Source organism: Lycorma delicatula, chromosome 1 (genome assembly GCF_047948215.1).
Source record: "Lycorma delicatula isolate Av1 chromosome 1, ASM4794821v1, whole genome shotgun sequence".
Taxonomy (NCBI): domain Eukaryota; kingdom Metazoa; phylum Arthropoda; class Insecta; order Hemiptera; family Fulgoridae; genus Lycorma; species Lycorma delicatula.
The window spans coordinates 36,112,601-36,173,548 of NC_134455.1; the positions used below are offsets into that span (position 1 = coordinate 36,112,601).

At 30.7% G+C, this 60,948-nt stretch overlaps 1 protein-coding gene across 1 annotated transcript; it reads right to left on the minus strand.

Annotated features, from left to right (window-relative positions):
• Positions 1-41,743: 41,743 nt before the first annotated feature.
• Positions 41,744-60,282, minus strand: LOC142317475 (protein spaetzle 4-like). Its single transcript, XM_075354041.1, has 5 exons — positions 59,932-60,282; positions 56,754-56,905; positions 51,338-51,847; positions 49,682-49,804; positions 41,744-42,497 (listed from the first exon to the last, which is right to left on the minus strand). Exons 1-5 carry the CDS (start codon positions 60,280-60,282, stop codon positions 42,269-42,271), a joined length of 1,365 nt encoding a protein of 454 aa, XP_075210156.1. The 3' UTR covers positions 41,744-42,268.
• Between the last annotated feature and the right edge of the window lie 666 nt (positions 60,283-60,948).

Here is a 60,948-nt window from a genome sequence, read left to right on the forward strand (position 1 = left end):
ACAGAGACCCTGTGCTACTTGGTTGCACAATTCGGATGTGTTTACCGTCTATTGCACCTATACAATTCGGAAAATTTGCGTATTTTTGGAACTCTTCGCTGATTTCTTTCCACCTCTCTTCAGAAATAGGTGGAATACAAAAAGGTTTCAGTAATTTCCACAAATTTGAACAAACTTGCCGCACTATACTTGCAGCTGTAGATTTCCCCAATATGTAATTGTAATATATTTCAACAAAAGAGCATCCCGAGGCGAAATATCTGAAAAAAAGGTACACATACGAGGTGCGAAAATAAAGTAATGAGACTGATGTGAAAAAAATGTTGCTTACCGTTTTAGTCATGTTTAGTGTTGTCTCCTTCAAAGTAGTTCCCCTCTGATTGCACACACTTATTCCAGCGCTTCTGCCATTGATGGTAACATTTCTAGAACTCATCTTCTGTAATATCCTCCAAGACCCTCGTCACAGCTTTTTGGACATCTTGTGTTTCAAAATGGTGTCCCTTGACCGCCAATTTGACTCTTGGAAATAGAGTTAGAAAGTCGCACGGAGCGATATCTGATGAATAAGGTGGCTGTGGTAGTACTGAAATTTGTTTTGAGGTTAAAAATTGCTGTACTGACAGAGCAGTATGGGATGAAGCATTATCGTGATACAGAATCCAATTATCAGCGATGTTGGCACGGACACGAAGAACTCGTTTACAAAGTCTTTCTAAAATTTCTTTGAAGAAATATTGGTTAACTGTTTGTCCAGGAGGCACCCACTCTTTATGAACTTCCCTTGGAATCGAAGAAGCACACAAGCATGCATTTCACTTTTGACTTTGACATGTAACCTTCATCACCAGTGATAACACGGCTCAACAAATCTGGTTTGATTTTCCGTTGGCTGCCACATTTTTCCGTGTTTCTCGTAGTTTTTGTGTGAGATTTTTGGGGACCATTTTTGCACAAATCTTTCTCATACCAAGATCTTCAGTTAATATTAGACGAACCGTTTTTCGATTGATGTTGAGTTCTTCTGCAATCATTTTCACGGATAATCTTCGATCAGATCGTACGATTTCACGCACCCTGGTCAAGTTGACATCGTCCGTGAGGTTGATAGTCGTCCGCTGCGGTCTTTATCTTCAACATTCGTTCTGCCTTCACTAAAAATTTTATGCCACCGAAAAACTTGAGCTCTTGACATAACCTCCTCTCCAAAAGCCTTCTGAAGCTTACCTTAAATTGTCGTCGTGTTTTCACACAATTTAACGCAAAAAGAAATGGCATACCGTTGCGCAATATTTTGCGGTTTCATTTCTGTGACGAGAGACACAAACACGTGTTCACTTATTACAGCACAACTCACGACTGAGCAGTTGCATCAAAGTGCCGCTTGGACTAGAAGTAGCTTATAGACCAAGGTCAAAGATGGTGTGCCTACGCAAGCTGCAGGGTTGCCACATCTTGCAAAGAAAAATCAGTCTCATTACTTTATTGTCGCACCTTATATCTCATATATTATCTCTATTGTATCTCAGTTGTATATTGTGTCTGTTCCTGTAGGCCTACTGTGTCCGTTTTTTATGTGATTATATTATATTCTTAAGTTAGTATTTATAGTATGTTTATCATATGTTATGTTATTGTTTATCATAAAGTATTATCTATTGGAAATACATTGTTTGTAATGTACTGCATTTTTTTTTTTTTTTTTTTTTTTTTTTTTTAGGAACTACGTTGCAGAAAATATGGAAAAGTGTAAAACAATCTTTCTAGGCACATAAAAGCAGAAGAAAATAAAAACTGGAACCGGAGCAAAATACTTTCAACGACTTATGTTTCTTCAAAAAATCTTTAACAAATAAAACTTACAAGACGATGATATACAACTCGAAGATGAATTACAATGTGAGGATTTACAGCCGCCGACAGATCCTGGACCGAGTCAGGATGTTGTGGTTGGTAACAAAAAATTTTAACTGAATCCTGTTGACAAGCACTTCGTTGATATTTTAAATAAAAGTATTGCAAGAAGAGAAAAACGAGAAGAAGAAACTGCTAATCAAGATGAGGACAAACTGTTTTGTTTGTCATTGTATAAGGATTTGTAAAAAGTACCAGAACATGCTCGCATCCGAACTAAGATTCAAATATTAGAAGTTATTCAGAGAGCTCAAGATTTTTATAACATGCCGATACAAACCAAAGTTCAAGGTTATCAACCCGTACCAACCCCAGGCCTACAACGAATTTAGTTTCGGAGCCAATCTTCAGTATAGTCAAATACCAACTGTATCTCAAGACAGTTTCTCCAGTTATAACACTCAACCACCACCCTTCCATCAGCAAACTAACCAGGCAACCTTCAGAAAATGTAGCATCTTCATCTGCCCTTTCACCAGTACATAGCATCAGTTCTCAAACTAGTTCTGCAATTTCAGATATCTACAACTAAATATCCCACGACATTGGACGTTGCTGTTTTTATAAATCAGCCTATATATTATTAGTTTAGGGGACTTTAAGTATATAATTTCCTCAAATTGACAATAATTTTATTGTAAATCTTTTACTTTTAAAAATTAATAATTGTAATAAATTAAATATATATTTTTTTTAAATAATAAACAACAATTACCTTAATGTGATGAGTTTTTCTTCTGGTGAAATGCTATCCCTCACAATATACTCGCATTGGGAAATATGATCTTTTCCGACAATAATTGAAAAACTTTGGTGAGTGTTCCCTCAATTTTGGGTACAGTGTCACAAATACAGTGTTTGCTAGCCTATCTTTTAATATAGGATGCACCCACCACTGCCGTTGCCTTCTTCGTCTTGTTCTATATCGACGGTATAACCAAATGCATGTTAATTCTTCCACTTCCATAGTTCAACTGTGGCAGTAGTTTTATAGATGAAACGTGTAAGTTGTTTGTATGGAACGCGATCCAAGCACTGTGAAAGCGCTTTCCATGTGTACGGCACCCTTAAATGCTAACGCATTTCAGGGTGCCGTACACAAACGCATTTTTTTTTTTTTTTTTGTCTTCAGTCATTTGACTGGTTTGATGCAGCTCTCAAAGATTCCCTATCTTTCATTTCAGTATACCCTCTACATCCTACATCCCTAACAATTTGTTTTACATATTCCAAACGTGACCTGCCTACACAATTTTTCCCTTCTACCTGTCCTTCCAATATTAAAGCGACTATTCCAGGATGCCTTAGTATGTGGCCTATAAGTCTGTCTCTTCTTTTAACTATATTTTCCAAATGCTTCTTTCTTCATCTATTTGCCGCAATACCTCTTCATTTGTCACTTTATCCACCCGTCTGATTTCTAACATTCTCCTATAGCACCACATTTCAAAAGCTTCTAATCTTTTCTTCTCAGATACTCCGATTGTCGATATAAAGCGACACTCTTCTGGGTGAAAAGTTTAGAAAGAGATTCTTCTAATCTACTATTTCATTTTAAATGTTTACTTTGATTGAATAGGAAAATTTTGGGGTACATAAATTAAAATCTAATAATGTGTCAAACAAAGATGGTACACCAATATATAATATGAAAGGTAAAGTCGATAGATGGGTGGAATATATTGACGAGTTATACAGAAGAAATGAATTAGAAAATGGTGTTATAGTGGAAGAAGAGGAAGTTCAGGAGGATGAAATGAGAGAAACAATACTGAGATCTGAATTTAAGAGATCATTAAAAGATTTAAATGGCAGAAAGGCTCCTGGAATAGACGGAATACCTGTAGAATTACTGCTCAGTGCAGGTGAGGAAGCGATTGATACATTATACAAACTGGTGTGTAATATTTATGAAAAAGGGGAATTTCTGTCAGACATCAAAAATAGTATTATAGTCATGATATCAAAGAAAGCAGGGGCAGATAAATGTGAAGAATACAAAACAATTAGTTTAACTAGTCATGCATCAAAAATCTTAACTAGAATTCTATACAGAAAAATTGAGAGGAGAGTGGAGGAAGTGTTAGGAGAAGACCAATTTGGTTTCAGGAAAAGTATAGGGACAAAGGAAGCAATTTTAGGCCTCAAATAGTAGAAAGGAAGATTAAAGAAAAACAAACCGACATACTTGGCGTTTATAGACCTATAAAACGCATTCGATAACGTAGACTGGATAAAATGTTCAGCATTTTAAAAAAATTAGGGTTCAAATACAGAGATAGAAGAACAATTGCTAACATGTACAGGAACCAAACAGCAACAGTAACAACTGAAAAACATAAGAAAGAAGCCGTAATAAGAAAGGGAGTCCGACAAGGATGTTCCCTATCTCCATTACTTTTTAATCTTTACATGGAACTAGCAGTTAATGATGTTAAAGAACAATTTAGATTCGGAGTAACAGTACAAGGTGAAAAGATAAAGGTGCTACGATTTCCTGATGGTATAGTAATTCTAGCAGAGAGTAAAAAGGATTTAGAAGAAACAATGAACGGCATAGATGAAGTCCTACGCAAGAACTATCGCATGAAAATAAACAAGAACAAAACAAAAGTAATGAAATGTAGTAGAAAAAACAAAGATGGACCGCTGAATGTGAAAATAGGAGGAGAAAAGATTATGGAGATAGAAGAAGTTTGTTATTTGGGAAGTAGAATTACTAAAGATGGACGAAGCAGGAGCGATATAAAATGCCGAATAGCACAAGCTAAACGAGCCTCCAGTAAGAAATATATTTGTTTACATCAAAAATTAATTTAAATGTCATGAAAAGATTTTTGAAACTGTATGTTTGGAGTGTCGCTTTATATGGAAGTGAAGCTTGGACGATCGGAGTATCTGAGAAGAAAAGATTAGAAGCTTTTGAAATATGGTGCTGTAGGAGAATGTTAAAAATCAGACGGGTGGATAAAGTGACAAATTAAGAGGTATTGCGGCAAATAGCTGAAGAAAAAGAAGCATTTGGAAAAATATAGTTAACAGAAGAGACAGACTTATAGGCCACATACTAAAGCATCCTGGAATAGTCGCTTTAATATTGGAAGGACAGGTAGAAGGAAAAAATTGTATAGGCAGGCCACGCCTAAAATATGTAAAACAAATTGTTAGGGATGTAGGATGCAGAGGGTATACTGAAATGAAACGATTAGCACTAGATAGGGAATCTTGGAGAGCTGCATCAAACCAGTCAAATGACTGAAGACAAAAAAAAAACTTTGATTGAATCAGCTCTTAAATAAAATAACTATTAACATAAAATTTAATATTTTCTTTTTTGTGATCTGGATTTTGTTTGAATAAAGTTCCATTTTTGGTTTAGTTTAAGAAAATTCATAATAATTCATACTTAAACTTTAAATGCAAATTATTATGAAATAAATTTATCTGAATTGAATTTGGTTTAATCTTCAATGTATTGAACATATTTAATTTAATTTGATAGAAAATATAATTTTTATTGCGTATTTTATTTTCATAGTCAAAGATTTTCATTATTTGAATTTTGTTTCTTTGTAAATGTTGTATGTTACATCTGATTAGTTATTGTTACAAGTACTATATATGCTGCTGAGAATAAATGTCCAAATAAGTGTTCTCGACTTTTTTTATTTATTATCCGTGCCACATTTTTTATAAAGGTTAGTACCAATCACATGTTTCATTTAACATATTGATATATTCGTACATCACAGTAATGATGTATTTTATTCTCTCTCATGTAATTTACAAACTTAAAAATGGGACGTGAAAGGACCTCACAAGTAGAATAGTCTAGGGCCTCTTTTCATCTAAATCCGGCCCTGGATGTATGTGATCAGATTGGTTCTTATAATTCACCACGTCGATGGGGTATAACGTGGCATCGAAAATTGGTGTTTGAATGATTACTTAACACTTTTGTAATAAATGCTCATCTTATATTTAAAATGACAGCAGGGAAACATATAGACGTAACATTTATGGAAAGGCTTGTCGTAGAATTGTGCCCCAATAAAAAAAGTTCCAGATGCTATTACTAATTCACATCTTTTAACAAAGGTGATGCACAGTTTGTTACAACAGACTGACGAAAAGTTTGGCCGAAATCGTACTTCAAAAAATACTATAATAGTTACAACTAGCTGTCCTGGTTACCCTGAGGTGAAGTAACTTACATGAGTTCTGTTTTCTTCTTTTTTTTCAACACAGTGTAACAAAAAAAGTAAAATAATAATTTCATTGACTGTTTTTAGTAATTAGGGTTAATTTAGTTTTATTAGTCTGTTTCTCAAAAGAAATCCGAGTAGGTTAGATGACTGTAATGTAGTTCATGTACTGCTTGTTGTTATATTTATGATGACTGAAGTAATAATTATAATATTTTATAAACACAATGTAAATGCAACTTAATAAAAAATTGTGAATTTTTATGTAATTTTTGACGTTTTTAAAAAAATCTGTTTAGATTCAATAACAGACAATAAAGAAATTGTCAATCGTGCTAGCAGAAATTATAATTATCAGGAAGTAAAAAGTTATAACTGTCATCACTATTTAAATTGATGTTAAAAACATCTAATTTTATATACTAAAAATTTTTAATTGTCCATTCTTATGTGTCCAGGTTTGGTACACATGGGCCTGACAGCTACTAAATTCAGTTATAGCTTTGTACAGGCCACATGTACCATAAGTGAACACCCATGCATTTTAATGATTTAAATAAATGCCCACAGAATACATCATAATAAGTTTATTAAAAGTCTAGAAATAGAATTTTTTAAATCTGTGGTCCAGGCCAGGGGGAAAGTATGACCGTAACAGGCTGGTAGCCAACACGTTAACTGAAAAATTAAAGAAAAAATTATCTTAGAAAAAAAGAATTCCTCAGGACTCTAGGCAGTCTTCTGTTTGGTATAGCACGGTCTCAAGCACCACACTTTCTCATGCTACGCTCAGATCTCAAGCCATACTCTCATTTTGTAAAGTACACTACACCACAGATCTTAAAGAGTACTTTATAAAGTACAAGAGTTCCTGTCTGAAACACACGTGTCAGTAGGTTATACTGATGAACAACAAAAGTCAATTAATAAATAATAAGCTTTTTATCGAGGGCTCAACCTCTAGATTCACTACATTCAGTTCAAAACAGAATCACCACAAGAAAACAATGGAAAATCCATATGTAGTGATCTTGGATAAAAGAAACTGCATCAGTTAAATTTACCCCTGAGGAAATCCTCACAATTCCATTAATAAAGTTGAACACTTTTTTGTTTTACAAACCAAAAATTTTCTTAAGATGACTAAAAAAAGGTTTTTTGTTCTTAACTGTTGTAGTTGCAAGTTGAAAAGCAAACCTACAAATAACAGGTTAACTGCCATAAAACAACAAATGATGTCTCACATTGTTATCCATGATCGCTATGAGAAATAAGTATGTCTCATCTTTACAATCCAGTACTGCTGCGAGACATGATTGTACGTCACAGTTTTACTGATTTTTTTTTTGCATTGCTATAGAGTTATGGTACTTTACTCTTCTTTGTATCAAACATAATAATTTAAAAGATAAATATTTGCAAATTTTGGAAATATGCTTAGGACAATAAATTAATTTGTTTGTTTAAAAAATAAGTAATTTTAATACATTAAAGAAATAATTCAACGGAAAAGTATTTTTCTAGGTTCTCACATGCATTTATTCTTTTTCACAAACATTTCATAAGATTGACAGTGAAATATTTTTGTATACACTACTATTTTGTTATCCTGTTTACTCTGGTTATGCAAATGTATTTTCATAAAGTTCCAAGTGTGTTTAGATTGATTTAGCAATTTTCTTTAAACTCTTATAAAGTTTGCAATTGTATCTGTTAAATGAATTACATTAAAATGGATGAAGAATCTATTGAAGAATTTCTCTAAATTTTTCATCTTAGCCAACAAATTTTTTTTGACTCTGAACAGACCTCTTGAGGATAACTTAGAGGTTAGTTCTGATGAAAAATGATTTACATGATGTAGGTATAACTGATGTTGAAAATATTATTCAAAAAGAATAGACAATATTCCATTACCTCATCAGCTTAAATTAACAGGAAATTCTATGAATAATTGGGGTTTTGTAGGAAAAGTTAGTGATTTGGAACCAATGCTATTATAATCCTAATCATGAAATATTTGGTATTAATAATGATATTGAAACAATGGGTGAATGTTCCCCAGTTGAATTTTGGAGCCCATATGTCACAGAAAATATTATTACAAAATTAATTGAAGAAACAAAAATTTTCCCATTAGTTGAAACGCATCCAGTTGAAATGAAACAGTTTTTAGGTACAATAATGTACATGGGACTCAACCCATTACCTTCTTCAGCTCACTATTGACGCAATGAAAATTTGTATTTTGTTTTGTATCGAGTAGGAATAAGTTTGAACTGATACGCACATCTCATTGTGCCTACAATGAGATTGCACCCCCTGTAGACACAACTGCAAAAGTGTGTGACATAGTGGAGGAATTGGAAAACAATTTTAAATGTTCTTATCACTACAGCAAAAATTTTATATTGAAGAAAGCATAATACCATTTTTGGGCTGGTTATTTTTCCATCATTACATAATAGGTAAGCCCCACAACCACAAGAATTGCATTCAAAATATTTAACTTTGTACTACAAATTTTTATACCACATCAAAACACATTGTGGTAAAGAATCAGGCGGGGGGGGGGGGGGAACAAGTTTCATGAAAATTGTGATGGAACTAGTAAAGCCCTATTTACACTGTGGGTGTACCAGTTATACTGATAAATAATTAGTACACCAATATGGACCTTGCTGAAAAACTTCTCAGTTAAGAGACACACCTGGTAGGAACTATCTGTAAAAAAAATAGAAAATATAATCCTAAGGAAGTCCAGTAAGAAATTGAGAGTTCATGAATGTGTGCCCCAAAAAAACAGAAATAATATGGTCATGAGGGGAAAGACCGGAGGAATATTTTAATGCTTACTATAAAGCATACTGATGATACGATTCCACAGCGAAGCAGAGGAACAATAAAGCAATTGTGCAATTTAGGAATATAAGAGTAAGTTGTGTATTGACTTATCAGACAGAATAGGATCATACTCAAATCCAACAAGACGTTCAGTTAAATGGTATAAGAAAATCATTTTCGAAATACTGATGACATGTACAGTAGATGTGTTAAGTATTTATAAAAGTTAAAAAAAAATAAGAAAATAAAATTATAGTTTCTAGGGAAGAAATAGTAAAATCTTTATTCAAAAAAAGTTGAAATAATAATAGTTACACAAGAAAACATTCTGGATTTTTTCCATCAAGTGGCAGCAGCATTTGCATTTTATTGGGAATAGTGTAAACACACCTCAGAATGAGATGGAATGGCATCATAGCCACATGGCGTGTCATTATCACCAACCTACACCGTAATTTATTTATACAGCATTTAGTGTAAGAGCTGTTGTTTGTACTAGTGAGATTTTACTGTAGTGTATGCAACTGTGTTAATGCAGTATTTACTGGATGATTGTACAAGACTACACTTCATTTATACTCATACATATCATCCTCATTCATCCTCTGAAGTAATACCTTACGGTGGTTCTGGAGGCTAAACAGAAAGAGAAAAGTATTTATTCAGCAACCCAATTCCTTAGTCCTCACCAGTATGAAAATAATACTTTATTGTCTATAATGTTTTTGTCAACAGTAATAAAACTTTTTAAGTATAACTGCCATGTAATTAATTCATAAACTATTCGATTCAGTCGATGCCGAATGAAAACATCAGACATAAATCAGATCATAAATTATAAACATAACATACATATATCTGTATGCGTACTTTTGAAACAGTCTATTACAACACCCTGCAGTTTGTTTACAACGAGATAGCCCTTAAAGCGAATTGAGTATATAATAAATACTACATCCTCACATTCATGCAAGTTGAAGCCTTCATTCACTGTTATCATTGTTTTTATAAAAAAGTAATTTTTATTTGCTAAAATGAATTTATTGCAATTGACCTGTCACATTCACAAAAACAAAACAGCTATTCAATTCTTGCAAAACGAAGATTGTTCTACACAGTTTACACTTAGTGTTAATGGGCACAAATTGAAATTATACACTTGTGCTAAAGTGCGTTGGGTATGTTCGAGAAAAGACTGTCGGACCAGACAGATCCACAGAAATTTTTTTTGCCAGTCATGTGACAATACACTACACCAGGGACTACTATTTTGTCAGATGAATGGGCAGCATATGGGCTCACCCACAGCATTACGTATACCAGATGGTGAATCACACACTATATTTTGTTGATCCGCAAACCCAAGCCCATACTCAAAGCAGAGTTTGAGTGAGTATACGCAAAACACTCAGTATGCCACATACTGAAAGTATGTGGGCAAAGGCCAAAAATCTGAACAAGAAACATTGGGAAATAAGAGAATCGAAGATAGATTCGTACTAGGTTGAATACATGTAGTGGCAGCAATATCAAAATGAGATTTATCTGAAAAAATTGTTCAGTGTAATTTATCTACCCAAATAATCTATCTTTCATATTTTGTATTCTATATTGTTATTGTTCTATATTTTAGGCCTGTAATATTCTTAGTTCCTCATTTTATTTTTTTATGTATGTTTATTTTTGTGTAGTGTATATAGATTATTATTGTGTAGTGTATGTATATTTATAATAAAGTTAAAAAATCAATTTAAAAAAAAGTAAGTAATAACAATGTAATCAATCAAATACCAAATTATTATTGTTTTGACAATAATCTGGTACTGCCAAGTTGTGGCCAGCAGGCAGTCACTGTGGTGTTGTCAGCAATTTACAACAATGATGACATTCCAGATTAAACTGAGGCATATTAACACAATTACCAACAAAATGCAAATGTTGCCACTGTCAGAGAAATCTTCAGAAAAAATTCAGCATCTCAGAGAAATATCAGAAAGGTTAATACGTTATGTAAGGCTTGAGGGAAAACAATGCGTTGATTGCTTTTTGAAAAGCACATACTGAAAGCAATTTTTTTTTAGTGACCTGAGTTTCATTGTATAAAATTTAAATAGATAATCCTTTTGTTTGTTACAAAAGTGTAAGTTTTTTCAACAACTTAAAACATATTTGGATTTAAAGCAAACTAGTGCTGAATTACATTGTATATAGTGTAAATAAATTTTTTACTTGTTAAAGTGTTAATAAGTGTCTTCAACATACAGAAGTGTATTGAGACACATTGGAACCATTTTCATAAATAAATGCATATAAAGTAAATGCATGAATGAAATGTACTTAATATTGAGAAACACATTTATGTCTCGTTATCCCCTATGAATAACACAGAAATTGGTCTTAAACTTATTTCTGAATAGTTCAGAAAGTACAATTACAAATTAAAAATTGCATCTAAGTTAGTTATAGGAGCATTATAATTAAAAAAAAAAAAAAAAAAAACAGCATTGGTGGATATTTTACATACACTAACTTCAGCAGCCTTGGCAGTGTTGTATTTTTAAGTGTAGCAGTCAGGGAGAACTGAAATAAATTTTTTATCAAGGACTTAACTTCTATATTCCCAACATTCAGTTCAAAACAGAATCATCACAAACAGGCACATGTTCTGAACTAGGATATAAGAAACTGCACCAGTTAAATTTATCCCTGAGGAAATCTTCCAATTTCCATTAATAAAATTGAACACTTTTTTGTTTTTTGTTTTACAACTAGAAATCCAAAAATTTCTTAAGATGACTCTAAAACAAACACAATATTTACAACACAATATTTTTATCTTATATATTAAAATGAGAGAGAAAATCTCTCTCTCTCTCTCTCTATATATATATATATATATATATATATATATATATATATATCTGTTACTTATTTTAAGAGTTAGTTCAGATAGGCAGAGAAACAGAACTATTAAAAAAAATTAAAATGTAACAACAAAGTAAATAAATAATACCAGTAAAAAATAAATAACATCGGCAATCTTAAATTTGACCACAATAGAACACCGTTTATCCATCTCACATATGGGACCAAGTGATGGGTTGGGATGAAAAAAGGTAGGATATTGCAAGGAGAAAAAAATCATTATTAAAGCACAAAGAAAAAAAAAAAGAAGATATATTATGACATTCTAACCAACTGTAAATAAAAAAATAAATTTAATTTGACTTACATGATGTTATTGGTGAAATATTTGATTGTTATTGAAGAGAAAAAAAAAACTCACAATATTGCACTGATGCAACAAAACAAGTTTTTTTTTTTTTAAATAAAAAGCTTAAAATAAAAGTGGAAAACAGTACATAGACTTTGAAGTACTGTATTACTATATAATGGTTTTAAAAAACACTACAAACAAACTCTTTATCTCAGTTATGACCAGTTAGTACAAATAAAAAAACAACTGTACATCAAAACAGATTTATAAAGGAAAAAGTCTGTTTTTTTTTAAGTCAATATCCTGTGGATTTGGCTGCTATGCCTCTCCACTTCTTCACTCATAAAATACCCATACGCATTAAATTCAGGTGCTAATAATTTTTCCTCAACCATATTAACATGAATTCCATGGTGCTTCTTCCACACATGAAGCCATCCTTCACTTGCTGTGAATTTTTCACTTTCCTCAGTCTTATTCAGAACCGCTGCTTTTTCTTTAGTAATGGGTTCAGATAAAGGAATTCCTTTCTGCGGTTCTTGGCATAAGTAAAGACATAGTGCACCTGCTTCAGACTTTCTCAGAATTTTTTGTTTTTTTTTTTAACACATCTCCTTCAACAGTCTGTTTATGTGGTTCGAGAGTCATTAGTGACATATACAACTAACAATAATAACATACAAAATAAAAACTAACAAAGTTTAATAGCCTGCTCATAAAATTCATGCTTGACAGTGACACTATAAATATGCTTATGCAATAATGGACAAACACACACTATTCTATTGTACTGATTAAATTAAAACATATTTTTATTCTACATATATATATATATATATATATATACACGACCATACAGTATGTAGTCTCTCCTGAAATGACAGGATAATATGACTAACAGTTGTGGTAATTCAATACATAAACAAGTTTAAGCATGCACATACACATCAAGCTACATTACTATACTGTGTCAGTTGGATATAACAATAAGTCTGTTATACAGAGGCTGGGTTACAGGAGGTGCTACTATAAAACAATTAAAACTTATATTTCATTACTAATAATAAAAATTATAATGTTACAGCAACAATAGTAATATTACTAAATAATTATTAATCCATATTAGATTATAAATCACAATAAAATATTAGTCAATAGTACTTATATTAAATCATAAAATAATCTATACTACTGTACAGTATACATATCTATAATATATATATATTTTTTTATTTATATATATATATATATATATATATATTAATAGTAAATTCTGACTCGCTAATCACCTTGACATCAAAGAACAAATAGACTAAACAGGAGTCACTACCATAGTGGCTGATAAATTGGGTTGGTTATAAGTAGCTACTTCCTTCTGCCTTTTCCAAATCTATTGGTTACATACAGTTTATAACCAGGATGCTAATAAGTTTAAGCAGGCAAAGATAGTTCCAGTTATCTCACTGAGAAATACAACAGAATTGATGCTTCTTAAAAATGCCCCTAATCATGTCAAAATGTTAGAAAGGATTGCATGTTAATAAGACACATTTCAAGTGCAGTTGGAGTCTTTTTAAACTCACCTGTTAATTCTGAAAATGTTTAAACCACGAGCATTACTAATGACAAGAAAGGTTAATGTAAAATTAAGTAAATAAAAATATAATTGTTAATAATAAAAACTGGATCTACCAATTTTAGAGTTAAAGCTTACAGGAGTAAAATTTGGGTCTGGATGATGTACAACTTGCTGCTAAACTCCCTGCAATAAAAATATCATCAATCACAAATTCAATTAATTATTTAATTTATAGTACAACACAAGCAGCAGTGTCCAATACCTTAAAGTTATAGTACAAAGATATCATTTATAAAAAAAAATGTAGAAGCTTATCAATACAAGATTAATGAATTTCATTTAACACATAATAACAAATTATGCATCAGGTTTTGAAACAATTTGGGCATGGATTTCAAAGATTAACACCATTCAACTTAACCTTCGCAATTAGAGCTTTAAAAATATATTTTTAAGACACCTAAAACCCTCAACTTGTTTTAAAAATAAACAATTTCTAACGCATAAACTAAATTAAAAATAACATTAAAGTTCCAAATATACTTTACAAAAATGCAACACATCGTTTCCGAAATATTAATACACTCAAACTCGACCACGCATAAATTGTGATCAGATAGAGCAAAATACAGGTTGCCCACAAAAAATGAAACCTAACTTAACAAAAAAACCACTGTGGCACTATTCACATTAAAATCACTTATTTAAGCCATGACGTACGTCCAACAATAATAATTGTATTTTATATTCATGTAAGTTGCAGTTAACATAGATGCTTTCAAACATCCTTAAAAATATTTTCCTATTCCCACGAAATAGGTACCGATTACGTTTACAGTACCTTTTATCTGTTACTACCAGCTTAATAAAATAAGCATAATAAAATGACCTAATAAAACAAGACTTAACTTGTGTTTGTTACAAATGTATAAATAATTAAAATGTCATCTATATGAATTAAAAGCTCAAAGATTATAATAAAATAATTTATATTATAAACGAAATAAAGACTTTTATTTGAATGAACAGCGAATAATAAAATATTTAGAATTAAACCTAACTGAGGTACTGAACCAAGGCGGCATATTGCTCCACATCTTGATTCCTATAATACAAATTTAATCTATATGAACCTTCAGCAATATTAACATTATTTACAGGCACATGCTATAACTGCCCAAGTGCCTACTTTAAGCCAACCTTCGATAACACCGAAAAGTTTAACACTTACCGACTTAACGTTTTAGAAACTAAATTTAAATGATTTAACAAAATAATCAAATCTTAGTTGGCAATTTCATTCAATAACTTATAATTTTTAACAATCAGTCACCGTCAAAGTTACCGCAATACACATGGTTGCCAACAAGCAAAATGTTTTCGTACTACATTTTTTTACTAAAAAAGTACTAGATTATAAAAAAAGTTACAGACCATTTTCTTTCTCAAAAAAAAAAAAAAAACAGTATTATTCACAACAAGACAGCGTAGAAAACCAATCCACAGACCAATCTCAAGCAACCATTGCTTAAATGAGAAATTTGTAATAACACTGCCAACAAATTTTTTTTTAATGTTTTCTCAGTTTATAAGTCAAATCTTACTAATTTTTGGTTGAGAAAAACAAATATGACAAAAAAAAACTTTTATAAGCTCTAGTTTCTGTGATACAATAGGTGAAAGTATTGTATTTTAACGGATTAAAAGAAAACTATACATTTTAATTACAAATACCAACAACAGAGAAAGTCCATTTGACATTTTTTTAATGATGATTACATTCTAAGAGTTCTTAATTGATGGAAGAATACCTGGTAGTTGGTTGGGTCAGAAGAGAATCATGTGGTGACTTTATGAGATCGTTGTCTTTTAGCTTTCCTCTTGTAAGCGAGTACTGGAACATCTCTACATACATACCAGCAGTAATCCGCAAGCATTGCATCATTCCAACGGTCCTGATATCTTTGTTCCATTACAGAAATATCCTGATGGAATCGTGATCAACTAAGAGGGAAAAAGTCCAGATGTGAGTGAAGAAAATGTATTGTAAGGGACATGTCGCATTTGAGTTGGTGGTATCTTTGAAGAAATACTGTCACCAACTGACTGTAGGTTTCATCTCTTTTGTTGCCTAAAAATCCATGAATGACTCTCTTTAAGGCTTCCTTTTCTTTCCCTATCAAAATTCGGTCAAACGCAGGATCCTTTACAAGGTCGAGTTTGTGGTCCAACAAAAATTCCTTCCTTTCCTAAGAGAAATTTCCTAAAAGAAAGAAAGAGACAAATTTCCTAAGAAAAATTTGTCTGTTAAGTACTTTAAGGCCTGTCCTTCTTGGTTCATACTTTTGACAAACTTTTTCTAAAACCCAGCTTTATATGAAGGGTTGGAAAAACGTATTTTGGATCCACGAGAGGCTTGGCAACAACATTTTTCTCGCCAGAGTTAATATTTCTTGCAGGCCAGTCTGCTTGAATATAATGTGATTTCCTATACTTACTGTTCCACATACATAAAAAGCAGCAGTAATTAGTATATCCCAGTTGCATTCAGCGAAAACCTTTAGATCGCCACAGATTTTCCACTTGTGTTCAGCATATTTGATTGAGTTCAATAGGATCGCCATGTATGCATAAGTCTCCTTCATGTGAACTCTAAACCCCCTCGGGGAAGACACTCGCCGTGTGACGATTCCGGTCGCCTCACCATCCATCCCATTCATAGCCCTGATGGGCTTTAATGGGAGTCGTCTTTTGTTCTTTAACTTTAACATCTCATAGTAATAAGTCAGACCTTGTTGGGATGCTACCGAACGAAGTAAATGCCTCAGTAGACATTTACATCAGTGGTTTTGAAACTCAGCTTTTGCTTTCGCTGTAGGTGTCGCCCAGATATCTTGAATGTCCTACATAGTTGCCCTCTGAAGTAGCTAATCGAGTTCACGAAAGCACAAACCCCACGCCTAGTTCTACTTTTAACTGAAGTACCTGTTTCCCTTAAAAACGAGCTCGAGGCATACCATCCACTGAAATCCTGTATAAACTTATACAAGGATCTTCCCTTAGTCATTGTGTACCATTCCAGCTGCCATGCTTCCATCGCGAGGCTCTGCAGCCTCTTCCACAGGCAAGAGGCCTCCCTAACATTTGGAAAAATACCATGCATGTATCAATCAGTAGAAGAATCGTTCCACCTAGCTTGCTAAGAGTCAAAACTTTGGTCTTCAATTTCTCACATACACCCAGAAGTAACAAGGCCTCCCCTCTTAGAAACATGCGGCTTGCTACGTTCCATAGCAAGAATATCAATGGATTTAATGCCGGCAATCGCAGAGACTGCCTCCCGCGAGACAGTTCTGTAGCCACCAACAACAGCTAACAATAGAAGATGCTGGGCTCACAAAAATATGACCCTGACAGGTGCAGTGTACAACATTATGGCCTCACAGACACCATAGTACAATAATTCTGACTCTACGAACACCAAAGAAGGCATCAATAGCCTTCCTTGTGACAAACTGAAGGTGTTCCTTGAATTGAAGCCTCTAATCAAGGATGACACCCAGATATTTCTGAATGGTGACATACCTAATTGGAAGGATTGTCACACTGCAAATAAAGGGCAATTTGAGGGTTTTAATTGATTGATGCTTAACAGCAGCTGCAGTATGCAATCAGAAACTTCTCAATCTGTCGGAGGTGCACACATTATCGACAGTCAAAACACTAAATATGCAAACCAAATAACCACAGAGATCTCTGGCAAAGCATCCAAGGGACCAAGGAATAGGTCAAATAGCAGGTGGAAGATTAGGGTATTGAACTATTTTTTCTTTTCTTTATTGACAATCCTGCCTTTATAGGTGGAGTCAAGGAGAAATAGCAGTTCAGTTATCTGTATGGTTTGTAGAATCCCACCAAACCACAGGCATAGCTAATAGCCATAGATTGCTTTCTTACATTTAGCCATTCTCATAGAACATTCTCACTGAACAAGATTTGCAACATGTATCTGGAGCCCATGACTTATCCTGCTCCCCTACCTTCATACTAAACTAATGCTGATAGGCAGTCTTCACAAGAGGCGTCAGATTGCGTTTCTATGATGAAAATGCTATTTATCCACAAATGTAACAAAAATTATTCACTGAATTTACATATATTTTCATAGCATTTTTATTTAACAAATTTTTCACTTGCAAACCAGAAATTCTACACTAATTACAACACAAACAATATGAAACTCACAGTCACAGCAACAGTAATAATGTTTGTAACCTACAAACAGCTGGAGAATGTTATGTTTTGTCATTTAACTGATGTGACAACTCCAAAAACAAAATTACCCCAAACTAAAAATCTAGATCGGGTAAAAATAACATGTCATTGTATCTCTGAGCAAGGGCTAATCGGTCATTTTTATGATGATTTTTGAATTCAGCAGATGAAAATACATAACAATAAGCTATTTTTGAGCGCGAAACATTTTCATTGTTGGGCAGACATATTTTGAACTTCATGTTGGGAAGTTCACTGGGCTGGTCTTGTGTTTAACTCGTATTTACAAATTAGTTGATTAAAAGTTGATTTTCAACTTCGAAGGTTCTGGGGTATGAATCCTTGTAAAAACTAGTTGCTTTTATATGTATTTGAATACTAGACAGTGGATACCATATATCTTAGTGTGTGGGGTTCAATTAACCACACATTTTAGGATTGGTCAGCCTTAGCCTATACAAGACTACACATCATCCTCATCTCATTGGCCATTGTGAGGGATGGTTGCATATTGTGCACTAGTTGAACAGATTGCAACGTACACATTAGGAAAATAAAAATGGTGGAAATCAGCAATACTGCAGCCTCAATCACCATTTTAATATTTCTAAGTTAACTACAAGTTGACAATCATTTATATATTTTTAGAACGTGCACACTAAGACTATTCTCACATATTTTAATTCAATTTTCACGCACACTTTTGTCCTCAGATACATTTTTGAAGTTGTCTATAATTTTAGAATTACATTCAATTACATTTAGTTCAATATTCACATGGATTTGGGCTTCTCTTAATCCTTGGAAGACTTTGCCAAGGCCATAAGCTGTTTTTAAATGTAAAAGTTTTGGCAAATGAATGTTTCTGTTTCTCCTGTGTTAGAAGGTGCCCTTCAACATGAAAGATTGGAGTTTTGCAATTTGGTCTTGTTAATAGTAACAGCAGAAAAGACACATTCTGTTCCAGCAGAAGAATGTGGTAAACAGATCATTGCCCTCACAAATTTCATCAAATTTGGGAAGATTAAATACCCTGTAGGGTCTTTCACTTCAAAAGCAGAGTTCCAAAATTTCACTCTGTCATATTATGATTCTTTTTTAGCGATTCAATGGACTTAACTACCAATCCCCTGTGTAATGCTTCATAAACAATTTCTGCATTTACATTAGGGAAATATACAGCTAATTTCATAATACTTTAGAAACCATAATTTTTTTCCATTTTTCTGGGCTCAACATAGACAGATTTCTTATAATAGGATTATGAAAATCCACCCTTTCAAAACCTGTTTGCAGAATTTATCATCAAAGGATAGACACTTGACTCATGTTTTTTTTTTTTCATTTCTTTCATGTTCTTCTGCTGCAGTGTAAAAGCTTATGTACTATCTCCTAATAAATATTCTAACTGGTAAAAAGCATATTATTTGCAGGATTTATATCTTGAATTGAGTATTTGTTATGTAGTATTTCAAAGTTATTTTTATTTGATCTCCTAAAGATGAGAGCAACTGGTGAAGCCTATATGAAGTACCCTGATACTCTAAAGTGAATTGTGTCACAGTTGTACAGTTGTACAGTTGTACAGTACCCCTTTATGACAAGGTCATAAAGAACATTTAAAATAAGCTGTGCTAGTTTTATTTCATCTTCTACAGCACATAAACTAAAGTAAGACAGTCATTCAGTCCTCTGTTCTACAATCCTTTGAACTACATCATTCATAGACAACCATCATGTTTTGAATAATTTAAGTAAGCTACTAGCTTTTAAGATTCAATAACTGTTTGATCTCCTTAAATTCTCTTAATCTTTTTTGATTTCTTTTGAATGAAATTTTATATGTCCCTACAAAGCTCTTCTATAGCATTTGGAAGATATTTACATGCTTCAGGCAAACTAAAGTTGTGTGAAATGCATCTAGATACATAGAAATATTCATTCTCTTTAAGCCTAGCTTGAATTCTTATATGCTATCCCATCCACAGAGGCATTATCAGTGGCAAATCCTAATAAGTTTGTGAGTAGCACTTTTATTTCTTCAAGCAGTGAAGTAGTTGCTTTGAATGAAGAACTACTGGCTTCAGTTATATCTATAATACTTAGGAAAGAGTTTTCTATAGCTTGTCCAAGCTGAATTGGCACAGATCTTATCTAGGCAATGGTTGCCTAACTAGCGCAGGGCTATAATATGGTACTCCTGGAAGACAGTATACATATGGTAAATAAATAAAAACATTATTTGGGTAACGGTACCAGGGGCAGATAAATGTGAAGAATACAAAACAATTAGTTTAACTAGTCATGCATCAAAAATCTTAACTAGAATTCTATACAGAAGAACTGAGAGAAGAGTGGAGGAAGTGTTAGGAGAAGACAAATTTGGTTTCATGAAAAGTATAGGGACAAGGGAAGCAATTTTAGGCCTCAGATTAATAGTAGAAGGAAGATTAAAGAAAAGCAAACCGACATACTTGGCGTTTATAGACCTAGAAAAGGCATTCGATAACGTAGACTGGAATAAAATGTTCAGCATTTTAAAAAAATTAGGGTTCAAATACAGAGATAGAAGAATAATTGCTAACATGTACAGGAACCAAAGAGCAACAGTAACAATTGAAGAACATAAGAAAGAAGCCGTAATAAGAAAGGGAGTCCGACAAGGATGTTCCCTATCTCCGTTACTTTTTAATCTTTACATGGAACTAGCAGTTAATAATGTTAAAGAACAATTTAGATTCGGAGTAACAGTACAAGGTGAAAAGATAAAGATGCTACGATTTGCTGATGATATAGTAATTCTAGCCGAGAGTAAAAAGGATTTAGAAGAAACAATGAACGGCACAGATGAATTCCTACGCTTGAACTATCGCATGAAAATAAACAAGAACAAAACAAAAGTAATGAAATGTAGTAGAACTAACAAAGGTTGACCGCTGAATGTGAAAATAGGAGGAGAAAAGATTATGGAGGTAGAGGAATTTTGTTATTTGGGAAGTAGAATTACTAAAGATGGACAAAGCAGGAGCGATATAAAATGCCGAATAGCACAAGCTAAACGAGCCTTCAGTAAGAAATATAATTTGTTTACATCAAAAATTAATTTAAATGTCAGGAAAAGATTTTTGAAAGTGTTTGTTTGGAGTGTCGCTTTATATGGAAGTGAAACTTGGACGATCGGAGTATCAGAGAAGAAAAGATTAGAAGCTTTTGAAATGTAGTGCTATAGGAGAATGTTAAAAATCAGACGGGTGCATAAAGTGACAAATGAAGTGGTATTGCGGCAAATAGATGAAGAAAGAAGCATTTGGAAAAATATAGTTAAAAGAAGAGATAGACTTATAGGCCACATACTAAGGCATCCTGGAATAGTCGCTTTAATATTGGAAGGACAGGTAGAAGGGAAAAATTGTGTAGGCAGGCCACGTTTGGAATATGTAAAACAAATTGTTAGGGATGTAGGATGTAGAGGGTATACTGAAATGAAACGACTAGCACTAGATAGGGAATCTTGGAGAGCTCCATCAAACCGGTCAAATGACTGAAGACAAAAAAAAAAAAATATGCTGGATAAAAAATTTTAATAATGGATCATCTAACCAGATATTACTTTTTTACCCAAACTGGGTAAATTTGTCTGTCAGAGTGAATCATTAATATACTTTCAACAAATCATTACTACTGCCCTACAAAGTCAAAGCAATACTTTCAGCTAGATGATCACTGCCACTTTTTTCTTTCAAAATTAGAAATTTAAACTGCAAAAGTTTATTTGTGTTTTTTTTTCATTCTGATATACTGTATTTGAATTATGATCGGTTTTATTAATTGCAATAACTACTTACACAATACGGCATTTATTATTAATACAAATGACTAATACTATAGTCATATAGAAGTTCATCACACTACATACACAACTATCAATGCTGCAAATGAAACTGAAGCAACTCAAACACAGGAAACCAGTGAACTGAGCTTGCAAGCATGATCTAGCATGAAAAATTTTAATTCTGGGGATTTACCTGGCAGTGTATTCATACAGTGATAATTAAATATTGGATATAGTCAAGCGAGAAAGGAATCCAGTTGCTAATTAAATTCTGCTTGTTTTTCATAAATAGTTGATGTTTGAATTTAATAAGTATTATACCTCAGAAAACGGTACTAGATTTTTATAAAAAGAATTGAAGTACTAAAAGTTTTCAGAAAGTATTAGACCTTTAGTACTAAAATATTAAAGGTGGCAACTTTTTAAACCCAACTTACATAATATAAAGTTTGCCCAAGCTTTTGTAAGCTTCACGCAGCCTCAAAAATCTAGGGCCCCATCAGGCGCATTCCTATTAGACAAAAGGCAGTAGCACCAAAAGACCATCAGTGGAGGTCTGAAGGGAATGGCAGTAGGGAGAAGGACACAAATATTTAGCTTATCTCCTAAGGAATAACCCAAATAAAAACATTTCAAAACCCGATCTACAAAGGATTGAAGCACAATCCCCAATCCATCTTAAAATAAAAACAAATATTAAATAAATTAAAAATTTATTAAATATTACAATGCTGATAAGTATTGGATTTTTTAAGCTGGAGGGCAATACATGCCATACTATCAGCTAGAACCAATTTATAGACGTCTACATTCACATATCGCTTACACCACATAAATTCACATCAATCAAAAGTCCAATAGTGCTCTATTTGTGTCACACTTGTTTCTTGTAACTTTGTTCAGCTAGACTAGTGATGGTGAACCTTTTTGAGAAGTGGATCAAATATTGTTCATTTTTTTTTTTTAATACTAGCCCATGGGTAACTAAGTTAGTGGTTTCACTTGTAAAGGAGGGGAGAATGTGTTAAAAGGGTACCAATAATTTGGAAATACTGAAAATCTGTTAACAGAAAAACTTGATAGTTGACCCTTTTTTTTTGGTTCTTACTTTTAAAATACTCTAAAAGGGTTTACATTTATTTCCTTTCTATTTTAAAACTTTTACTTTTGCAAGTGAGGAGCAAAAAATAAAAGTCAACATCAAAAAATTTAGTAATGGATGGGGGTGATAACATGAATTATCTATCACACCAGGTGACACCATCCTAGTTGCACTTCTGCATTGAGTATCTGAATGAACAAGGAATAAAGAAAAGCACATTTATATTATGAAATATTCTTTTAACATAGTTACAGGATTGTGTATGTATAATAAAGTTGATAAAAGTACAGGGTCCGGCATATAAACCTGACAATGTTTGAGCAAAAATAATTAAACTGTGTTTTGTACAATTAAAACATTAAATATATCAAATTAAGATCAATTTTTGCAATTTATAGTGAATTACTTACATAGATTTTTTTTTTATTTGAATATTGTATCGTCCAAATGTTTTCCATTACTCTTCATACACTCACTTAACCTCATTCTAAAATTTGGCATTGCTCGCTCAATCATCACTTGTGGAACTACTTCAATTTCTCGTTGAATGGCCTCCTTGAGTTCTGCAATTGACTGTGATCGACTACTGAAGACTTTATGTTTGAGATACTCCCACAGAAAAAAATCACAAAGCCAGATCAGGTGAACGCGCTGGCCAAGGAATGTCGCCAAATCGGGAAATCAAACGTCCAGGAAAGTTTTCTCGCAGAACATCCATTGCGATTCTCGCCGTATGGGCGGTGGCATCATCCTGTTGAAATCAAATTTCATCTCCTTGAAAGTCATTCAGTTTCGGTCGTAGAAATTCATTCAACATGTTTACGTATCGATGAGATGTTACTGTTACTCTGCGATTTAACTCCTCAAAAAAATACGGGTCAATTATGCCCGTATGAAACCGCACACAACACTGTAACATATTAGCTGTGAAGTGGTTTTTCAAGAATTTGCGTGGATTATGCGAAGCCCAATAACGGTAATTTTATTTATTCACAAATCCTGACAGATGAAAATGTGCCTCGTCACTTAAAAGAATAATGGCATCCTGGTGGACATTTTCGAGGATGACCTCGCAAGCTGCTTTGCGAGACGCCCAATCATTTGCGATAAGTTGCTGCACTAACATCATCTTTTACGGATGAAATTTCAGGTCGGTATGAAGAATTCGTCGTTCACTTCGATCAGAAATGGCTAGCGCAGCAGCATATCTCGCTGCTGAACGTCGTGCAGACCGCGTAACAGCTAACCTTACAGCGTTAATGTTTTCAGGCGTTCTCACAGTTTGTTTTCGTCCTGTTGGTTTCATTTATAAAGTAGACGATCTGTTCCTAAAATTCTTCACCCGCAACAATATCGTATTTCTACTAGGAACAGACGCGTGTAAATTTAAATTGAAATGTCTGCGAAATAAACGCTATGTTATATTTAATCTTTTAATTTTTAATTTGTTCTCAAAATATGTCGTCTAAGTATACAATTACACGGTTATATACGAATTTTGTATATATTTTTTTAATTAAATGGTTTAAATAATTATTTTTCTGACAGAAATAAATTTAAAGAATTGATAAAACGACTGATAAAACCCTTTCACCCTATTGGGTGAAAGGGTTAATGAAATAAATAAAAAAAATTAAGATAAAAATAATCGAAATAATACATTTATAATTAATCAAACATTTATTTTTTATTCAAAAATAATTGTAAATAATTTTTTCATAAATAAGTATAACTAAAAATTATGAATAAAAGCCGTCAATTAATTCACGTTCAAGTCGTCATTTCTTTATTAGAAGTTGAATTTGAAATACGCGCGTGGATCGACTGTCAGGAGAACTCGAGCGAGAGATCGGCTCATTTCGGGCGGGTTCGTGGCTCCTCACCATCCTGTCTCGAGACACAAGTCCCTGTCGATGTACAACACTCCCGCCTTCTCATTGACAGTGGTGCCAACATAACAATTACTACAAAATCGTCAGATTTACATGCCGGACCCTGTATATTTAATGTTAAATATGTTGTTGCTTATTTTCGCAGTCAATTCATTTCCAGGTTTATTTCTGTTGATAGTATTTACAAAATTCACTGGAAAATAATTTTTTACAGGAATATGTGGACCCAAACATTGTTAAAAGAGCATTAGCATGTTATTTTCATTGATATAAAATTGTTTGGTAAAGAATCCCACATGTTTAATATTTTCAGTTTTTATCGTAGGATCATAATTATTTGCACTACTTTCAAAAATTTTTCCTTCTGCTTCGAAAATTTCAAAACTTAGCAATTGCATAACTGTTCTCTTTATTAAAGAATTGGAGGACCATATCTCATTTTCAAATGAAATAAATTTAAATGAAGTGTAGCAAAAAAATGTATATATGTAATTAAATAGTTATGCAAGGAAGTTATGTGATGTCCACATCAGATTTTGTCATTCAAAAAGCGCTTTATTTCTTCTAATAAATTGACAAACTGATTAAGAACTTGTTTGCAACTGAGCCATCCAACATTGTTGTAGGTCAAAACCCCAGAATATTGGCACTCAATTTCCACTAATAATTGCGCAAATTATCTATCAAGACCTCTTGCATTTATAAAGTTGATGAATTTTATTACAACTGGCATTACATTGGAAAATGTTTTTAAACCTTAATTTGCACATAACTTGCTGTCAAATTCAATCAGAGAATGTCTAATACTTTGCTTAAGCTGCTGATAAAACCACTGTTTTTTCCCATCTTATTGGGTCTGTTGTTACAAAAACAATTTTTTCTGTCAATATCCATTCCTTTAAATGCGTTATCAAGTTCTTTAAAAAAAACAAGACCTATGCAATCCCTTTTCAGTGTTATTAGTTTCATTAGCTCTTCTTTCAATATATTGCCTGATTTATATCCAGCAAAAACTGCTAGTTGTGCATAAACATTTACATCATTACTCTCATCTAAAGTGATTGAATATATTTCTGCATACTTTAAGTCATAGTATTTGTGAATGAATATTTCTTTCTGATTCTATTACTCGATTTTTAACTGTATTGTGACTTATTGGTAACTCATTTATATGCTTTATAATCAAGCTTTTGTCTTTAAAATTTGCAAACAAATTAGCACTACTTTATAAAGATACTTGTTTACAAACTCTCCTTCTGAAAGAGGTTTCCATGGTGAACAAAGCAATGTTATTGCTTGAAATTTAGCAGCTGTAATGTTACGTTTTGGTATCAAAAAAGTTTCAAACACTGGTTTGTGATAATTATGTTTCTTCTTTTGTAGAAAATATTCTTTTCTTTCTTCATCTGTTGAGAAGATGAGACTTGAATGCAACTTTTCAAAATGTTTTTTTTACATTGTATGTACGTGAAGTGACTTTTTCGTTACAAAATACACACACAGTTGTTTTATTCTTTTCAATCACACCATATTTATCAGACCATTCTGTTTGATATGATCCTCAATCTACAATGCAACAAATATGCGCACCAAGTTTATGACTGACTGTCTTAAGTGATATGCAGATACAATGATGTAGAAAATCAGTTAGCCTACGTCCACTTGGAAATATTTATATTTTTTTTATAAATTCAGCTTAGATATTTTTACTTTAATTTTTTAATGTTTTTGATCGTCTTTTCTCTCTTTTATGATATAAAACATAGGTTTATAAAAATCAATGCGTGGGTCATTTAAAAAGCCTTCGGAGATCAGTGTCTGACCTGTGGGTCATAGGTTCACCACCATTGAGCTAGACATTAAGTATTTCCAATGATTTGTATGTGAGCACCTGTTTGGATCAAAAAAATTATACCTTTGAATGAGTATAAGCTAATTATAATTATTTGGCAACTTTTGAATTAGCAGCCTATTTACCCTCTACTCATCGGATATAATTGTTCATCCGGAAGTATATTATGTTCAATAATTGATAACAAATGGTACACACCTCTATATTTTACTGAAAATAAAAAACACCCTCTAGTCTCACAACAATAACCACCAAATACCCATTGTTGGGGCAAAACACAGCCAGCATGGTTTTTCCTTCTGGAGAATAAACTTTCATTGATTTCTATTATAGAATTATAGAGTTGGACCACTGATTTATGTGGGATTTTGTAATATATTAGTGGCACACACTTCACTCAAGTGGTTTGACCAACTGATTCATGTGTTATGATTTTTCTCCAATTCTTGTTGACAAAATTTCTTGGTTGTTAAATCTTTAGCACAATAATAAATGAATGAGTCTTCTTTTGGAAAACCAACTTTGACCCGATTAAAAACATATTTTCACAGATCTGCTTGTATTCACTTAACTTACATTTGCTGCCATTTCACTGCATGTCTGTTTTCATGTAATTTTATTTTATTTTTCATATAATCCATCATATCTCCATTAGTCTGAATTGCATCTACCAAATGATAAAAATTCATTCCCCACTAAACTGTTCTCTGATTGAATATATACTGCCGACTAAAAAATTTAAATAAGGAGTTAATTATAATCATAACAAATTAGGTCATCATACAGTTCTGCATTATTATACAAACCATCATGAAAATACACTTTTGTTTGTTCTTATCTAAATGCAGAATTTGCTTTACATAATGTATTTAATCTACTTAAAATTATGCATGGATCTGACATTAACAATTTTCAGTGTTTGAGGTGTATCTGAAAAGATCCCTCTTCTAATGATTTTTTAATATATCTAGTTAGTGTATATTGAAGTAGTTTGAGGAAATGGATATAAAAATTAATTTTTATCATACATTTCATTCATTGATAGTGTTCTGCCATTAAGACAGATCTTGTCACAGCTGCTACTCTCCATCTTCTTCTATCCTTTACTAACCTCTTTATCTCCACATATGTTCCCTTTTCCATAACCTCACCCATCATTTGAAATTTCTTCCTTCCTATTCTTTTCCTTTCATTCCTTTTGCTATATTCAATCACATTTAGCATTTTCCTGATATCTCTGGTTCTCATTATACTTCTTCATTTGTTACATGGTCTTGCCATCTGATATTTATCATTCTGCACCACACCCACATCTCAAAAGCCACAATTTATTTTCTATCTGCATTTCTCATCATTCATGTTTCAACTTCATATAGTAGCACAGTCCAAATAAAATATTTCATTAATCTCTCCCTTAATGCTAAATTTAACTTTCCACACAACAGTCTTCCCTTCTTATTAAACGCCTGCTTACTTCTTGATATTCTTGTTTTAAGTTCTACTGTGCAAGTCAGGTCATCAGTTATGAAGCTCCATAACTTTTGAAATTTCTTCACCTGCTCTAAAACTTCATTTCCTATCTTAATCTCAATCCTCTCCTCTTTTTCACCTAATACTTTAGATTTTGTATTCTTTTTGTTTATCCTCATATGTTGACTTTCGCAAGCTTCATTTAAGTCATCAAGTATTCTATTTAATTTACTTGGACTCTCCACCAGTAGCACCATGATATCAGCAAAACATGTACACATTCTAGTCTTCTTCCCCTGATCTTTATATCTCTTTTTCCATTCAAACAGCATTTAATTATTTTTTCCAAATGTATAGTAAACAGTGTTGGTGACGTGCAGTATACCTGCCTCAGTCCCCTTCCAATCCCTATTCTTCCTGTCATTTTATCTCTACCCTTACTTTTATTCCCTGGTTATAGTACAGCTCTTTTATTAGGCACCTCTCTTTCCAGTCAACTCCCTTCTTTCCCAAAATTATCAGTAATTTATTCCAAATAACTCTATCAAATGCCTTTTCTAGGTCGACAATTGCAACATACACTATCACCTCCTTTCCATTTATCTCTCACCTATTACTCACTATATTGTCCCTTACTCCAACATCTCTTCTAAACCCATACTGTTCTTTCTCAATATTGGCATCCAATTTATTGTATATCCTCTTGTTTAGAGCCCTTAATTGTACCTTAGCTGCATGTGACACTAAGCTAATCATTCTATGTTCTTCAGACTTTTTGGTATTTTTTTTTTCTATCAATTCAATTATTGTATTCTGGAAGTCCTCCAATCACTTTCCTTCTTCAAGTATTCCATTGCATAGATCTAGTAATAACAATTCTACTGACTCTCCTAGTGCTTTGAACAGTTCAATTGGTATTTCATCACATCTCTCAACTTTTCCTTTTCACTTACATTTATATCAATGAATTATATTTTTTTTAGTTTGCCCTTTTTAGTTAGGTATTGCCTTTGCAAATCAATTTATAGATTTCCTCTCTTTCCTCCAAATTTAGTTTTATCTTTATACAAAATTTATTTCTCTGTAATAAGTTTCTAGATCAAGTAGTACACCATTTGCTCTTAAACAACTATATTAAAGCTATAATCTTTTGTAAATAAGATGAAATGAATTTTTGTTAATGCAGTAATTAATAGTGTATTTTTTCTGGAAATATTAACTAATTATATTGTAGAAATTAATTTAAAATTGGTAAATCTGTTTAGTTTCAAAGTAAGATTATGTTTTTGTTAATTTCATTTAATTTTTTTGTGAAAATATTCAGTGTCATAAAATTTATCAGAAACACAAAAAATGTCATTCACTTATCTTAACCAAACTCGCAGAAAATATTGAATCTGTTTTTAGGTTTTATTTTGATGTTACCCATAAAGCTTCAGGTAAGAATCCAGACAGAGGACTTATTGCTCTTCCATCAATTTGTTTGAAATGCATGATTAATTTTTTAAAGTGTACTATTTGAATTAGTGAGCTGTGTTAATTTTTTTCCAGGATCACATGTAAATGTAGTCCTAATAATATGCTCTCACATGTCTATATAATAAGAGGGAGTGTTAGTAGTGCTGACTCCTTACCACACCAAAAAGAAATAGGAAGCAAGTGATATACATATATATACATCATGAGTATATATACAAGGTCTGTAAATAAAGTAATGAGACTGATTCAGAAAAACCTTTTATTTACAATCCAATTTAAAATGGACTCTATACCTTCAAAATAGTTATTGGGAACCCACACAACACTTCAAACAGTTTTCCCACTCTTCATAGCAGTATTGGAACTCAGAAACCGGAATATTCTTTATATGGTCAGTTATATTTTTTTTGTGTTTTCTACTGTTCCAAAATGGTGTCCTTTTAAAATCAGGAACAGGAAAAAGTCACAGGGAGTCAAGAAAGGTGAATAAGGTGGTTAAGGAACTACAGGAATATTTTTCTTTCCCAAAAACTAATTAATTTTGAGTGCAGTGTGACAAGGTACATTGTCATGATGCAGCATCCAGTTATCTTTGATGGCTGGTCTCATGTGGGCAACTCTTTTCCACAGTCTTTCAAAACTTTCTCGGTAAACATATTGATTTACAGTCTGTCCTGTAGGCAAAAACTCCTTATGGACAATGTCATTACTTGAAGAAGCAAATTAGCATGGTTTAAATTTTTAATTTGATCATTTTTGTATTTCTGGGACCTATTGAGTTTGAAGTGTGCTACTGCTTGCTCTGGCGATTTTGTTTCTGGGATGTACTCAAATATCCAAGATTTATCACCAGTAATAACATTTTTTAGAAAGTCAGGATCAGTTTCAATTTGCCCTAGAAGATCGTGGTACATTTCCACCCTATTGTTTTTCTGTTCAACAGTGAGGTTTTTTGAGGCCAATTTTCCACAAACTTGGACTGTGGTATGGTTCAAATTCGATTGTTCTGCAATCATTCTGAATGTTAATCGCTGGTCATACTGTATCAAGTCTCTGATTCACTCAACATTATTGTCACATTTTGATGTTAATGGTCTTCCAGAGCGTGGATCGTCCACAACTGATTCCTGGCCATCTGAAAATACTTTAAACCACCTAAAAACTTGGGCTTGTGACAGAGCATCATCTCCATATGCCCTTTTCAATCTTTAAAAAGTTTCAGTAGCATTCTCATCGATTTTAACCCAAAACTTGATTGCACGTTTCTCATAATTGGTATCACTCATTTTTATAATGCATAACAAAAACTCATTTCATGAAAAGATTGTTTACGTCTCACATGGCAGCAATAGACTAAAAATATTAATACCTAATATAAATCAGCTGTTCATACAACCGTATGTTTACTAGTAACTTTACAGTGTTGCCAGTTTGGCTGCCAAAATAAACTAGTCTCAATACTTTATTTACAGTCCTCGTATATATATATATATATATATACACACACATATTTTTCTCAAATTCCTTACTCCTTTTCAGATTTTTGTTCTAATTATTTACCAGTTGTGTCTATTTAGTAATGGAAGTACAAATTTCTGTACAGAAGATGAAAAACTAATTATGGAATCTCACTGAAGTTTTTTTTTTTTTAAATGAAGCATTTAATTACTGTTCACTAGTTAGATTTTCATTCATTTATTCTTTCTTGCAGGTAAAAAGAAACCTCAAGTCTTTAAAGCGAAGTGATGAAATATACATTTTATTGTGCATAAAGCGTGCTCAAAATGTTTAAACATATCTCTTCTTGAAGAGATATAATATAAATAAATATGTTAATGAAGAATGTAATGCTAATAGTCAGTTTTGTAAAAAAAATAGAAAAAATACATTGAAATGCTCATCAATCTTTTTCATAAATACAAAATTTTAATGAAGAGGAAATTGTATCTTATCAACTTCATTCATAATTGCAAGAAACAAAACTTTCTAAAATTACTGTTTTCAAAATATCTAGGGCGTTCAATAATAGAGCATTCAAAATATCTAGGAACTATCCTTATTAGTATAATAACTTGTCTAGTGAATTGTAATCATAAATAAATGTTGTTTTACAAAACAATTTTCGCAGAGGACTTCTTGAAGGTAATTTTATTATCAGGGATGAGTGTGCATTTAGCAAATGAGGAAAATTTCTTGTTTCATGCTTTCTAGTGGTTTGATGATTTATGGTGAAGGCGCTTTCTAGGAGAAATGTCAGGGTTGTTCACCATTCCATTTCTATGCTCATAATTTTTCCTTTTCATCTTTTTATTAAACTCACTGCCACATTTAGCCAATATTGACTAATCAAAATCACATTGCGCACAAAAATTCAAAAGTTAAATCAATAATGGATGGAATTATTTGTCAATATTCCACTATTAATATTTAATATTAGCTTAAATGAACATTGGTTGTCAAATCAAAATAGAGATAAATTAAGTAGAATAAAGAATCATGTTGTGGCTTATTGTATTCTAAAACTAGCTCATCCATAGGAGAACTAGGATTCATGGTTAAAAGTTAAAATCGGTACAATGTTATTGTTTTTAATAGCCAAAAATTTGTTTCATGTGTTTATAAAAATGTTTACCTATTTATCTAATCCTTTTTTTCTCTTTTTTTTTGTTTAGAGGTAGACAAACCCCATTTACGGGTGCTGAAGCAGTGTCGGACTCGCTAACAGGTTCCACAAGATGTTATTAAGTGAGTATGTGTTCTTGCGCACTACTGACAAACCTCCATCCCTGGGTTTCTGCCCCCCTTGGGAATCGCTTTGCAGCATTACTTCAGGAAGGCGGAAACACCCACACACACAATTGGTCACTACAATCACAACTGAAACATCCAAACACACACTCACACAACACAACTCATGCAGCACCAAGGATAACACCAACACAAGGAGTAATAAATCACAACAAGGAAAAAACTTTTTTTTTAACAATTAAAAATTATTTAGGACAAATTAACAATTATCTAGGGCAAAGTGACCAAAGCAGTTTAATTAGGTCCTTTCAGTCTTACTTAAGACTTGGTGAGATGTGTTTTGTTTTGATTATTAAATAGTAGTACACCAATGGGAATGTCACGGCATTCGCATCGGTGGCGTCCTGGCCGAGGTGGACTGGAATATGTTGAAAACCGAGGTTTCGAAGATGACTTTCGGTAAAGCCCATAAGGGCTTGGAACAGAGGGGGTGGTGGAGGGTGTCTTCTTCTATGGGGTCAAGATGACCAAAGCAGTCGTTGCCCATCATCTCACAAAAAAAATGTTTGTTGCCCATCTTCTCACAAAAAAAATTACTCAACTTACTTATGACTGGGAAAGGATAGGTACAGAATAAGAACATATTTTAGTCAGAACTACTTAAACATTTTAAACAATTTTTCTTATCATGGCCACCAGCAGCAACTCACTGGTAAATCCTCCGTAAAAGAAAATTAAAATAGGTTCTGTAAAACTGTCCTATGAACAAATAAAATGTTTTATATTTTCATAAATCACTTATTCCATTTCTTGTATTTGTTACAATTATGAGTGTCTAAAAAATTTCTTTTAAAATTTGTCTGCCTAAAATTAATTATTGCTTTATAAATAAAAAATGAAAACACCTAATTCTAGACCTCTGAAAGAAATCCATCCTGTTTCATGTTTTCTTTTAAGGATTTTGTAGCTTACCCATGGTCATTCCCAGAGAGGATATGAACAAATTTTATCTACCATTTTTTTTATATAACCTATTAATGCATTTTTTGTAATTTCCCTTTTATAAATCTGTTTTGCATTTTATCCTTAATACTTTCATTTAGATGGGTTCAACTAAAATAATTCTAAATTATTTCTCTATTGTTTATATTCATCACTTTTACATGTATAATAAATACATGTATTTTCAATAGATATTGTACATGACTTCCTATCTGAGTGGTGTATAAAATGTACAACTCTAATAATACACAAAAATGTGCATTAGTATAATGCACATTTTTTCTTTAGAAAGATAAATTTTTGGTTCATAATATCTGCTCCAGTGTTTATTTTGGTGGTGTCTGTAAAGCACCGAAACTACAAGTGACACTAGTAAGAGTTGCCTTCTACAAGTATAATGACGTTCATTACAATACAAAAAAATTTATGTAAATCTTTCTGAGGGAAAAATAATATAGTACATTCATGTACTATTATTTTTTAATGATAGTAAGACATGTCTTGTGTAGTGTATGAAAATATGCAGTCTGAATGTTTTTCAAACCTAGAATCTTTCAAATTAAAGACAGAGATGCTACCACTCCACCACAGAGATCTGCATTAAAAATATAATAATTTAAAATTATGATCCACTTATTAATATTGTTGTGTATACAGTGTTTCATTTTAATCACCCCAGGCAATTTGCTCATAAACTACACATACAAAAATATTACTTAAACAAAAGTTACTCAGATTGGAGGGGGACATCTCATGGTGACCTTGGATTTGAGCTTGAACTTGTCCTTGATCGTTATTTGAAGTTTAACACGTTTTTTCCAATGGAATGACCTATTTTTGATCCCAACAATGAAAAGAGCAGAAAGTTTTACATTGAAATATGCTGGTCACACATTTAACCTTGGACTTTTTTGAAGGTCATACGGCTAACCATTAGAAATAGTATTATATAAGTGATAATGTTATACCAGTTACATGTTTTTGAAGGTGATACAATACTACTGGAATATTTATATTCCAGGCCATTTATCTTGCAAACTATGGGGAAGAGCTTAAAAATGACTTTACACCATCTCTGATGGTTAGCTATGACCTTCAAAAAGGTCCAAGATCATACGTGTGACTATATATTTCAATATAACATTTTCTGATCTTTTCATTGGTGGGGTGAAAAATATGCCATTCCAATTGAAAAAAATCATGTTAACCTTGAAATAATGGCCAAGGTCAAGTTCAAGGTAAATAAAAGGTCACCATGAGGTGTCCCCCTTCAATTTGAGTAACTTTTGTTTAGGTCATTTTTTTGGTATTGTGTGTAGTTTATGACAAAATTTCCTTGGGCGTTCTACCATGTTTTCTACTAAAATAGCTTATTTATTTGGTACATGGTGTCTTATACTTATATGTATTTAACATTTTTTTTAATGAATTGTAGCATCATGTCCAGTGATTTGTGAAAGAAAAGCAGTAATTCTTTTGCAAAAAAATATTTTATTAAAAAGTGCTCTTCATAAACGATAATATTAGTGCAACACAGCCTCCTGATTGTTTTGTCCAAGTGACAAATAAATTGTGCAATAAAATGTTTGTTCAATATTCTAACACTGTTACAATGAAAATAAAAAGGTAATTAAAAGACTTTAATTATTATAAAATAATTTGGCTTAGACAAAAAAGTGTAATACAATATAATATTTTTGTTACGGACATTAAAAAAAAATGTACAAAGAACTAAAAAGTATAATCATTTCTTCAGTAGTAGTACTATAAAGAAGATTTATAATGTACTATAAAGATTCACAAAAAAAATCAAAATTTATAACAAAAAATGATTAAATAGTAGAAAATCTACAACATATTCAAATACAATTTATTAATAAAACTAATATTCTAAACTAAATCTTTCATTAAAAATAATTATTTCCTCTAGTCTTCATCAATTTCTACTTCAGAGAAATCATTTACTTCACTAGGGACATACAGCACATCCTAGGAAATGACAAGAATGTACTAGATCGGGTATTGCTACTTCTAAAACAAATTAATATACTTGTCTAAAGATCTACCAGTCAAAATTTTTATATTATTTTGTTATTCATGTTTCATGTATTACTGTAATTATTATGTGTCTTTCACTACCCAATTTTATTCATATTATTGTCTTAGTTTTCATCATAGTTTTAACCCTGTTTTACTAATATGTTATTATCCAAAAAGACGCCTCTCGTTATTATTTTGACCCGGACGATGATAAGCAAAAGAGTTTTTTGCCCCAAATAAAAAAAAAATCACCACTTACGTAAGTTTTGATAAAAGAGATGCACTATGATTGTAAATACTTGTAGAGTTAACAGCCCTGTGTATTTTAATAGTGAAATCAGTTTTGGATCGATTTTAATGACATCAAGTTCATCTGGAAGCTTGATGTCATTTTTTCTCAAATTAACTGAAAGAAATTCTTTGTCAACATCAGTTTCATATTTATAAAATAACTCATCAATATTTTCTTGCTGAACTTTAATCAGAACAAATTGTGAGAGGAGTATTAGCTGCTTATTAAAAACTTTCCTGTAAATAAACGGAATTGTCTTACTGTACACTGATTTAAAGTTCTTGCAATCATGTAATTCCATATTGCTAACATATTCCTTTTTTTAGCAATGGCAAACCAGTTGCTGCGAATCTCTAGGTGTCGATATCTGTAAGTAACCCATTATTTTTTTCTTGTTTTGTTCTGTTAGTGCATGGACATTGTCGGCTTCCATATGTGTATGGACTTTTAACAACAATTTATGACTAATACGCTTATCTGTGGATATCGGTGTAAAATGTAGAAAAAACACATAACAATAGCCAAAATTTTGTTTTGGTCATAGCAATTATCTGAGCCTAATACTATTCATTCATTTTCTGAATTGGGATTGTTTTGTTTAGCTCATTTTAGAATGAAAGAAGCTACATCATTCCCACCACGTCTTGCCTTAGTTTCATCCCAGATCATACTGAATGAAGTCGATCACTACAGTCATAAACTATGAAATTAAACATCTACAACTTTATGGAGTAAAAACTTTCGGTGTTTATTAACAGTGGTGTTGGTAAATATTTTTGTAGATCACCTGTCTACACTTTTGGTGTTTGACTGTTCTTTGCATCTTGAGTATCTTTACTTTTTTGTTCATATCACTTCTATGATTTTTGATTCTCCTTAAAGTGCAATTCATAATTACTTTGAATAAATTTTTTACCACCTGAAGTATACCTTTTAATTTTACTAGATATGAATCACAGGTACCTGTTTGTGCTGTTTAAATGACAAGTTGAATTTTTTGCTGATATACCATCTACGTAAAGCCACTTTTTTGCTACTTTTTCTTTACCTATTTTATTTTCAGCATAGAATTCATGATACAATGAATACAATTTCTCTAAATTTAAATCGAGGCTTAAAAACTGTTTCTTGGTTTTCAACCCCAGAGCTTCAACCACTTAGCTCTTATATTTTGGGATAACATATGTGTTGAATAACATTTTGAATTATTTCTTCAGTTATTTTCATGACAGGTGTATGCCATCCTCCATTGTCAATTTCTATGATTCCTCCAGGTTCTTGTTTTTTTAATTCCATTAACTATAACTATAGCAGACAGTTATAGTTAATGCAATCCTTATTTAATAGTTATACACATCCTTATTTTACATCATTTATATTTAAACTATAATTAAAAGAATTTTCTTTTGATTATGTACCATCTGTACCTCTACATCTTTCTTTTGGTCTTATTCAATGCAGGATGCAACAAACTGTCTTTTTAAATCGTGACCCTTTCTTTAATCCCGGCAAGCCTTAAAAGTTTCATTCAATTGTAATTTAGTAATTTTTTGGTAACACTTAATTTTAAACATAAATGGAGGATTAATTTCTTAATAAGGTATTTTAGTAAAAAAAAAGTTATGATGGAAGGTGATGACCAAAGGAAATTAGCAAAAACAAATTTCAAAACTTCAAACTGCTGTACTGTATAATTGTAAAAATGGAGATAATATCCTTTACCTCTGGGCTACAGAATTGTTCTAAAGAGTATATAATAATATCTGCACTTGGTGTTGTTTACCTCAATAAAATTTGTACTTCTAGTCATTCTAAAAGTAGCTATCTTGTTTGTTATTCACAACTGGAGATAGTGCTGTATACCAATGGAAACAGCGCAAAAATTACTGTATGATTCACTCATAAACCCATTTTCGATAAAAATGGAGTTTGTGTCCTTTACCTCTGGTCTACAGATATGTGTGTGTATGTGTGTGTGTGTGTGTGTGTGTGTGTGTGTGTGTGTGTGTGTGTGTGTGTGTGTGTGTGTGTGTGTGTGTGTGTGTGTGTGTGTGTGTGTGTGTGTGTGTGTGTGTGCATGTGTGTGCATGTGTGTGGGTGCGTGTGCAATTCTGTGTGCATTTTCTCATAATTATCCTAGTTATTGCTATGTCTGTGGGTAGTTAGTACAAATTAGAATTACAATTTTCTGATAATTTTTTTTTATTAAGTATGGTTTCTATGGCTGTTCAGCTGTTTAAGGTACTGTTAGGTATGTTTGATGTCTATTTTGGAGGCCGAGTTCTTATATAGTGAGCTTTATGTTTGATTTGTGATAGAGAAGTGAAATTTGAAGAATGGTTTTCACTATTTTTGCTTGTTTAGGTGGAGAATTTGTTAGATACATTTTTTAATTTTTTTTATGTATTTCATATTTCTGTTGGAAATTAGAAACTTTACAAAGATATACTGAATAAGCAATTACATCATTTATACTGCTTAGTTTTTAATACATTAGAAGCTTATCATTTCTATGCGAAAAAACTATTTCATCCAATACAGTGGCTCTTAAAAGTATTTCTTCTGTATATATTTTATACTATTCCTTTTAACTGATCATGGAAAGTGCCTTTATCATGGAAAGTTTTAAGAGTAAAGATAAATTATAAAATTCTAGTTGATAATTTTGTTTTATATATATATATATATATATATATATATATATATATATATATATATATATATATATATATAATTCTTCCTTCTCCATTTTTAACTATAAAGCTGAAATCAGGAATAACAATCTTATAATATAGGGTTGAGGTCATTAAATAAAAATTAATCTTAAGAAAACAGTTAATTTTTAATATTTACACTATTTTATAAAAACAAATACCAAATTATAAGTAGCATATATATACAAAATTATACACATTTTATATATACAATATTAATTATTTATAGTAATTTTACAATGTACTAATTTTAAAGACAAGAGTTTCAAATAACTTTCTTAATCTTTCTTGTTTTTGTTACAATATATCTGTTGTTACAAAATAACTTATTTTCTTCATATAGCAATTATTTGTAATCGGAAATAACAAAAAGTAACCTATTATTTGATAACACCAGTACTAATTAAAACATATATTTTTATAATCTTATCAGTAGCATATAAAAAGTCATCTGAATCACAGCTTGAAAGCATCTCAACAAACAAAACAACATTACTCTTCTACAGAAAATCATGTACTGAGAAAAATCTTTCTTATGTTCATTCAATTATCATAAATAAAAATAATTTTTTACCAATCCTTATCAACTCAAGTATCAAATTAACATAATTAAATAAATATATATAATTTAAAAGAGTTTTCAGAAAAAAAAATTACTAAAAGTAAAATAAATATAAATCAATATATGTAGCCTACTAGTTCTAAATATCATTTTATATACATTTACTAATCCTCTTTAATAAATTATTATTTTCATAATTAGAATACAATATGCACATTTTCTAATAAAGTTGGTATTTTACCAGCTAATTTATTTTACAGTACAACAAACAAGTAGTTATGATTGAATAATAAAAAATTCAAGATATGTCTACTTCAATTCAACCTTCTGGATCTAGTCAACTCTACTTTTTTGTCATTATATTTCCCCTTTATAAATTATACAGAACATCAGAATGCAGCTTATAAGGTGGACCAGGTGAAAGTTTGTGATTGAATTTTTCATAGGTAAAGATCAATGCTAATTTTTTGGATGGTAAGCCATTACTGAAGTGATATTCCAAAGGTAACGTAATGTAACTACTATTACTCTTTATACTTAGAGGAAAAAAATAAAAAGTAACTTTCTGAGAAACTTGCTTGGATTCTTATTTTGTCATTCTTTTTATTGTGTTCTTTCGCTCTATCTCTCGTTCTCTCTCATTCTCACTCAGTCTGCTGGCTGTACAATGAAGTATGAACTGATAATTTTTTAACATTGCCTTCTCAATGTTAATTTTTTTTAAGACCATGTGGAATTTAGCTGTTTACAATTTTTATTCCATTCAAAAAAAAAAGTGACAGAATATATACAGAACAATAGCATATGGCATACTTGCAATCTAGAGCAAACTATAAGTTAAAATATAACACAATGATGATTTCACATAAAAATAATTTACATATATTACCAGAAATTTGCAATATTTTTATCTTTCTGCTATTACATTCATCTACCTTGAAACTTCCTTACTTTAAAACTTGAATATATAGTTTTTTACTTTCATCAAATATGTTTTCTATTAGTCTTATATGTCTTTCTATCTTTTTCTCTCTATTCTTTATACTTTGTTTTCTAAATTTTTTTCTTATGATTTCTAAAGTAATGCGTGGTAAGGATTATTAAACAAAATTTTTTTTAGCAAGATAAATTAAGAGTACTTCTTATGAAAAGAACAATTTTATTTAAATATTTTACTTTCTTTTTCTGTTTAGCTTCTGGAACCACCATAAGGTATTATTACTTCAGAAGATGATATGTATAAATGTAAATGAAGTACAGTCTTGTACAGTCTCAAGTCGACCATTCCTGAGAAGTGTGGTTAATTGAAATACAAGCTCCAGTTTCTGATTGAAACACTAGTTTCCATATCTAGTATTCAAATCCATGTAAAAGTCAAAGCCTTTAGAAGGATTTGAACTAGAACTCTCAACTTCTAAATCAGCTGATTTGCGATGGCAAATCAAGTTCACCACTAGAATAAACCGGTGGGTTTTTTATTTAAATACTCTTTGAACTAATATAAATCTGTATTATGTTTCAAAACTGATTAATTTTCTTTGTAGTGGCTAATGGTAGTCGTACAATTACTTATGCAATTATTTATAAACTAATTATTATAGTCACTTTTTTTTAATAGCTGCAATAAATCTTGTCACACATAAAGTATGTATATTCCATTTAACATTAGTTCTAAAATATTACGTACATGATCTTATGTAACTTAGATCAATTTAATTTTTAACAGTTGTGTATTTGAGATTAATATATTGTCATTAGAATTTGTTTTATCAAAATTATTATGTAGATAATAAGTGATTCAAAAACACTGATGTGTTAAGTCAGTAGGTATATAAGTTATTCAATTGTATGAAGTGGCAATTGAATAGTTGTATGTTTTCTTTTAAAGGATTAATTTATTTGTGAATTTAGTAGTTCTATATTTATTCTTAGTGAAAAATAAACTAGTAGTTACTGCCAAAATAAATTAAGAAATTTAATGAAACTTACGAGTGTAAATATAAACTTTAAAAAAGTTACATAGCTCCTTTGTATCATACAGAGTTGTTGGTGTATTTCTGTGAATTCATATGTTGATGGCTGGATCTAATAATACTAGATGTAATAATGCATTGCAGGCAGTCAGAAGTGAATATTATACATTACTAACTTAAAATTAAGATACAACATTTTTGAAATGTGTAAATTACTCATTTTCAAATTAATGAAAGTTGTTTTTCTAAAGGCTTTTCAGAGAAATTATCAGCATCTTCAATTTTCAGTGGCTGTTAATGATTATGGGAAACATTCAGGGTATTTTGAAAATGAATCATACACAATTTTTAAAACATATAATGAATTTTTTATCCACCACTCTGATCAACAGACTGATTTATATATGGTGCCTACATGATTATGTAAAAATATGTTATAACTTATATTTACACTATATAACTAATAATAAATAATTATTACATATTATTCTAGATAAATCTAAATTTTAAAATATAACATCTTTATTTACATATATAATAATATTAAATAAATAAAAAAATTACTGAAGAATAGAGTTAAAACTTCATCATAAATCACAGTAAGATTATTGTTCTAGACAGAAACTTTATTTTCTTGTAGTTTTTATCACCTTACATATTCTTATCTCAATAAAAAAACTTATGAAACAGACGAAGGTATAATTGAATACAGTTTCATATTAATTTTCATTGTAAATTTTGTATGTTTTAAAACAAAGATTTCTTTCTATATTTTTTTTGACGATTTCATAAAAGAATGATGTCTTTAAATTACTTTATCCACTGTTCAGAAGTTTTGAATGGTTAAGCACATGAAATAGTTTATTCAACATTTACCGATTACATAAAGATTTTTTTACAATACACTTCATTAATTTTACAGTGTCTATATTAATTATGAAAAAAAATATACTCACTTTCCATAGGGTTATACTGCTTTCCAATTACAATTCAATTGAGCAATAAAGATAGTATTGTCATTAAAATCAAGTCAGTTATTATACATGTGTGACACTGAAAAAGAGGGAACATGTGCTTTATACATGAATGATAAGACATACTGTAGATTTTCATGGATTTTTAATTTTCTGTATTATCATGATATTCTAGAAATTCACAGATAATTATTGCTTTTATCATGTTATGTTGTTTTTCCCCTGTAATCAGTTATGTCACAGTAAAATAAAATTTAAAAGAATAATATATTTTTCATTGTATACCCAGTAAGTTATTTTCATTAACTTTCTGGCTGTTTTTCTTTGGGTACAGTACGTGGGCTGCGTGAAGTAAGTCTCAGTTCACTAGGAAGATCATAACAACGGCAGACACAACAGGATGGAAATTTAAACCAATCAGAAAAAATACCTCTGCAATCATTGCTGGGATCATATGCTAGAAGACGATGCAGTCTGTATTGCTGTTCACAGCGACAACCTTGTCGACAGAACATCTGCTTGTTCTCAAACCTTAACAAATTTATATTTATTGCATGAAAATCAATGTTTAATATAAAAATTTATATTTATATACATATACACTTTTAGTAAGTTACATTAGAGAAAATATAATTTATTTTATAGTATTAGTAATAATGTCACCGTACCTGAAGATTTTGTGATATTTCACCCAAAAATTATGTTTTAAAAGTTCATTTTTACTTTTATTTTAACCATTTTATAATAGTTGAGCAACTAAAGAAGATTTAAAAAAAAATAATATCAAATATTTTTCTACATTATTAACTTGAAATTATTTTATTTATTTTCCATTAACAGCTTCTATTTTTTATTTACATAATAATCCAATGAAATTCTTATTAGTCATAATTAGCAAACACTCAAAATTCAAGCAGATATGACTTACAGACTTTCAAATGTTAGTAAAAACATATTGTTAAACATAAACAGCAATAGACAGATACTTGAAATTGATATACATTAGAAAGAAAGAAAAATTTAAAGATATCTTCGAAGAGAAATATATACTTTGAGAAAATAATGGTTAATATAAAGTAAGTAAAATAATTCATCAAACACATTTATAAATATTGTAAAATCATGAAAATAAGCAGTATTAATATTATGAATATACGGTATGTACATATATAATTAATATACTTAATGCATATATGTATATAATAAATATTATTTAAATCAATGAATTTATATATATATATATGAATGTTTGTTACATATGTGTTTCTATGCCATTCACCCGATTGCGATGAAACTTTGGTGAAATATATATATATATATATATATACAGACTTTCTTCTTCTTCTATATATACACATAAAAGGCAATGTTCATATGTGTGTCCACTGTAGACTAAAAAACTACTAGTCCAATTTACACACGGGAAAAAGGTAAAGGGGAAATGGGGAAAGGGGAAAGAGAAAAGGGGAAGGGAAAAGAGGCATGAAAAGGGAAAGAGGAGAAGGGAAAAATTAAAAAAATAAAAAAGAGAAAGGGTAAAATGGGGAACGGGAAAAGGGAAAGGAGGAAAAGAGAAGGGGTGATGGGGGGGAAAAATAGAGAAATGGGGAACAGGGAAACAGAGAAATAGGGAAAAAGGAAAATAGGGTAAAAGTGAAAGGTAAAATTTTGTGATTTCCTTAATGTTCAGTTTTTTAATGTTTTATCAAACTTGTGTTTGAAAACAAAATAGTATTCATTTAATATATATATATATATATATATATATACAAAAATGAATCTTTGTTTGTTTGTTTATGCGTTCCTGCACCATTCATCCGATTATTGCGATGAAACTTTGGTGAGTTGTGCGCACGCCTTCGAAGGTTTCTGAATTAGTTTGGACCCGCTAGGTGGCACTGGGGTAGATATATTTCGAAAAATTTTGCCTATGGTCCGATTTGGTTCATATTCAGAATATATGTTACGTGGAAAGAAATACCTCCGTAAAAAAAAAAGGACCCGCTAGATGGCGATGGAGTCGCGATATTTGGAAAAATTGCATCTATGGTCTGATTTGGCTCATGTTCAGAATATATACTAGTTAAATGAAAAGAAAAATTTTGCAAAAACTATAGCAGAGGACAGGGCTAGTTGATACGGAGGCAGGTTGATACATTGTAATTTTTTAAGTGTCTGCTGACAGCAGCAACTCCAAATATATACAAACCTCTTCCTACATTCTATGCCATGTGCTCATGTAGTTTGAGTGTCAAGCTGCTGGAGGAAGGTTGTTTTGTTCATTTTTGTGTTTATGAATATGGAAAGAATTTGGACATTAAATGAAAATATATTTATTTGCTCAGCTGTTACCCACAGAGAAAACGACATAGGGAGTAATTATGGAAACGATGAGTTGTCAATGCCAACAAAAGACAGTTCATCTGAAGAAGGGACTGCCACATCAACAAGGAACAAGATGCCTGCAAATGATCGGTCCAGCTTGAATGAGATGTCTGCAGTTAGACCTATTGCAACACTGAAAGAAATTCGTCCTTAAAAGCGGCTCCAAGAACGCAAACAAACCGGGGTAAAAAGAAGTGAAATCAAGCATCCTCACAAATACTCCTGTAAAGGAAGAAATTCACACTCAGAAGAAGCAAGACAAAGAAAACATCACCATAAGAAAAAGAAATCAAGGCATAAATTAAACTTAAGATAATCAGATAAAATGCCAGCCTCCATGATGCGAGTGGTAGCATCTTGACCTTTCATCCGGAGGTTCTGGGTTCGAATCCAGTTCAGGCATGGCATTTTCATACACGCTACAAATCATTTATTTCATCCTCTGAAGCAATACCTAACGGCGGTACCGGAGATTAAAAAAAAAAGTAAACCAGATAAAATGGAGACAAAGAAATCAAGGAAACCAAAACCAGCTAAAGACAGCAATTCTGATGAGGATTACTTGTGTATAATTTGTTTACATCCATTTAATAAATAAAAACCTGGATGCAATGGGTGTAGTGTATAAAGTGTAAGAAGTAGGCTCATTCTGCATGTGTCGATTATAACAGAACATTTTATTGATGTATTCACTCTAATTCAAACAATGGGAAAGGAAAAAATAAAAAATGGAAAAGGGGGAAAAGAGATAAGGGGAAGGGGGAAATGAGGAAATATAAAAGGGGAATTATGGAGAAAGAAATAGGAAATGGAGAAAGGGGAAATGGGGGTACATTGAAAGGTTAAATTTTGTGAATTCCTTAATGTTTAGTTTTTTAATGTTTTATCAAACTTTTGTTTGAAATCAAAATTGTGTTCATTTAATCTTTATATATTATATATATATATTTATACTCAAACATAGCAACAGTGAAGCATAGCTGGATCTGCAAGTATATGTATAAAAATGAATCTTTATTTGTTCGTATGGGTTTCTAGTGGGTTAGCAGGTGTAAAGTTTTCTGGATCTATTGTAAGAAATGGACTTATGTAATTATTATCATAAATATTATTATTGTTACTGGTATTCCTATAATGTCCTTGATTGTGAAATAAGGATGGGATGGAATTTTATCAATATTATTTTTTATTCCTAGGGGATTTGATGATCCTGATTCATGTAGGAAGGAATTTGGTGTATTATTACCATTATGATAGAATAAATGGTATAATAAAATGAAATGTGAAAAAATTACAATTCATCCGATTGCAATGAAACTTTGGTGAGTTGTGCGCACGCCTGTGAATTTTCTGTATACATTTATACTATACATTTATCCTATATATACAACCAAATCTAGCAATGGCAAAGCATTGCCAGGTCAGCTAGTAAGCAGTATAAAAGGAGGGGCATATTATATAATAAGGAACATTTGCTGAATTTTTTTTTAATCTTTTACTTTTGAGTAGTTACTTAAGAGGTACTTTAGGTCATTTTTTAAACTATCTTTGAGAAAACTATTAAATGGTTGTCATTTTGGTTGTGATTGTCATACCCTGATGGGTTTACATGAAAACATGAAAAGATTTGTTTCTCAATATTCTTTAAAATAGTGTGTCACAAATCTATTCTTTCCATTAAGAATTTTTGAATTGCTCCCCATGGAGATTCCTGTGGCAGCTTGGGTTGTGGTTTTACCAAAAAATAGATTCTTTTGAGGAAGAAGCAGTGCTAAATTTAATCTTTCTATGTTTAACTGTTGTAACGTTATTTAATGATTCCCATTCTTTATTAACAGTATATTTAAATATTTTAATTTATATATATGTTGTTATGTAATGACAAGTTTCAGTTAATTAAAGCTATAAATTTATAAAGGTTTGCTAACATAATAACTGAAATAAAATTAACTATTCTTCTGCAATTAAAATTTACTGTTTTGTTATTGAATTTAAATAAAAATTTATTATTTTAAATACTTTTTTTGATATGGCGAGATCAAGAAAGTTAATTTATTTATTCTTTTTATTTAATTGTAAAGTTTGGTTTATAGTATATTTTTTTATCTTTTGGTTGATATGTTGTAAAGTAATAAACTTAAGTAAATCAGTTAATTGGATATTTTCTTATACAGTCTGTGTAAAAAGAGTTAAAACATTCCACCAAAAAAATTAAAGTACAAACTAGTATAGAAATCAGACAGATGTTCCTGACAAATGTATTAGTTATTATTACTAACAATATTTTTAGCTGATAATATTTATTTATAGCCGACAATATTTTTGAGAAAGATTACATAAACCAACTAATTTTTGTTTAAACTGATTCCTTGACTGATTTACAGTTTCTGGGTAATTTACAATTTATCTAAGAACTCCTATCCTGAGTAAATAGCAGTTTTATTAAAAATTTAAAAATCTTTTATCTGTAAACATACTATAAAAAAAAAAAATTTTACAAACTTCATGTAAGATGTTGATAAATATAGATTTAATACAACTAGTTTAATAATATAGTATCTATGTATAAAATGAATGCTAACATGAGAGTCTTGATTAGAATATTACTATTTATAGTTGAAGAATTTCAATGTGTACTCTTGACAACATTGTTTATTGTTGCTGAAACACAAAATATTTAATTCAAAATTAAATTACAAAAATATTTACGAAGTACTACGAAAATATTATTAATTGAATGTTTTCATGTCTTTGAGCTATTTTGGAACAAAAGTAGTTGTTCAGGCACCCATTGAAGAGGATATTTTAATAAATAATAACAATATCACTTTTTTTTTTGTCTTGCTTCATTTGATTGATTTGATACAACTGTCCAAGATTCCCTATCTAGTGCTAGTCGTTTCATTTTGGTATATCCCTATGTTCTAAATCCCTAAAAATTTGTTTTACATATTCTAAACATTGCCTTCCTGCACAAGTTTTCCCTGCTACTTGTCCATCCAATATCAAAGCGACTATTCCAGGATACCTTAAGATGTGGCCTATAATTCTGTCTCTTTTTTTAGCATATTTTTCCAAATGCTTCTTTCTTCATCAATTTGTCACAACACCTGTTCATTTGTCACTTTATCCACCCATCTGATTTTTAATATTCTCCTTTAGCACCACATTTCAAATGCTTCTAATCTTTTCTTCTCAGATACTCCAATTGTCCAAGTTTCACTTCCATGTAAAGCTGCACAAAAAACATATACTTTCAAAGATGTTTTCTGATGTTTAAACTAATTTTTGATGTAAGCAAATTATATTTCTGACTGAAAGCTCATTTTGCTGTACTATTCAGGATTTTATATCACTCCTGCTTCATCTATTTTTAGTAATTCTACTTCTCAAATAATAAAATTCTTCTATCTCCATAGTCCTTTCTAGTTCTATTTTTATATTCAGTGTCCATCTACTTTACCTCTACTACACTTCAATACTTTCATTTGTTCTTTATAAGTAAAAAATATAATGATCCAAGAGGGATTGTACTAAAGGTTCTTTTTTTGGGAGGGTGAAAAACACTTTCATGTTGGATCATCGCTCAGAATAAAAGGTTTTCATTAAAAAAAACTATTAACTGCAAACAGTCTAAAAATTTAAATAAAAAAAACTTACAACTAATACCACAGATAAAAATTTCTTAAAATTAATACCACAGCTGTAAACATAGAATTAAAATAATCATAAATATTATTAAAATATATATATATATATATATATATATATATATATATATATATATAAAATTTAACTAAAAATAAATAAAATTTTACAATGTCCGAGAAGGGTGTAAGGGCCCCTTCTTGGATAACAAAAATAATAAGAACTGACTTAAAAATTATAACTAACAATAAAACTAAAATATTAAAAATTTAATATTAATATTGTAATACCAAGTAGACCTAACATATAAGTTCTATCATTGAGAACAAACGCGCAACCAACAGTATCGTTCTGTTTTGATCCCTCAGTGTATACTACTGCATCTGGGTTTATCTTGGAAAGAATATACTGAAACATTTGCTGGAAGGCAGTTGGTGGTGTTGATTGTTTATTGTATATTGTAAGGTCAAACATAAAATTTATAAGGTTTATTTCCAACAGAGGATATGAGGTGGATAGGTGCTTGAGGGGTTTGCTTTGTCTTTACCAGGTTTAAGTACTGTTATGATAATGGCTTCTGACCAGCTGGGTGGGAAGACTTGTTCAAATAATAAACCATTATAAATGTTTAATAGCAGTTGTAGCACCGAATTAGGAAGGTGTGACAGCATACCAAGGTAAATGTTGTCAGGTCCAGGGGAAGTGTCACGTGAGTTTTTAAGTGCATGTGACAGTTCACTTAATATGAATGGGGCGTTTAATTTGCCAACCGAATCACCAATGTCTAACAATAATACTTCCATCTGTATCTTATACCTCTGAAAATCGTTATTATACGATGAAGTGGGAGACACCGAGAGGATAGATTTTGCTAAGGTATTTGCTACTGCAGAAGATAATGAAAGGAGTTCTCCTTCATGAATAAGATCAAGAATAGATTGTTTCGGTGATCTGCATTTGCAAGGATTTTTTTTCACACTAGACTTAAGGGATTAGTACTTCAGGTTCTACCTAATATTTTATGCTAAGTAAAAATTTTCTATCTAAAATATATATAAATTGGTCCAAGCTCATAATGTTGTCTTCTTAAATACTTCTTTACATATTACACTTCTTAGGTAAGTATAGAAACAAATTTTATGCTATTCTGTTAGGCATACATGGCTTGCAATTTTTCTAAATGCTGCCGTTGTTTCCCTTCTCGGATGTTCAAGAAGTGCATTGATGTCAAATGACACAATCTGTCTTTTGCTCTTATCATGAGTTATCCCATTATATTTTATAATTTTAATTTTTTATTAATATATCACTTGATGATAATTTTACAGTTGCTGCTAAAGTGTTTTTTGTTCCCTTCTTTACTAAAATATCTGCCATCTCTTTTCTATGTATTCCTTTATGCAATGGTGCACTGAGTAACCACCTTGACTCCATCTGCTGTTATGGAGGAGATGGATCTTATTTACTTTATACTAGGCATAACTGGTCCTAAAGCAATGTTATTGCTTTGATAAGAGATAAAAACAAACTAAAACTTTTGAATGTAGAATCAAAAGCATAGAAATACAAAAGAAATGCTTTAAAAATGATTCTTAACCAACTACCAGAAATTTTTGCCACAAATAGCTGCCTACCCTTTACTTAAGATTCTTAAATCAAAATTGATTTTCAAATAAACTTACGTGCATCGTTCCCAATGAACATACTGTTCAAAAGGATATAAGTTGAGTAGAGCAAGAACTTCTCCTCGTGTATTGTTTGCCCAAAAAGGTGCTACAACCTCTTCTTTAACAGGACATGCATTTCTGACAACAAAAAAAAAACAATTATTCAAAATCAATGAATTAATTCTCTACTGAAAAGACATAATCCATAAAGTATGACAAAATTTAATATTTCAAATCAGTTGAAATATTAAATTTGTACCTGCAGGATGCTAAAACTAGGGTGAAGCAACAAATATGGTAAAGTGATACAGTGATACACAATGGATTAAATAAGGGAATAAATAGATTATTAATTAAATAATTTACAAATAGAAAATCTAAGTATTTTGATCTTTTAAGATAATATCCTAATTCTGGTCATCAATAAAAGAAATACTGAGGAGATAGAAAAGCAGTTAAACTACATTGTGGGTTGATCATCCCCTACTGTTCTTTATCCTTTTCATCAGTGTTCTTTTAATCTGTAATTTTTATTCATTCTTTATTCCCTGATTTACTGGCTTCTTTGGTTCTAACATTTTTATTGACTGGTACCTGTTAGAGCAGCCACTTCCTTAAAGAGGTGACAACTCTTCCTGTGGGTTTTTTCAAGGACTCTTGCTTCCTCTCAAAAAGTTGCTAAAAAGGTGAAGTAGCATATGAGGTGCATACTAAGGAAAACTCCAATTTTTTCTATGGTCTATAACTAATAAGAGATTTGAGTGCATAATAACGGAAGTGAGACTAGGAACGAATAAATAAAAATCATTAGGTGTCTCATATCTCTCAGTTTTCCTTCAACATTCTCCCATTTTATTGCTTTTCCGTGAACTATTCCTGGTGTTGCAAAGAATAAAAGGGAATACAAAATGATATAAGCTAAAACAGTGCATTTATGCATACAATCATTTATGAAGGTAAAATTTTGTAAATCTAAAAAAACGTTTCCATTAAAAGAAAAAATTTTATACCATTTTTTTTTTTTTTAATAACCACATGTTATGAACCAAATTCACATTATTATGGGCTGTAAACCTAAAATATGTCTTAAAAGGTTTTCATTATTGTAACTATTAGTACCTTTTATAAATGAATATAATTTTAACAACCTAACTTTATTCATTTATTTTATTTTGAATTGTTTCATTATGAACTATTAATTTTACTTTTTATGATTTTCTTTGATTCTACTAGGCAAATGCTAAAGTAGGTCATCTATTACCCATGTAATGGCATACCTGCTTATTGCTGCAATGATAATAATGTTTACTAACATTAAGTCAATTTTTATTTCTCTAACTATTTTTTGCTCAAGTAATACATATACAAAATAACAAGTTAATGATTACATGCTAATTTTCTCAATTTCTAAAGTTAGTAGAATCCTTGACATTTTAAAGAACTTAAAAGAGGATTTTATTTAATTTAAGCATTATAAGAAATCATTATATGATAAAAATGTCTGTACTAAGAATGAAACCTGGTGTTTAGACTTTATGTTACATAATACCTTTACACGAACTACAGAGGCCTACACATAGTTTTTAATGGTCAGTTTTTAGGACTAGCATTTTTTTAAGTCAAGTAATACAATAACCAATTAAGTAATTAATTAAAAACAATTTAACCTACACTCCTCTAAGTTTGTATAATGGTGTCTCCTCAGTAGTTTGTTGTTTTTCAAAAAGTTCATGTTTGTATAATTGTGGACTGGAATGTTCTGGTTCAGTGTGCTTGGTAGTCTGCTCAGACTCAACTGTGGTTGACTCAAAGTTTACTTCTGTTGTAAATGGATCATCATCACTGATAGTGCTAGAGCTGAATTCACTACCAGTTGTAGTAATTATTGGTTCCTGTGATGTTATTGGAGATGTACTTGTTGTAGATGTAGTTGAAGGTGTAGTACTTGTAGTTGTAGTAGTTGTAGTGGTAGAAGTTGTACTTGTGCTGACAGTGCTTCTTGGTTCATTTTTTGGTTGGTAATTTTTTAAAATTGAATCATGGAAAGACCACCCAGCTTCACTCTGGTAATCGACATCATTTGATTCAATCTCTGACCTAAGAACAGATATATGTCGTTCATCACCATACATTCTTCTCATCAGCCCATGGTTTTCAAATACAAATCTCCTAACAGCTCTCCTGTAAAAAATAAATAAATAATGAATAAAACTTAAGATTAAAAAGAATAGTAATAAATTTGTCATCACTATTTATAACAAATTTTAAAAAGTTTAAGTTCATTGTAAAAATTATTTTGTATATTTTCTAGGTAAGCATTAAACTTTTGAAATAATTGTAAATATTATTATTATTTGTTATAATATTACTGATTAACTTTTGTTTTTTTTTTTATTTTCTTAATACATGAAAAAAAGTAAATGCACATCAATAATTCTTTCATAAAATTATCAACTATGAAAAAGAAATATACAGAAATAAGAGTATCAGTAACCACAATTTAATTTAAGCTATTCATATATACTCCAAATGGTATGGTACAGTTTTTACCATACCACACCGTAATACATACATGTCTTAATATAATATAAAGCAACATTTGCTTTTAATTGATTTAAAATGCATACATATTTTATTTATAAACCATTATTCAAGTTCAGCAAAAGTAAAGTAAATCATTCATTACATATTATAATATGTACAAAGAATGAATATTTTATGTAAAATTCTGTTGAATACAAGTTAATGAAATAGAAAATTGACTAATTATCTTTTAGCGTATAATGAAAACCTAAACATTATAGAATTATAATCTACAAGCTAAAATTATATGTAGGCCTATAAATGATCACAGAATGTTAGAAATGCATTAAAATTTCTTTGGGGACTATAAAATTTAGTTTATAGCATTAAGTTAGTAATATTTTTATTAGTATTGTATCAAATGTTTTTTGAAATAAGCTTCAGTAGGTGGCCTCATATATTATCAGTAGATACTCAAAATTAAAGTATTACAAATACATTTTCAGGTTCTGCTAATTACAATGGTATTCTAGTTGAGTTTTTTTTTAAAGTAATAATACAGTTAATATTTTTAATTCTTTGAATAACTATCTGCAACAGTTAGGATATTTATTATGAGGTAGAATATGTATTACTCTATTTTGTATTAAGAATAACCTTCTGGAATCTGCAGAATTACCCATAAGAGTTCACCATATCTAAAAAGAGATTTAAAAAATAAAGCTTAATAAATTATTCTCATAGTTTTTACTAAGTTTTATACTTGGCAATCTACAATCTGCATTTCGCAAGTAAACAAGTTCATGTTTGATGGCACATTTATGAAGCTCTCAGAGCAGTGTTTAATGATGTTTATTACACAAAGAACAGTTTTTTATTGATAACTTGTTATCATAAAAATCTCTTTGAACATTATTTTAACAAAACATTAAGGTAATTTTCATTGGATAGTAAATAAAACACTACATGATAATAAAAAAATGCTTGAAAAGGAATATTAAAGTTCTAGGCAAAATATTTTTGTATAAATTAGGTAGTTTAAGACATAAAAGGGTGACAGTTTTAAAAACAAACATTTTCATTTATAGAAAACACTATTACAAACATGTCTGCATGCACGCACATGTGTACGAACAAAACCATATTTATCGTTATACATAAAGTATAGTTTGTGTGTGTGTGTGTGTGTGTGTGTGTGTATGTGTATGTGAGAGTGTGTGTGCATGCATGGATGTGTATTTTAAATTGGTAAATAAAATTCTACTATCTATCTGTCTCTTTAGGTATCACTCCTGAAAACACCCATCTTGAATGAAACTTGCAGGTTTATTTAATTTTTATCTGATTGAAATTTAAGTAATATAGCATTTCAAAAGTAGGGTGAAGGGTTCAGCCTCACTTTTAGGCAGAAACAACTTTTGCCATTTTCTAATATGAATGTAACTAGTAAAAACTTAACAAGAACATGAACACAATTTAATATTTATAACATAAAAATAATTTAATATTATCTTATTTTTATATTTAATTATTATTTTATTTATTTATTTTATTTTTATAACAAATAAATAAATTAATATTTATAACATTAATTAAAATCATATTATTCCTGATCCCAGGATTCTTCAAATTGGTAATGGCTAAAGAAGTTTACAAACACTAAATAATATTTCTAAATTCTTTGAAGTTTTAAAAATCCTGATGTATTCAAGTAAGTTACTCACAAGTTGAGAGGAGCATATGAAACGATATTCATGAAAATTCTGTAAGTACAATTTCATTTTATTTGTTTTATTATTCATTTAAAACACATTGTTTTTTTCAGTATTATTTTTGAAGAATTTTTAGTGTTTCAGTTTAAATTTGCTTTCAACTGCATGTTCTAACTAATCTTCAAATTTATTAATTTATTAAATTGTTTTCAATTTTATTTTTTCTATTTAAACTTTACGTACAACTAATGTCATTAAATTGAAATAAATGGTTTAATTATACTTTATTTACTTTACATCTTTCAAGCTCCAATCAGAACTAAATCCAATTAATCTGGAGTACAATTTTATTATAACCAAAAATACAAATGTATAAAAAAGATCATTTAATATTTTTATTATTTTGTTATAAACACTATTTTGTGTTTAAAAATATGTAAAAATTTTTTTAATCGTAAAATACAATTGAATAAAAGAGTAAGACCAACGATTGACGTGGGAATACATTTAAAAGAGCTGAATGTAAAATATCTAAAAATGTTAGACGTGCTGAAAGTTCTGTCTAACACTGGTTAGGAAGCTGATCAAGTATGTATGTTTCGCTTCTATCGAGCTGTGGTTGGTTTCCGTTTGTACTGCAGCTGTGTGGCTTATTCGTCCGTATGGACCATCGCTCTCAGAATGCTTGATGTAGTCCATTATTCATTTGTCTGCTTTGTTACAGGTGCGTTTTGTTCAGGCCCAGTGGTAAGTCTACCAGTGGATTGTGGTGAACCAACTCTTTGGTATAGACGAAACCAAATGATCTACTCCTATGTAGCTTGCATTAAAGCACAGCCAAACCATCCTACTTTAGATGCGGTGTTCTCCAACCAGCATCTTAATCTATATCAGGAACGCTCAAGATCTACTGCCTCGCTAGGCATCAGAGCTCATCACCTATTTTTATTTCTAAATATATGATTATCTCCAGTTCTATTGGTTACTTAACGTTAACTCAATGTTAGCATTATGTTGCAGACGATATGTACTCCAGACACCATGTTGTCTGTGATATAGTCTATTATATCTGAAATGATTCAGTGTAACACAACTGTGAGCTTCTGCTGATTCTCCGCCATATTGAAATTTCAAGAAATTTCATTAATGCATTGTTTGAAGAGGCCTGTTCTTAGCCTTGTATAGGTTACAGGTTTTAAAGAGGCCTGTATGAAGCCTTCTTTCACTAATTGTGTTGTTTCGAATGATCTTCTGTTTTACGAAGAGGGTGGTTTGTAATGAATGGCAGAGTGAGTGGAATGATGTCATCAACAATAAACTTCATCCAGATCAGAACACTGGAGCTCTTCATGCAGAAGTAATTGTTGAGAGGAGGTAATTATTTTCCATTTGTGAATAAAGCACACTAGGTTCATTCATGGATATCTCATGACTCAGACATAAAACTTCTTTTAGTAATATTCTGTCTGGGCGCTGATAATGACACTTTGTTCTGTGCTCAGAAAAAAAAGTATATACACAATTGTCAAAACACATTATCCTACTTCTACAGTAAGTTAAAAATGCATTTTTACCAGACAATGCAAATACAAATAAGTTAGATCACCTACGAGTATCTATAAATATCTACGTGTTAGGTTTGTATATCTAGTATGAGACTTGTTAGGTTTAGTGTGTTAGTAATTTAATGGTGAATGGTATGAGCTTTGTTTAAAATTATCCTGTTTGTGTTTGTGTATATATATGAGTGTGTGTGTTGTGTTTTGTGTATGTGTGTGAAATAATTTGCTTTGTAGCTGTAGATGAATGTTTATTCTTACTGACCAATGTACTGGACTCAGTATTTTATATATTCTTGGGTTATTGTGTTTGTCAGTAGTATGTCTATTTAATATGTTGTGTAATATTCTGCATTTTGTTATAGTTTTGAAAGCAACACAGTAACCTACTTTCCTGAAAATTTTGATAATTTTGTATAAATGTTAATTGATCTATAACTCAGCTGACAACTGAAAGTACACGTACTGCAATAGTATTTACTAAATAAAATAATATGTAAAAAAAATATATCATGTATTATATACATGCTTTAGCTATACCAAGTTGTATGTATATAATTTTCCATACTTACTAACTTACCTTCTGTATTCAGGTCCAACTGATTCTTCCAAAAATATTCCATAAATAGCTTCTTTGTCTTCTGTTACATTATACTTTGCTCTTTACAAAGTCCCTAGTTCTATTTATAATATTTTTCAGACACTACTTTTCAGACATTTTTTTTTTACATAACAACCTTATTCAAACGTAAATAAGTAGAAGAAGAATTATCTTGATTAGATTATTTCAATCATCATATCAATCTATGAGAAAACCAAACTTACTATAAAACAACACAAAGACTATGCTCATAGGGTTTTTATGTAGCTTAAATAAAAGCAGTCTTGCAGAAGAAAACCAAGATAGAAAATGGGGAAAGAAGTCAAATTTTTTCCAGTAGGAAATTTGTTGTAATTGTAGTAGTTTAAAATCTATGGTTTTAACGTCTTTTTATTAAAATAAAGGACAGAAAAAATTCTTAAATAACATAAAGATTAATCTTACTTTTATTAACTCAGAAAAACTACACAATTAACAATCTATAAGAAAAAAAGAAGAATAAACAAGATTAATTATTTTTAATCATATATTTATTAATTTATATAAATTATATTTTTCTTTGTGATCAAATTTAATTTAAATCAATTAATTTATTCTAAAACTAATGAGTTTTGAAAGAGTAATGTCATTTTCAAAAACTTAAAGAGAAATGAATTTTTTGTCTTTCTATTATATTTTGTTAAAAAACTAACCACGGATAAGACGATCCAGGTATCGTACACCAATTACGACTTCTGAAGTCACATGGAAGGTCAATTCTACTTTTAGATGACCTGTAGGGCTTTGAACATGTTGTGTAGCCATCATATCCATATGCAGAGGCTGAGACAACACTAAGAAACAGCTAAAAAAAAATAAAAAAAGTAAAAATGTTAGATATACATAAATTTCCTCTATTGAGTGGAAACAGTGTATGTATTATCAGTGTTTCCATAGAATAGAATACCTCAGTTTATTGCTTTACAGTGCCCATCCCAGTCCTTTATACATTTGTGACAAATGTAAAAATGTGTTTCTGATTAAGTGGCATCTGATTAGCATCTGAGAGTAATGATGCTAATTAAACAGCAAATCTTTGATGAACTGGAGAAGATGTCACTCTAAGGGTGAATATTACAAGAACTTTGGATTTTTCAAGAATATTTGAAGAAGACACAGGAAGCTACTTTACTTCTTCCTTTTTCTACTAAGTTTTGTGTAGGGTGGCTATAATTCTTAAGAATGGCGATGTTATTATGTGAGTTACTTTGTCTCATGTTAACAACTGTTAGGTTATGGCACCCAACACAGATAAATATAAATATAAATATAAGAAGATTGTCTAATATTTCAGTAGTAGGTCTTCCCTCTTAGTAGAATGTGAACAAATTTTGAAACATAAGTCTGGGCATATTTAGTTTTCCATCTCTGTGTTTCTGTCTTTTAACTAAAATTTTCACTCTTTAGAATGGCTTAAGATATTTTAATAAAATGTAGAATACAAGTTATTCTACAAAATAAATAAAAGGAAAGTTAAAAATGATAAAATGGTAGTTATGTTAAATTTTGAATCGTCACTTAAACATCACTCTTATTAAATCTGGATTATATTAACTTAAGATTCCATATATTTTACTGTACATGGTATTACAATCTTATTTGTTTATATAGAAATTCAAACAATCAAGCTCAAACAAAAATTATTTGTGCAAAAAATAGTTCAGTGCCAGGATTTCTCTGATTGAAGTAGTGTTTACTATGCCATTGCTTATTGATATTTTAAATGCGGAATGTATTTAATTGAAAATAATGTTGATTAATTAATTGATTTTTAATTATTCTAGAAGTCTTCAAATATCCAAATTTATTGAGTGAAATCCAGTGGCAGCTGCATTCCTTTTTAAGTAGCGAATTAAGTAATGACAACTGGAATCATGTTTTTTTAACTTTTTTCAGTGTTTGGCTTGAAAAATTCTTTTTCTTTATAGTTCACCTCATAATCTTGAAGCTTGTGGGTGAAAATATGGTAAAGAAATATCATAGCAAAGAAAAATGCCATGCCTTATCAGGATTAGAACTGTAAAATAATCATTCAAAATCCGGATGAAAAGCTAAAATACTACTTTTCTACCATAGAAATTGGCATTTGTAGTGAATATTAATTCAAGTATGTGAACAAAGTTTTATTAAAATATGTCAGTCAGTTATGGATGTATGAATTTTTATTTAAAAAAAAAAAAAACAGACAGAAACATGTTTAACATTTCCAGAAATATGTACTAATAAGATTTTTTTTATGATAATATGAGGAACACAATACTGGAATATTAAATAACTTTTTTATTTTATTTATTTATAAGATACTACCAGTTACTTAATGTAAAAACAATATGTTATGTACTCAATAATAGTTATATTTATAATAATTAACTCCAATTAATAACTAAGTGTAATTAAAAATGAAAATGTAATTAAAAATCAGTAATTAATAACTAGAAATATATATAATAATAAGTAATAAAAATTAGAAAAAAAAAAAGATTTTGACAACCTGAGAACCAAAATTCAAGAACTTGTGCCGGATTACCAACATATAAATATGTATAACAATACTTCATATTTCATTCAAATAAATAAGTTATTACAGACATTTTTACCCAGCACAAATATGACACTTGTACAAATATAACATCAAAATGAGAAACTTTTTTCTCAAATCAGATTATTCTGAGAGAGCATATTAGATCGACTTAAAAAAAAAAAAATTATATATATTTTGAATTTTTTTAAAAGTACCTTATTAATCAGTTATATCTTAGAATTCGAAATCTGAAAAAACAACTATATATGGATCCTGATTCATCTGATAATATGTAAACACCTTTATTTTGGAGATTATCCAAAATATTTTCATGAAAAAATTCAAAAGATTATGTTACTGCAATGATTTAGCACACAAAGCTTTCAACTTTACCAATGTGAACGGTTGGTCATATCTTTACATAATATACATATTTGAATAAGATTATACGTACTTGAAAGTTTAATTTTTTAATGTCTATCAACAGAACTTATGAAAAACAAAATTACATACAAGATAATATAACATAATACACTTATCATACATCCAGGTTAGTTTATAAAAATAGTGTTTTTAATTAGTTATTAGTTGATCAATTTCACTACACTGCTCATTTTGAATATTATTGTTTGCTGTAAAGAGCAGCTTTTCCATAGCTTGTTCAGAGTAATCAAGATGACCAAGGTATTTTGAACACAAATTACAATCATAGAAAATATCTATAATAAAATTTTAATTAAAACAGACTTCATAAATCATTATTTTCACTGAACTTCTTATATCTCAGCAGAAAATTGAAAACATCCCTTTTTATACATTACTTAGCAATTAATTAATCTTTCAATTGCATTAATCTTAAAAGTTTTTTATTACTAAGAAGGCCATGAAAAAATGCTTTGAAGGTTATGAAAAATTGGTCATTTTTGGATGAGCAAAAATTAAACAAATTTTTGTGCTCTACTTTACAATGTTTAAAGTTGGAACTTTAAAAATTAAAACAATAATAAAGGTAAAGAAAAGCTTCATGTGATTGGAAACCTGTATGTCTTCTTCTTCTTCCATCACGGTATAGGCGATTCACCTGTTCTGGTTTCAAAGGGTTACCAGCGCTTTCTTAACTGTCCCACACTTCTTTTGCCTTTCAGTTGATAGTGTATTATTTCCTTGGAGAACCTTCTGTCTACCATCCTATTAACATGGTCCTTCCACCTCTCTCTGTTCTCTGCAACTGTGTTGCACAAGGATAGAACATTTAATTCTCTTCTGATATCCTTGTTCTTAAAACGATTTTGTCTAGTGCACCCCTTTACCAAATGCAGGTATGTCATTTCCATTGCCTGAATTTTACTGAGCTGTCTCTTTGATAAGATCCAACCCTCAGAGCCATACAACAGAGCACGAACAGCCATCACTTTATAAAACTTCATTTGAGTCTCATTCAGCACCTTCCTGTGCAGTGTTCTCCTTATTGTTCCACAAATGGCTTGAAATCTAGAGATCTTCTTATTGCAATCTCTATCGTTCTCGTAAGTAATATCACAGCCTAGATAATTAAAATGAGACACCTGTTCAAGAATCTTATCTCCTAGAATGATTTTTGATTTAATAGGAAACTTTTCCAGAAATGCCATGAGTTTTGTCTTTGTCAGGGATATCTTCATATTATATTGAGAGCTTAAACCATTCAGATAGAACACAGCCTTCTGCAAATCATCTTCTGTTCTTTAAAGGATTACCTGATCATCCACAAATAAGATGTTATTGATGGATACATTAGGGTTTATTTGTATCCCTTGGCTCACTGCACTCTTCCATTCTCTACACATTTCATCTGTATATATATATATATATATATATTAAACAGAGAGGGAGAAAAAGGACAACCCTGCCGTACACCTCTATTTATCACAGACTCCTCAGTCATCCTCCCATCACAGACGATTATTGTTGATGTCTTTGCATACACATACTTTTAATCACATTTATTAAATGTTGTAGAATCCCTTTTTCATCACGATGTACCATAATTTTCCTCTGAGTACCCTATAAAAGGTCTTCTCATAGTCTACAAAACAGAGATGTGTCTCTAAATTAAACTCTACTCTTTTTCCAATGATCTACTGAAGAGAAAAACACTGTCCATGCACGACTGGCCTCTTCAAAAACCCACCTGGTCCTCCATTAAATACTACCTCCAAAATACTTTGCAGTCTATGATTGACAATACTGCTATATAACTTATAGCAGGTGCTTAACAAATTTATCCCTCTGTAATTCTTCCCTCTTTAAGAGAGGGGAACTTCTATCCCCTCTCTTAAAAAGGGATA

Coding starts and splice junctions, on each gene's coding strand:
- LOC142317475 (XM_075354041.1), bottom strand. CDS start 60,282: ATGAAGATATCCCTGACAAAGACAAAACTCATGGCATTTCTGGAAAAG. Junction 56,906..59,931: donor AAATGACATACCTGCATTTG/GTAAAGGGGTGC, acceptor ATTTTTTTTTAG/CTGTTTCTTAGTGTTGTCTC. Junction 49,805..51,337: donor TTATACAAACTTAGAGGAGT/GTAGGTTAAATT, acceptor TTTTGTTGTCAG/AAATGCATGTCCTGTTAAAG.